Source organism: Leucoraja erinacea, chromosome 21 (assembly GCF_028641065.1).
Source record: "Leucoraja erinacea ecotype New England chromosome 21, Leri_hhj_1, whole genome shotgun sequence".
NCBI lineage: Eukaryota > Metazoa > Chordata > Chondrichthyes > Rajiformes > Rajidae > Leucoraja > Leucoraja erinaceus.
The window spans coordinates 293494-357500 of record NC_073397.1 but is presented as its reverse complement, the minus strand read 5'-3'; the positions used below and the strand labels follow the sequence as shown (position 1 = coordinate 357500).

The window sequence follows — 64007 nt, the reverse complement described above, 5'->3', positions numbered from 1 at the left end:
ACGATGGGCTGCTGCTGCGGGGCACGAGGCTCGTCATCCCATCAGCCTTACAAGGTGATGTGCTGCTGAGACTACACGAAGGACACCTGGGGGTGACAAAGTGCAGGGGCCGGGCCAAACAGACGGTATGGTGGCCAGGACTCAGCAGCCAGCTGAATGACATGGTGCTGAAATGTAGAACCTGCATCCAAGAGAGAAGGAACGTCAAAGAGCCGCTGATGCCAACGGAGATGCCAGACAGGCCTTGGCAAACCTTGGGAGCTGACCTATTCACGCTGAAAAACAAGACTTATCTATTAGTCGTAGATTATTTCTCAAGATATGTGGAAGTTGCGCTACTGTCACCCACAAGGTCCACAGATGTGGTGGTGCACCTGAAATCCATGTTTGCTCGTCATGGAATTTGTGAATTTCTTAAAAGTGACAATGGGCCCCAGTTCTCGGGTAGCCACTTTAAATCCTTTGCAGCAGAGTATGGCTTTATGCACATCACGAGCAGCCCCAGGTTTCCTCAGAGCAATGGGGAGGCAGAACGCGCTGTACAAACCGTGAAAAACCTGCTAACAAAGGCGTCAGACCCATATCTTGCATTGCTGGCCTACAGAGCAACCCCTCTACTGAACGGCTATAGCCCAGCCGAGCTGTTGATGGGGCGCCGCCTCCGCACTACAGTTCCTGCCCTTCCAACCCTGCTGAATCCAGTTTTGCCTGACTACAACGCGCTGGGGGCCAAAGAAAGGGAGAAGAGGTGGAACGACGCAAGATCCTTTGACAAGAGGCACGGAGCGAGAAATCTGGAGCCACTAGTACCTGGGGAGGATGTGTGGATCACCGATGCACGAGTCCAGGGCAAAGTGCTATCTACACACACTACCCCTCGCTCTTATATCGTCCAGGTGCCTCAGGGCACACTGAGGAGGAACCGGCAGCACTTGGTGCCGCTGCAGACCAACAGTGAGGTAGTCGACGCGGATGAGCCACCGGTGGGAGAAGAGCCACCGGTGGGAGAAGAGCCAGCTCCATCAGAGCCAGCTCCACCAGTGACAGCATCACCCAGCGGAGAGGGCCCCACCACAGAGACTGTGCGGACTAGGTGTGGGAGAGAGGTTAGAAAGCCGAAGAGACTTGATTTGTGATTTATTGATCTGTTTTCTACAATAAAGAAAAAGAGAGAGTGAAATGTGATGTGAAATTGTTCTGTAAACCTGTTACATTTACATGAAACCTGAAAGAATAGTTCACAGTATGGTAACGTGTAAGTTATTTTATTTCTATTTTGCATGCCTAGATCAGGGACAGGTCTTCCAGCAAAAGGGCAGAATAAACCCCTTAAGACCTGCAGAGACAAAGGTAGTCCACCCTTTGTTCTCAAAGAAAGGGAGATGTGGTATTATGCAATAATAGTGTAAGGCTGAGCAGAGGGGCACTAGGACCCTGTGTGCCAGAAGCCAGGCTCCAGTAACCGGATGTGACTGGAACCCAGGGTGTGGGCAGTTAGGGAGTTGCCTGGGCTTACACACAAGGCTGCTGTTGCAGTTGCTGTTATTGTACAGATTAAAGGTATACTCTGTTTACGTCGTCGTACGAGCCTTATTACAAGCATAACCCGACTAGTGTGTGAGTGTGTGATTGTGTGAGTGTGTGCGTGTGTGTGTGTGTGTGCGTGTATGTTAGTGTGTGGGTGGTGTGTGTGTGAGAGTGTGTACGTGTATGTGAGTGTGTGTATGTGTGTGTGTGTGGTGAGTGTGTGTGGTGTATGTGAGTGTATATATATAAATAACAAAAAAAACAAAAAACAATTCAAAACCAATGCCTATGTCTATGTAGGTTGGAGCTTATTTGAGGTTGTCGTGTTTAATAGTCTGATGGTTGTGGGGAAGAAGCTGTTCCTGAACCTGGACGTTACAGTTTTCAGGCTCCTGTACCTTCTTCCCGATGGCTGGAGTGAAATGAGTGTGTGGACAGTGTGGTGTGGGTCTCTGATGATGCTGGCTGCCTTTTTGAGGCAACGACTCTGATAAATCCCTTAGATCAGTGGTTCTCAAATGGGGGTACGCGTACCGCTGGGGGTACGGGAAGGCACTCCAGGGGGTACGTGGGATTTTAAAATATAGGCCTGCATATACAGGTCTGGCCTTAGGGGGTGTGGGCCCAATTGGGAACAATTTTGTTGGGCCCCAGGTGTGTCAGCCCAGTTATTTAGTATATATTATGATATTGTACACTATGGTGCTATGGATTGTACACTGTGTGAATCTCTCCTGCTCCCTCCTGTTTGACTGTCAGTAGCTCCACTGGCTTCCAACCTTTACCGTAGCTGCTAATTACCATTAAACTGCATTATGTGATTGGACACAATGCCCTTGGAGACAGCGGCTGATTGGACGGGAGGAGACCTATTTGTTGATTGGACGGGTATTTTAAAGCAAGCTGGTTGGTGATTGGATGCAACCCCCTTAGAGACAGCGATTGATTGGCCGCCAAATAAAATGGTCAAATCTGTAACAAAAATCGCTGGTCGGTGCGAACTCAGTGACTATGTGGTTGTATCTCCAAACTAAACAGTATAACATACAGGTACAGTGGACTTTCTGGTTGTATCTCCAAACTAAACAGTATAACATACAGGTACAGTGGACTAGCTGGTTGTATCTCCAAACTAAACAGTATAACATACAGGTACAGTGGACTGTCTGGTTGTATCTCCAAACTAAACAGTATAACATACAGGTACAGTGGACTAGCTGGTTGTATCTCCAAACTAAACAGTATAACATACAGGTACAGTGGACTATCTGGTTGTATCTCCAAACTAAACAGTATAACATACAGGTACATTCATTTAAAAATAAAGTCAACAAAATAGAGAGAGTACAGAGGAGATTTACTAGAATGTTGCCTGGGTTTCAGCAACTAAGCTACAGAGAAAGGTTGAACAAGTTAGGGCTTTATTCTTTGGAGCGCAGAAGGTTAAGGGGGGACTTGATAGAGGTTTTTAAAATGATGAGAGGGATAGACAGAGTTGACGTGGAAAAGCTTTTCCCACTGAGAGTAGGGAAGATTCAAACAAGGGGACATGACATGAGAATTAAGGGACTGAAGTTTAGGGGTAACATGAGGGGGAACTTCTTTACTCAGAGAGTGGTAGCTGTGTGGAATGAGCTTCCAGTGAAGGTGGTGGAGGCAGGTTCATTTTTATCATTTAAAAATAAATTGGATAGTTATATGGTTGGGAAGGGAATGGAGGGTTATGGTCTGAGCGCAGGTATATGGAACTAGGGGAGATTATGTGTTCGGCACGGACTGGAAGGGTCGAGGGCCTGTTTCCGTGCTGTAATTGTTATATGGTTATATTATATGGTTATATAGTGATGATTTCACATGATTTTTTACTGTGTAAAGCTCAATATCTGACTAATTTCTGTTTAACACGTTTGGCCTGCCGTGAGCATTTTTCTCTCCCAGAACAGTTCATATCTAGCAAACCGATGATAAATATTTTTATTTTTTATTTTTAGCAATTTCTGCTTTTATTTAAAATTAAGTTAATGATTTCTTTTTGAGCACAGTTCTTTACTATGATCCCAAAAGAGGACACTTAATGTTGATAATTATTTTTATGTGCACAAATCTTTATTTATAATTAAGTTAATTATTTCTTTCTTTTTTTTAGTTATATCTTTTTATTTCCAAATAGTTCAAGAGAGACCACTACAAATGAGCAGTGTTTTGCACATTTATGGAGTTTTAAATGGTTCATTTTATAGTTTTAAATGGTTATATGGTCACTGTTTTCACTACATTAGTTTGAATCACTACATTTTAGTGATGAGAAATATTTGCAATAAATTTAGTCATGGATTATTAACATTTAAAATGTTCGAAATAGTTTTTTTTCAAATGTTTGAATTTTGTATGTGTTTATCAGTTCCAAAGTTTAATAAATCAGACACTGATGGCACAGTGCCGTTTTAAGTCTTTTTGTTTCAACCAAAAATGCTTTGCGCTGGTTAGGGGGTACTTGGCTGAAAAAATATTTCACAGTGGGTACATCACTGAAAAAAGGTTGAGAACCACTGCCTTAGGTGGTGTGGAGGTCAGAGTCGGTGGTGGACTGGGCAGAGTTCACAACCTTTTGCAGTCTTCTTCGCACCTGGGCGTTCACGTTGCTGAACTAGGCCGTGATGCAGTTGGGCAGCAAGAGTGTGGAAGCTTTAGTATGGCAAGAAAGGAGTGTGGAGCTGACTGGATCGCCATGAAACACGATGGGCAGAGCAGCCTCTTGATTAGCACATGGGAAATAACAAAGCCCACCAGCTGCCCCGCCAGTGTTGCATAAGGCAGTGTCTTATGAACTTATGATCTTATGTCAGGACTCTCTACACACTGTGTTTGGTCTTGTGTTAAAAGCAAGAGGCCGTCTGTGTAAGAGAAGGAGCAAAATGTTTTTTCTTAGGAAGCAGTGAGCTTAGCTTACTTTAGAGATACAGCACAGAGAAGGCCCTTCAGCCCACTGAGTGTGCTGTACACTAACACTATCCGACCTCCTTTACATTCTCTGGCCTCCGAGCAGAAATCTGTTGTCAGTGAACAGAGTAAAATTGTCAATCAACCTACAAACCTGCATGTCTTTGGGATACGAGAGTAAAACGGAGCACCCAGGGAAAACCCACGCAGTCACAGGGAGAACATGCAAACTCCGTAAGGACTGCACTCTTGGTCAGGATCGAACCTGGGTCTCTGGTGCTGTGAGCAGCAACTCTACCGCTGCACCACCATGCTGCTTCCCTTTGGAACCAACTGACGGAGTAACGCAACAGGTCAGGCAGCATCTGAGAAGGCATGATAGGCAGTGTTTCTGGTTTGGACCGTTCCTCAGACTGTATCTGCAGTTCCTTGTATCTTGAGTGAGTCTTTAGAAAAGGTAAGAGGGTTTAGTTTTAGTTTAGTTTAGAGAACAGCGCGGGAACAGGCCCTTCAGCCCACTGGGTCCGCACCAACCAGCGTTCCCCGCAAATTACATCCTTTACATTCATACCAAGATTAAGTAACCTGGGACTCAATTCCTTGGAGCCCAGGAGAGTGAGGTGTGCTCTTATCGAGCTGTATAAGATCATGGGAGGAATAGATCGGGTAGACGCACAGAGTGGGTGAATCGAGGACCAGAGGACATAGGTTTAAGGTGAAGGGGAAAAGATTTGATAGGAATCTGAGAGGAAACCTTTCCACACAAAGGATGGTGGGTGTATGGAACAAGCTGCCAGAGGAGGGAGTTGAGGCTGGGACTATCCCAACATTTAAGAAACAGTTAGACAGGTACATGGATAGGACAGGGTTTGGAGGGATATGTACCAAATGCAGGCAGGTGAAACTAGTGTAGCTGGGACATGTTGGCCGGTGTGGGCAAGTTTGGCCGAAGGGCCTGTTTCCACGCTGTATCACTCTATGACCAAGCTAATTAACCTACAAACCTGTACGTCTTTGGAGTGTGGGAGGAAACCAAAGATCTCGGAGAAAACCCACGAGATCACGGGGAGAACGTACAAACTCCGTACAGACAAGCCAGGATCGGACCCGGATCTTTGGAGCTGTAAGCATTATGAGGCAGCAAGTCTACCGCTTTGAAAGTTCTTAAGGCAGCAGTAGATAGATTGTCGTTACCAGTGACTGAAAGATTCCCGTGAGTCGAGAGGTCAAGTGGCCTCATCCTGTTCCCCATTCATATCTTTTTCTGTTCTCACCTCGAGTCAACAGTGTCATGTCGTGTTTATCGGCCGCCCTACACTCTGCCCTGACCCACCTGGACAGCAACAACACCTACATCAGGTCGATTTTGGTCCACCAATGTTGATTTCAGCTCCGCCTTTAACACTGTCATCCCCGCTAGCTTGATCACCAAACTCAGCGGACTTGGCATCACCACCTCCCTCTGGAATTGGACACTGGATTTCCTCACCAACAAACCCCAGTCTGTTAGGGTCAACAACCTCACCTCCTCCACTATAACACTGAACACCGGCGTGCCTCAGGGCTGTGTGCTCAACCCTCTCCTCTACTCCCTCTTCACCCATGACTGCATCCCTAAGAATGGCTCCAACGCCATCATTAAGTTTGCCGACGATACCACGGTGGTAGGACTGATCAGCGACAACGACGAGTCAGCCTATAGGGATGAGGTCCAGCACCTGACAACCTGGTGTGCCAACAATAACCTCGTCCTCAACTCCAAGAAGACGAAGGAAATTATTGTTGACTTCAGGAAGGTCAGAGGGGGCAGACATACCCCCATCCACATAAACGGGACTGAGGTGGAGCGCGTCTCCAACTACAAATTCCTCGGGGTACACATCTCGGAGGATCTGTCCTGGTCCCTCAACACCTCCAAGCTGATCAAAAAGGCGCAGCAGCGCCTTTACTTCCTGAGGAGGCACAAGAAAGCCCACCTATCCCCCCAGATCCTGACCAACATTTACCGCTGTACCATCGAAAGCATCCTGACCACCTGCTTCACGGTATGGTACAGCAGTTGCACCGTAGTGGACAGGAAGGCACTACAACGGGTGGTGAAAACCGCGCAGTACATCATCGGTGCCCCGCTCCCTGCCATGGATGCCCTCCACCGAAAACGGTGTCTGAGACGGGCCGGGAAAATCATCAAGGACCCCTCTCACCCCAACCATGGACTGTTTGCCCTCCTCCCATCAGGGAGGCGGTACAGGGGCCTCAGGACTCGCACAAGCGGGCTGAGGAACAGCTTTTTCAATAACACTATTACACTGCTGAACTCAGAGTCCCGTCGCTAGATATCTTTAGTCTCTCCCATTTGGATACAGTATTTGCCTATGTACCAGTTTTGTTTCTATTCTTGTTCCATCCACATTCCACACATTGTTAACCAGTACTATTTTACTCTATTGTATGCTTATTTTGTAGTTTTATTTTCACTTCTACTATCTTGCACTATGACTATGGCCAGACGCTAAACATATACTTATATCTGTGCAATGACAATAAAGTTGAATTGAATTGAAGTAAATTGAATCATCATCTGTACCAGGCCAGTGAGATACAGGTACAATTAAAGTGTTGCTTGCAGCAGGGTTCCATAGACTCACACAATACACACAAACATCAAGTATAGCTAAAACGAATAGATAAGAAAGTGTGAAAAAAGCAAAATGGTGCAAAAACATAATTGGAAAACAAGTCCACAGCAGTTCAAGAGGTGACAAAGTGTATTGGAGTGCCGGATGGAAGTTGGTGGTGAAGTGGATGAAGTCAGTCAGTTGGGTGTGGGTGCAGGAGGTGGCCCCAAAGCAGTCGTCAATGTAACGGAGGTAGAGGTCGGGGATGGGGCTCTGGCACGTATTGAACAAGGATTGTTCAACGTACCCGACAAAGAGGCAGGCGTAGCTGGGGCCCATGCGTGTGCCCATAGCTACGCCGTGTTTGGAGGAAATGGGAGGAGTCAAACGTAAAGTTGTTGAGGATGAGGACCAACTCCGCTAGGCGGAGGAGAGTGTCAGTGGCTGGGTATAGGTTGCTCCTCTGGTCGAGGAAGAACCGGAGGGCTTTGAGGCCATCCTGGTGGGGGATGGAGGTGTAGAGTGACTGGACATCCATGGTGAAGATGAGGGGGTGGGGACCTAGAGAGTGGAATGCGTGGAGGCGGCGGAGAGTGTCTGAGGTGTCTAGAACATAGGTGGGAAGGGATTTGACCAAGGGGGATAGTATGGAGTCAAGGTATGTGGAGATGAGTTCGGTGGGGCACGAACAGGCAGAGACAGTGGGTCTACCGGGAGAGCAGTGTTTGTGGATTTTGGGGAGAAGGTGAAAACGGGCCGTGCGGGGCTGGGGAACGATGAGGTTGGAGGCTTGGTCGGGGAGGGCGTGGGAATTGATGAAGTCGGTGATGGTGCTAGATATGGTGGCCTGGTGCTCGTCAGTGGGGTCATGGTCCAAGGGTAAGTAGGAGGAGGTGTCCGAGAGTTGGCGCGTGGCCTCAGCTTTGTAGAGATCGACGCGCCAGACTACCACGGCACCTCCCTTGTCGGCTGGTTTGATGATCCAATCTGGGTTGTTGCGGAGTGATTCAATGGTGGTGCGTTCAAGGGGGGGAGAGATTGGAGTGAGACAGGGGAGTGGAGAAGTTGATGCGGTTGACGTCGCGGCGGCAGTTCTGGATAAAGAGTTCCAAAGCCGGGACTTTACGAGAGGGTTCCGCGAGGAGGGGGTGCGTTGGAGACGGGAAAAAGGGTCATCATTGGGGGGCGAGGACTCCTTCCCTCCAGTCTGAAGAAGGGTTTCGGCCCGAAACGTTGCCTATTTCCTTCGCTCCATAGATGCTGCTGCACCCGCTGAGTTTCTCCAGCAATTTTGTGTACCTTCGCAGTTCAAGAGGTGGTGGGTAGTGTTACGTTGCCGAGGTAGTATTAGGGTTGTGCGAGTCGGTTCAAGAATGTGATGGTTGTAGGAAAGTTGCTATTCCTGAACCTGGTGGTGTGATGTTGGTGTCTGAGCTGCCAAGTTCCTCCCGCACATTGTACATTGCCAGTGATGTCCATGTCCTGGCCACAGCACTAACTCTCTGCTAAGTTACGTCAGTTTTAATAAAGTGGTAACCTGTCAGTGTTTGGGATGGAAACCAGTCCGCGATTACCCACATCCCATTAACCCACAACTGAAACAAACTATCTTTTGCACCCTGCATTTAACTGTCGGGTTTTATCTCAGCCAACTTCCCACTGCACACTTTAGCTTTCAGTTTCTCTTCTGCTAACTGCAATGTTTTCTTATTTCACAGAATCGCACATAAGTGACAGCATTGTCTTTGTTGTCTTCAGCCTATCTTTGTTGGACCAACCACAGTGGTGCGACAGTCAAGAAGGCAAAACAACGCCTCGACTTCCTTAGGAGACTGAGGAAATTCTGCATGTCTACAATGACTCTTACAAACGTCTACAGATGCACCATAGAAACCATACTGTACATTGGTTACTTTACTTACTTGTATACATTACTCAATTAATATTGTTATAACTGATCTGTGAGTATGTGTGATTTACTCAACAATACTGTCGGGTTGCATCATAGCTTGGTTTGGGAACGATTCTGCTCAAGACCACAAGAATTGCAGAGCTGTAGATGTGGCCCAGTCCATCACACAGACCACACTCCCCACCATTGTAGATGTAGCCCAGTCCATCACACAGACCACACTCCCCACCATTGTAGATGTAGCCCAGTCCGTCACACACACCACACTCCCCACCATTGTAGATGTAGCCCAGTCCATCACACAGAACACACTCCCCACCATTGTAGATGTACACACTCCCCACCATTGTAGATGTAGCCCAGTCCATCACACACACCACACTCCCCACCATTGTAGATGTAGCCCAGTCCATCACACACACCACACTCCCCACCATTGTAGATGTAGCCCAGTCCATCACACACACCACACTCCCCACCATTGTAGATGTAGCACAGTCCATCACGCAGACCACCATAGTCGAACAATCCTTGTTCGAGGCGTACCATGGCCTTATCCCCGAACTCTAACTCTGCTACATCGACGACTGCATTGGTGCAACCTCCTGCACCCGCACACAACTCACTGACTTCATCCATTTCGCCACTAACTTCCATCCAGCACTCAAATACACCTGGGCCATTTCCGACATTTCCCTACCATTTCTTGACCTCACTATCTCCATCACAGGTGTTAGACTACTGGCCGACATCCACTATAAACCCACTGACTCCCATGGCTATCTGGACTATTGCGGAGTCAGGGGATATGGGGAGAAGGCAGGAACGGGGTACTGATTGGGGATGATCAGCCATGATCACATTGAATGGCGGTGCTGGCTTGAAGGGCCAAATGGCCTACTCCTGCATCTATTGTCTATTGACTACACTTCTTCCCACCCTGCTTCCTGTAAGGACTCCATGCCCTACTACCAATTCCTCCGTCTGTGCCGCATCTGCTCCCAGGATGAGGCGTTCCACACCAGGGCATCGGAGATGTACTCATTCTTCAGGGAGCGGGGGTTCCCCTCTTCTACCACAGATGAGGCTCTCACCAGGGTCTCTTCTATACCCCGTCACTCTGCTCCCTCTCCCCATCCCCCCACTCGTAACAAGGACAGAGTCCCCCTTGTCCTCACCTTCCACCCTACCAGCCGTCACGTACAACAAATAATCCTCCATCATTTTCGCCACCTCCAACGTGATCCCACCACTTGTGACATCTTCCCATCTCCTCCCCTGTCTGCTTTCCGCAGAGACCGCTCCCTCCGTAACTCCCTGGTCAATTTGTCCCTTCTCACCCGTACTACCCCCTTTCCTGGCACTTTCTCTTGCAACCGCAAGAAATACTACACTTGTCGCTTTACCTCCCCCCTTGACTCCATTCAAGGACCCAAGCCTTCTTTCATGTGCGGCAGAGGTTCACCTGCACCTCCTCCAACCTCATCTATTGCATCCGCTGCTCTAGGTGTCAGCTGCTCTACATCGGTGAGACCAAGCGTAGGCTTGGCGATCGCTTTGCCGAACACCTCAGCTCGGTTCACAATAACCAACCTGATCTCCCGGTGGCTCAGCACTTCAACTCCCCCTCCCATTCCGAATCGACCTTTCTGTCCTGGGCCTCCTCAGTGAGGAGCAGCACCTAATATTTCACTTGGGCAGTTTGCACCCCAGTGGCATGAACATTGACCTCTAATTTCAGGTAGTCCTCACTATCTCCTCCCCTTCTCAGCTCTCCCTCAGCCCACTGGCTCCACCTCTTCCTTTCTTCTTCCCTCCCCCCCACCCTGACATCAGTCTGAAGGTTTTCGGCTCGAAACGTTGCCTATTTCCTTCGCTCCATAAAAGCTGCCTCACCCACTGAGTTTCTCCAACATTTTTGTCTACCCACCATTGTAGATGTAGCCCAGTCCATCTCATAGACAAGACTCCCCACCATCGACTCCATCTACACTTCCCTCGGGAATAATCATAATTGTTCCACCCCGGTCACTCCTTTTTCTCTCCGCTTCTGTCCAGCAGAAGGTACAGAAGCTTTAAAGCGTGCACCACCAGACTCAGGAACAGCTTCTTCCCCTTTGTCATCAGCTTCTGAACGGTCCTTCCACAAACTGTCCGATTCACCTCCAACCCATTGCGGACATTGGACCTTGACAGTGGAACTGATGCGCTACAATGCTGAGAACTATATTCTGCACTCAGTATCTTCCCCTTTGCTTGATCTATTGTACTGGAGTTTAAACTGATTGTGTTTATATATAGTATTATCTTATCTGATCTGTTCTGAAAGCAAGCAGCAAAGCTTTTCACTGTACCTCTGACAACAATAAACCTAAATTGATTGGTTGCGACTTATTATTGTAACGTGTACAATAGTAGCATGCAAAGATTTTTACTGTAAAACATAAAGTGCTGGAGGGAATGGACAGACGTTTCGGGATAAGTCTAAAGGGTCCCGACCAAAAACGTTTCCTGTCCCTTTCCCTCCACAGATGCTGCCTGACCAATTGAGTTCCTGCAGCACTTTCTGTTTTGATCAAGATTCGGCATTGCGGTCATTATGTCTCCAGGTTTATCCACTGTATCACGGTATACATGACATAATGAACCAATACCAACAGGACTGAATTTCAGAAGCAAGGTAGCTTTTATTGCATACAAGACAGAGAAAAATTCTATTTGGAGAGAAGAGCACATCTAGAGGGGTTGAATATAAGACAAGCTACACTTCCCTCCCCTACCCTACCCTCTTCCTTTACCGGTCGTTTCACCAGTTCTACAGCTCTCCACATTGTATCCCTCTTGAGATCACAGCTTCCTGATCCAACAATGGGTTTACAGGGCACTACCCTGCCCTAGGTCACCAAATGCTGGAATAACTCAGCAGGACAGGCAGCATCTATGGAGAGAAGGTATGGGTGACGTTTCGAGTCGAGACCCTTCTTCAGACTCCCCTGTCATTTGTGGCCATCCCCGATAGGTCCTGGTCTTTACACAACCCCCCACTTTCAGTCTGAAGAATGGTCCCGAGCCGATAAGTCACCCATCCTTTTTCTCCAGAGTTACTGCCCGACCCACTGAGTTACTCCAGCACTGTCTCTTATCTTTGGCAGATGGGGAATACAGGAAAAATTCCATTACTCAAAAAGCAGTGGGAATGTGGAACATAGCGTGTTTGCAGATTACAAAGTGCTGGAGTAACTCAGCAGCTCAGGCAGCATCCCTCTCTGGAGAACATGGATAGGTACAAAGTGCTGGAGTAATTCAGTGGGACTGGCAGCATCTCTGGCTAACATGGATAGGTAAAGTTTCAGGTCGGGACCCTTCTTCAGACTTCAAGCAGATATGCTGGACAAGCATGTGAGAGAAGAGGGAATAAGGTTGGCCAGAGATTGTTAGATGGGGAGGAGTAAATGGAAATGGAAGGAGGTTGAGCAGAAACTCCAGTGTCAATGGTTGAGCCGAGTGACCTCTTCCTGTGCTGCACATGCCATGAATGCCAGTTGTTATTGCTGGACTCACAGCAATTGAAAACCCAGCTAAAAAAATATGTAGCTATGCTGGGATTTGGGTACTTGGGAAATGGCAAGTGGGTGTCCATGAGGGGTGATTACATAATTTTGCAAGCTGCTGGACCTGGCTCCACTAAGTCCGGAACTTTTCAGAAGTTTCAGGAAGTTTCTGCACCCGTGACCCACTGGTTTCCACAAAGTCTGGGCTTTTGCAGGAGTTCCAGAACACTGACGCTTAATGCATGCTTGTGATTGGTCCAGAAGGGTGGCCTGCACCTGGAAGTTTCTTATTGCCCTAAAAATGTTTCTACTTTGTTTCTGTGTCTCCCCATCATCACCCGTGATTGGTTGACTTCTACGGTATGTTTCTCTATGTACTAAGATGCTTCTACTCTCTGCTATGTATAAAGATATTTGTAGTTACTGTTATATGATTGGGCGAAGGAGTTGTCACTCCATGTATCTTCTCTCCGGTACTGGTGAATGGGTTTGTTGCCCTCCCCCTGTAGTTATAGGGGTATAAAAGGGTGATCTTTCAGTTGGGTTGTTGTCTTTCCTTTCTGTTCTGTCTACGTGAGGCTGTCACGGGCTTGAGTGAGTGAAGCAGTAGTTGACCCAAGTTGAAGTTGAATAAAAGGGTTTGGATTCCAGTGCTTGACTCAGTGTTTTACTGACCCAGACGGGGTAGAAGAACCACAATTAACAAATACAATGTGGAAAGATTCTCTGCAACAAAATAAAAAGAATTTCATAAAATCGTTAATTCTTTCTAAGACACTAAGCAAAACAGACCAGAGGGAATTATAGCTTCTGTGTCACACCAAGTTAGAAGCAGAGTTTCAATCAAATCAGCCCAACAATTGTCCAGGCAGGCTGTTGACAAATCCAGCTGGTGACAGTCCAACTGTAAATATTGCAGTGATTTATATAAAGTGCCAAATATTTCATTACTTTTATTTTTAATAATAATGTCTTCCTTCATATTGCAATCTTCCATCAGTGTGCAGCTCATCGGTTTATTGTTGCCCCTATTCAATTGGGCCACACTCATTGGATAAGAGTTACTCCTGTGCAAAGGGGCCACTCCGATTGGATAATTGTTGCTCCTTTGTAAGGGATCACTCTCATTGGCTACGAATTACCTCTGTCGAAAGGGTTCAGCCTCATTGGATAATTGTTGCTCCTTTGTAAGGGACCATTTGATAATAGAATTGTCCCTGTTCAAATGAGCTACTCTGATTAGATGGTGGAGTTGCCTGTAAAACAAGCTGAGCTATGGGAAGAGCCTGGACTGGGTGAAAGAGCAGATGCAGCAAGGTTTGGGCAAGGGGCTGCCAAGCCATTACTAGTACTGCAACCTCCTCCAGATGACCCCCTTTCCCCCACGCCCCATTTCCCTCAATCCAAATCTGATTCAATATGGTGCCAAAAGGGGCTCCTTCCATACGCACAACTACCATGGGGCTTCCTTTCACAGCAGACAATAAGTTATCTTTAGCTATTAAAAAAAATAAAACTATGTAAACTCTAGGAATGTATTTTATAATAAATTATGGAGTGTTATACTACGAGGTTAGTGCATTGCAGGCAGGAGGGGTGGCGAGGGTGTAATCTGCATCCCCCCACCCTCCATGCTCGATCTGAAACTTCCAGTGTCTCTGTCTACAGCGCTGCATCTGCTCTAGGCTATCAGAGGGCACACATTAAAAGGAGATCAAAGTGCAAGGGACACATGCAGGACTAGGGAGGTCCAAGACCCAATCCCCCAGCCAAACCAACCTGGGACCCAGGTTTGTTACAGAGGAACGGGCTGCTACACACGACCGAGTGCGCCAAACATGCAACGGTGCCTTCTGGCCTGTTCCCTCGGTGGTCTTAGTTTGGCTCAGGCATTGGGAGTCGCTGAGTGGGAAGATTTTCGGTCTGTTTTGCTGGAAAGTCCAGGCTAATCATCGAAGAGCCCAAAGCCCATGTCTTCGTCCGACTCCTCCGATTCCTCCTTCACCTCAGCTTTCTTCTCTTCAGCTACAGGGAGGAAACACAGGGGGTGTTAACATAGGCAACTGGGTGTCTACAAATGCGCAAGCAGGAAGGGAAAGCCCACTGCAGCCCACCCATGCCGCATCCTGTAGCAGAGACTGGACCCGTCACACTGCCCCTGGGTATCGCCCCATCACCTGACAGTCTACAGCAGTGAAAAGATCTACCTTGGACCATCCGGAAAGATGCAGAGATTTACGAGGATGTTGCAGGACTCGAGGGCCTGAGCTATAAGGAGGGATTGGGCCGTGTAGGACTTTATTCTTTGAGTGCAAGAGGATGAAACATGATCTAATAAAATGATGAGGGGGATAGGGTGAATGCACTGTCTTTTATCCAAGGTGGATAAATCAAGAACCAGAGGACATAGTTCTAAGATGATAGGGACAAACTTTAACACAAAGCTGAATGGCTAGTTTTCACTTAACTATCTTCACTTAGACCAACCTTGGAGCTGCTGAAGGTGACGCCTCGTTGGCAGAGGAGCTGAACCTCTTCTTTGCTCGCTTTGAAGTGGAGCCACCCGAGACAGCCACATCACAGCACATGGTCCACAGCAGCTTAACCCTCAAAATAGAGGAGTATGAGGTGAGGCGCACACTGCAGGCCATCAATCCGAGGACCCGATGGCGTCTCTGGACGCGTGCTGGAGGACTGCGCAGACCAGCTGGCTGGAGTCTGTATGAATACTGGTGGACAAACTGGGGGACCTGGGACTTCCACACTCCACCTGCATGTGGATAAATGGCCTCAGCCTCAGTACCAGCTCTCCACAGGGCTGCGTGCTGAGCCCCCTGCTTTACACCATCTGCACACACATGACTGCACCCCCGCCCACCACAGTAACACCATTTTCAAATTCGCGGATGACACCACGGTGGTGGGGCTCATCTCTGGGTGGGATGAGTACGCCTACAGGGATGAGGTGGAGCAGCTGACAGTGTGGTGTGGAGAAAATAACCTGCTCCTCAACCCCTCAAAGACCAAGGAGCTCATAATAGACTACAGGAAGAAGAAAACGGACCGTTAATCATCAGAGGGGACTGTGTGGAGAGGGTGGCGGATTTCCGCTTCCTGGGAATCCACATTGAGGAGGACCTGACATGGAGCGTGAACACCTCTGCGCTGCTGAAAAAGGTCCAGCAGAGACTGCACTTCCTGAGGGTGCTCAGGAAGAACAACATCACCCAGAGACTGCTGCTGTCCTTTTATCGGTGCTCCATAGAGAGCATCCTAACATACTGTGTATGCGTGTGGTACACCAGCTGCACAGCGGTTAAGAGGAAAGCGCTCCAGAGGGCCATTGACAACGCCCAGAAGATTGTCGGCTGCCCTCTCCTCACCTTGGAGGTGAGGAGAGGGCACCTTTTTTTTTTTTTTTTTCCGGTAGGTGGCGCGGCTCTGGCCAGCAGTGGCCTCTGCAGCCTGTCCGCGTTTTATTATTTTTTGTCTGTGTTTTAATGTAGTTTTTGTTATTTTATGTTGGGGGTGTGTGTGGGGGGGGGGGGGGGGTGGGTGGGGGGGGGGGGGGGGGGGGGGGGGGGGGAAACTTTTTGAATCTCTCCCTGCACTGGAGACCCGACCTTTTCTCGTCGGGTCTCAGTTGTCGTTGGGGCCGCAACGAGGAGCGGCCTCCAACGGGAAGAAGCCGGGGACTCTGGTGCCGACTCACCGTTGCCGTCGCGGAGCTGGCCGAGACCGGAGCGGGTGGAGCGGTGGAGGAGCGCTGCCGCTGCCGCTGCTGCTGCTGCTGCTGCTGCTGCTGCCGCTGCTGCTGAGTCGGAGGCTGCTACTGCGGGTCTGGCGGACGGCGGCACCGGGAGCCCACGGCTCCCTGGAGGGAGACCGCTTTTCGGGGCTCCTGCAACGGCGACTTCTCCCGCCCGAGTTGCGGGGTCGAAGAGCTCCTGGAGCGGGGCCTGACATCACTGCCCCGCGCGGCTGGAACGGCCGCGGGACTTTGCGAGCGCACACCGGGGGCTCCAACATCTAGACCCGGTGTGCGACCTCGCACCACCCGGCGTGGCTTTAATGGCCGCGGGACAATCGCCATCGCCAGCCGGGGGCTATGACTTTGACTCTGACATCGGGGGGGAGAGAGTGCAGTGGAGAGATAAGTTTATTTGGCCTTCCATCACAGCTATGTGATGGATGTTTATGTAAAAATGTAATTATGTTGTGTCTGGGGTCTATTTGTGTGTATTGTATGGCTGCAGAAACGGCATTTCGTTTGGACCTCTAGGGGTCCAAATGACAATTAAATTGACTCTGACTCTGACTCTGACTCTGGAGGACCTACACAGTTCCCACTGTCTCAAGAAATCCCAGAACATTATAAAGGACATTTCCCACCCCGGACACTCCCTGTTTGAACTGTTGCCGTCAGGCAGACGGTACAGATCAATGAGGACAAGGACAAACAGACTCAAAAACAGTTTTTATCCCACAGCAATAACTACACTTAATATAGCCACCAAATGAGCGCAGGTGCGCTATATACCAAAGGGATTGTGCAATCGACAAAAGAATGTATGGTTGTGTGTTTATGCTTGGTTTTTTTTTTGGTTTTTTTTTATTTTTATTAGCAGTACAGTAAATCACATTAATACATTGCATATATCTTATTACATTATGTTGTACCACTTCATTTTTTGAGCTTTAAAAGAGATAGAAATAAAAGAAGTAAGGAAAGTAAGCAAGAATCGTGAAGGTGCAGGAAAGTGTTGGGAATAGAGAACCCCTTAGGGAAGGAATCAGAGAAGGAAGCAAAGAAAATAAATAAGACCCTAGAAAGAAAAGAAAAAAAAGAAGAAAGAAAAATCAATCGCTTTATTGTAACACAAAACTCCGCAAAAAAGGATATACCAACCGTGTTTTTATTAAAAGTTTATTTTATACCCCCCGTTTCCAGGTCTTGGTAGCCTTTATGTTATAATTTATTATTGCACCCTATGCTTGTAATAGTTCCATAAACGCAGACCACGTCTTTTGGAAGTGATCTGCTTTGCCTGCTAGGAGGAGTCTCATCTCTTCCAAGTGTAATGTTTCGAACATGTTTGAAATCCACATTTTTGTTGTAGGTATTGGACATTTTCCCAAAATTTAAGTATAAGCTTTTTTCCGATTATTAGCCCATAATTAAGTAAATTCTTTTAGAAACATAGAAACATAGAAATTAGGTGCAGGAGTAGGCCATTCGGCCCTTCGAGCCTGCACCGCCATTTAATATGATCATGGCTGATCATCCAACTCAGTATCCCGTACCTGCCTTTTCTCCATACCCTCTGATCCCCTTGGCCACAAGGGCCACATCTAACTCCCTCTTAAATATAGCCAATGAACTGGCCTCAACTACCCTCTGTGGCAGAGAGTTCCAGAGATTCACCACTCTCTGTGTGAAAAAAGTTCTCCTCATCTCGGTTTTAAAGGATTTCCCCCTTATCCTTAAGCTGTGACCCCTTGTCCTGGACTTCCCCAACATCGGAAACAATCTTCCTGCATCTAGCCTGTCCAACCCCTTAAGAATTTTGTAAGTTTCTATAAGATCCCCTCTCAATCTCCTAAACTCTAGAGAGTATAAACCAAGTCTATCCAGTCTTTCTTCATAAGACAGTCCTGACATCCCAGGAATCCGTCTGGTGAACCTTCTCTGCACTCCCTCTATGGCAATAATGTCCTTCCTCAGATTTGGAGACCAAAACTGCACGCAATACTCCAGGTGTGGTCTCACCAAGACCCTATACAACTGCAGTAGAACCTCCCTGCCCCTATACTCAAATCCTCTTGCTATGAAAGCCAACATGCCATTCGCTTTCTTTACTGCCTGCTGCACCTGCATGCCTACCTTCAATGACTGGTGTACCATGACACCCAGGTCTCGCTGCATCTCCCCCTTTCCCAATCGGCCACCGTTTAGATAATAATCTGCTTTCCCGTTTTTGCCACCAAAATGGATAACCTCACATTTATCCACATTAAACTGCATCTGCCAAACATTTGCCCACTCACCCAGCCTATCCAAGTCACCTTGCAGTCTCCTAGCATCCTCCTCACACCTAACACTGCCCCCCAGCTTAGTGTCATCCGCAAACTTGGAGATATTGCCTTCAATTCCCTCATCCAGATCATTAATATATATTGTAAATAGCTGGGGTCCCAGTACTGAGCTTTGCGGTACCCCACTAGTCACTGCCTGCCATTGTGAAAAGGACCCGTTTACTCCTACTCTTTGCTTCCTGTTTGCCAGCCAGTTCTCTATCCACATCAATACTGAACCCCCAATGCCATGTGCTTTAAGTTTGTATACTAATCTCTTATGTGGGACCTTGTCGAAAGCCTTCTGGAAGTCCAGATACACTACATCCACTGGTTCTCCCCTATCCACGCTACTAGTTACATCCTCGAAAAATTCTATAAGATTCGTCAGACATGATTTACCTTTCGTAAATCCATGCTGACTTTGTCCAATGATTTCACCACTTTCTAAATGTGCTGCTATCCCATCTTTAATAACTGACTCTAGCAGTTTCCCCACTACCGATGTTAGGCTAACTGGTCTGTAATTCCCCGTTTTCTCTCTCCCTCCCTTCTTAAAAAGTGGGGTTACGTTTGCTACCCGCCAATCCTCTGGAACTACTCCAGAATCTAAGGAGTTTTGAAAGATTATTACTAATGCATCCACTATTTCTGGAGCTACTTCCTTAAGTACTCTGGGATGCAGCCTATCTGGCCCTGGGGATTTATCGGCCTTTAATCCATTCAATTTACCCAACACCACTTCCCGACTAACCTGGATTTCACTCAATTCCTCCACCTCCTTTGACCCGCGGGCCCCTGCTATTTCCGGCAGATCATTTATGTCTTCCTTAGTGAAGACGGAACCAAAGTAGTTATTCAATTGGTCCGCCATATCCTGGTTCCCCATGATCAACTCACCTGTTTCTGACTGCAAGGGACCTACATTTGTTTTTAACTAATCTCTTTCTTTTCACATATCTATAAAAACTTTTGCAGTCAGATTTTATGTTCACTGCCAGTTTTCTTTCATAATCCATTTTTCCTTTTCTAATTAAGCCCTTCGTCCTCCTCTGCTGGTCTCTGAATTTCTCCCAGTCCTCCGGTATGCTGCTTTTTCTGGCTAGTTTGTACGCATCATCCTTTGCTTTGATACTATCCCTGATTTCCCTTGTTATCCATGGATGCACTACCTTCCCTGATTTATTCTTTTGCCAAACTGGGATGAACAATTTTTGTAGTTCATCCATGCAGTCTTTAAATGCCTTCCATTGCATATCCACCGTCAACCCTTTTAGAATTAATTGCCAGTCAATCTTGGCCAATTCACGTCTCATACCCTCAAAGTTACCTTTCTTTAAGTTCAAAACCATTGTTTCTGAATTAACAATGTCACTCTCCATCCTAATGAAGAACTCAACCATATTATGGTCATTCTTGCCCAAGGGGCCACGCACAACAAGACTACTAACTAACCCTTCCTCATTACTCAATACCCAGTCTAAAATAGCCAGCTCTCTCGTTGGTTCCTCTACATGTTGGTTTAGATAACTATCCCGTATACATTCCAAGAAATCCTCTTCCTCAGCACCCCTGCCAGTTTGATTCACCCAATCTATATGTAGATTGAAGTCACCCATTATAACTGCTTTGCCTTTGTCGCAAGCATTTCTAATTTCCTGTTTGATGCCATCCCCAACTTCACTACTACTGTTAGGTGGCCTGTACACAACACCGACCAGCGTTTTCTGCCCCTTATTGTTTCGCAGCTCTACCCATACCGATTCCACATCCTCCAAACTAATGTCCTTCCTTTCCATTGCGTTAATCTCCTCTCTAACCAGCAACACTACCCCACCTCCTTTTCCTTTCTCTCTATCCCTCCTGAATATTGAATATCCCGGGATGTTCAGCTCCCAGCCTTGGTCACCCTGGAGCCATGTCTCCGTGATCCCAACTATATCATAATCATTAATGGCTATCTGCACGTTCAACTCATCCACCTTTTTACGAATACTCCTTGCATTGAGACACAAAGCCTTCAGGCTTGTTTTTACAACGCTCTTACCCCTTATACAATTATGTTGAAAAGTGGCCCTTTTTGAATTTTGCCCTGGTTTTGTCTGCCTGCCACTTTTACTTTTCACCTTGCTACCTATTGCTTCTACCTTCATTTTACACCCCCCTGCCCCTCTGCTCTTGTACCCATCCCCCTGCCACATTAGTTTAAATCCTCCCCGACAGCAGTAGCAAACACCCCCCCAAGGACATTGGTTCCATTCCAGTCCAGGTGCAGTCCAGGTTGAAACATATTTAATTCTGGGTTACCTTCCGATATTCCAAAAATGATCCATTCTACTTTGGGTAGTAGTTTTGTTTTAAATAATTTTGTGAAGATTTCAAATGTTTCGTTTCAGAATTTTTGGATTTTTATACAGAAAACAAAAGAGTGCGCTATGTTAGCTTCTTGTAACTGACATTTATCACAAATGGGTGAGACATTGGGGAAAAGTTTATTTATTTTAGTTTTTGAATAATATAGTCTATGTAATGTTTTATATTGGATTAGAGTATGTCGTACGTTGATCGAGCATTTATGCACATATAATAAGTGTTTATCCCAGCTCTCTTTTGAAATTTTTATAGCTAATTCTTGTTCCCAGTCCCTTCTAATATTATCTGTTGTAGGTATTTCTATATTCAATATAATATTATATAAATATGATATTAGATTTGCTGATTCAGCCTTTATCTTCATGGCTTCATCTAATGTCTGGGGGCATATTATTATAGTCCTTTTTATATATTTTTTAAGATAATCACGGATTTGAAGATATTTAAAATATTGATTATTGAATGTTTTTTTCATGTTATTTATTTTAGTTGTTTATTTCAGGTATTCTCTTTTACGTATCGTTGGGTTGAGTGGGTGAGTGGGTGGGTGAGTGGGTGGGATAATGTGTGAATGGTGCAGTGATTGGTTGGCATTTTTAAGTTTGTTGTACATGTTTACATGGTATAAGTGGTGGGTGGTAAAGAACCTATCCTATCCTATGTGAGGGGACCACTTCACTTGGCTGTGGTGGGTGGACCAAGGGTGCCAGAGGAGGGTAGTGGGTGGGTGGGGTACTATCACAACATTCAGTGGGTGAGTGGGTTGGACAGCCACATGGGTGCGTGGTGAGTAGAGGTGAGGGGGTCTCCAAACTATGGCCTGTGAGTGGCCCGCTACGAGATTGAGTGGGTGAGTCCCGCAGCAAGTGGGTTTTGGTGAGTGAGTGAGTGTGGGTGGGTGTGGGTGAGTGTGATAGCACGTGAATGGTACACGTGGGGGTTTTCCATAGGCTATGCCAAAAATATAAGTGAGGGAATGATGTTTAGTGCACTACTGAGGGTCACGGGCGTGGGGAGGGTGGGTGGAGCACTGTGGACCCAGCCAGGGTCAGACCCATATGCTTTGGGTGAGGTGACGGCTCTGGAAAACACCTGCCTGCCAAAACCCGAGTGGTGTGCTCTGGGTGGGGTGAGGGTGGGGCGTGAGTAGTGGGTGGGGAGGGTTGGGGGGGGGGGGTGGAGTGAGTGGGTGGAGAGTGGGTGGGTGGGTAGTGGGTGGGTTGGTAGCAGCAGCAGTGGCCCCGGGAAGTGGTGGGTCAGCGACAGCGGAGTGGGTGTGAGTGGGTGGGTGGGTGGGTGGGTGAGTGGGTGGTGGGTGGGTGTGTGGGTGGGTGGGTGGGTGGGTGTGTGTGGGTGTGTGCGGTGTGGGTGTGTGAGTGAGTGGGTGTGTGTGAGTGGGTGGGTGAGTGTGTGGGTGGGTGGGTGAGTGGGTGGGTGGGTGGGTGAGTGGGTGGGGGGTGGGTGGGTGTGGGTGGGTGGGTGGGTGGTGGTGGGTGGGGGGGTGGTGTGAGTGGGTGGGTGGGTGAGTGAGTGGTGGGTGGGTGAGTGGGTGGTGGGTGGGGTGGAGTGAGTGGTGGTGGGGTGGGTGGGTGAGTGGGTGGGTGGGTGGGTGGGGGGGTGGGGGGGGGGGGGGGTGAGTGGGGGGGTGGGTGGGTGGGTGGGGGGGTGGGTGGGGGGGTGGGGGGGTGGGTGGGTGGGTGGGTGGGTGGGTGGGTGGGGTGGGTGGGGTGGTGGGTGGTGGGTGAGTGGTGGGGTGTGTGGGGGTGGGTGGGGGTGGGGGTGGGTGGGTGGGAGTGGGTGGTGGGTGGGTGAGTGGGTGGGTGGGTGGGTGGGTGAGTGGGTGGGTGTGAGTGAGTGGTGAGTGAGTGGGTGGGTGGGTGGGTGAGTGAGTGAGTGGGTGGGTGATGTGTGGGTGGTGGGTGGGTGGGTGGGTGAGTGGGTGGGTGAGTGGTGTGGGTGAGGGTGGTGGGTGGGTGGTGAGTGGGTGGGTGGGTGAGTGGGTGGTGGGTGGTGGGTGGTGGGTGAGTGAGTGGGTGGAGTGAGTGAAGTGAGTGGGTGTGTGGGTGGGTGAGTGGGTGAGTGTGAGTGGGTGTTAGTGAGTGGGTGAGTGAGTGAGTGAGTAAGTGGGTGAGTGAGAGTGAGTGAGTGGGTGGGTGAGTGAGTGGGTGAGTGAGTGGGTGGGTGAGTGGTTGACATTTCTTTTTTTTTCCCTGCGGTACGTAAAAATGTGCCAAAAATATAATGTGGCCCTCATGCTGAAACCAGGTGTAGAGGGATATGGGCCAAATGCAGGCAAAAGGAAATAGCCTAGATGGAGCATCTTGGTCGGGCAGTTGGGCGGAAGGACCTGTATGCAGGTTTTATGATTCTGAACAATTGAAAGCCACTAATTCAATGATGGCGCCCAAGCCAGGCGACCCTCAGCGTGCTGACCCCAGAAATGGATCTGCAATCACTAAACTAAAGCCTCAAGTAGGAGCCACCCCAGTTCTCTCGAGGATATTCCCAATGGAAACAACCTGCCCAAAACCTGAGAGTCGGGCCTCTTTAATGAGTGATGCAAGGATGAGTTCGAGACCAAAGCTTAGTGCTGGAGGAACTCAGCCGGTTAGGCAGCATCTGTGGATGCTCTAGCTTTCTCTAGCCTTCTGAGTTTTGCCGAGTTGGAAGAAGCATCCTGACCCCAAGCATTGTCTGTCCATTCCCTCTAAAGAAGCTGCCTGAATGCTGAGTTCCTCCAGCCCTTTGTTTTTTGTTTAAGATTCCGGCATCTGCCGTTCCTTGTGTCTCTATGAGTTCTAGACTATGTGCCATCTTTGGTGATGGTGCTTGGGTTGTACAGGTGAGTGTGTCCTTCACCCTACACTAGGGGCTATAGGTGTCGGTGCAGTGAAGCAGCCCCACAGGCAGGGGTAGAAACAAGAAACTGCAGAAGCTGGTTTGCGCAAAAGGACACAAAGTGGAGGCGTTATTGCAACGTTTAGGAAACATTTAGACAGGTACATGGATGGAATAGACCAAAGGCAGGCAGTCAGGTGGGACTAGTGCAAATGGAACATATTGGTCGATGTGGGAGAATTTGGCCAAAGGGCCCGTTTCCAGATTGTATGACGATGACTCGAAGTGCTGGGGTAACTCAGCGAATCAGGCAGCATCTCTGGAGAACATGATAGGTAACGTTTCAGGTTGAGACTTATCTATGTTCTTCAGATATGCTGCCTGATCCGCTGAATTACACCAGCACTCTGTGTGCACAGCAGGGTCCCGAGCACAGATGTACATACCTTCGGGAGCTGCAGAGGCCGTCCCAACGGTAGCAGGGCCGGCCTGAGGGAACGCACCGAGAGGCACCGGGCCGCCAACGCCGATGTTACAGATCAGGCTGCCCATGTTTACGTTGCTGAGAGCCTGTAGGAGACACACAAACACAAGGCCCAATTAGATCCACCCAGACCAGGCATGGACCCCCCCCACAGTCGAACAAAAGGATCCAGACTCCAGCCAACAGGAACCCGACAACACTCCAAATCATATCGCCTGCGGTACAAATATAGGCCATTCATTCCCTCTGCCCCATACTGTATTCAACACTAGCCTCCTCCCATCGCTCTTCATCTCACACTATTAGGATATCCAACTGTCATGGTTCACTATATAAGGATAGGAAAGATAAGGGCCAAATACAGCAAATGGGACTAACTTAGATGGGGTATCTTGGTTCAGTTGGGATGAAACTGTCCCTGAATTTGGAGATTTCATACTTCTGTACCTCTTGTCTGATGGGAGACAATAGACAATAGGTGCAGGAGTAGGCCATTCGGCCCTTCGAGCCAGCAGCACCATTCAATGTGATCATGGCTGATCATCCCCAATCAGTACCCCGTTCCTGCCTTCTCCCCATATCCCCTGACTCCGCTATTTTTAAGAGCCCTATCTAACTCTCTCTTGAAAGTATCCAGAGAACCTGCCTCCACCGCCGTCTGAGGCAGAGAATTCCACAGACTCACCACTCTCTGTGAGAAAAAGTGTTTCCTCGTCTCCGTTCTAAATGGCTTACTCCTTATTCTTAAACTGTGGCCCTTGGTTCTGGACTCCCCCAACATCGGGAACATGTTTCCTGCCTCTAGCGTGTCCAAACCCTTAACAATCTTATATGTTTCAATAAGATTCCCTCTCATCCTTCTAAACTCCAGAGTGTACAAGCCCAGCTGGTCCATTCTCTCAGCATATGACAGTCCCGCCATCCCGGGAGAGGGGAGAAGAGGGAGTAAGCGGAGTGAGACTGGTCCGTGATTATACAGCTGGCCTTGCCTGTGTTCTCTGCTCTATTTGTTCTATGCTATTCACCTGCTCTGTCCCATGTGGGATCAAGACATACAATGTCCCTCTCCTTCCTGACTAAATGTAATGGCAACTTTCTTACATTTCTGGCGCTATTGCTGGATTCCCAAGCCAACTGGAAACACTCTCTCCAAGTACACCCTGCAAACCCCTTCATTATTTAAAAGGCCTTTGTCAGGTCATCCTTGGCTTTCTCCTTTCTGGGGAAATGAACCTCAGGCTGATCAGTCTTTCCTGACCGCTGGCATCCCCAGTGCTGATATTGTCCGTATCAATTATTTATCACACCTCCTGTTGTACCTTGTAAACTGGAAACTAGATCCAAAGGTTTCAAAGGACTTTTACTGTCACATGTACCAATTAAGGTCCAGTGAAATGCGAATTACCATACAACCATACGAAAAAAGCAATAACCATATAACCAAATAACAATTACAGCACGGAAACAGGCCATCTCTCGACCCTTCTAGTCCGTGCCGAACACGTATTCTCCCCTAGTCCCATATACCTGCGCTCAGACCATAACCCTCCATTCCTTTCCCATCCATATAACTATCCAATTTATTTTTAAATTATAAAAATGAACCTGCCTCGACCACCTTCACTGGAAGCTCATTCCACACAACCACCACTATCTGGGTAAAGAAGTTCCCCCTCATGTTACCCCTAAACTTCCGTCCCTTAATTCTCAAGTCATGTCCCCTTGTTTGAATCTTCCCTACTCTCAGTGGGAAAAGCTTATCCACGTCAACTATGTCTATCCCTCTCATCATTTTAAAGACCTCTATCAAGTCCCCCCTTAACCTTCTGCACTCCAAAGAATAAAGCCCTAACTTGTTCAACCTTTCTCTGTAACTTAGTTGCTGAAACCCAGGCAACATTCTAGTAAATCTCCTCTGTACTCTCTCTATTTTGTTGACATCCTTCCTATAATTAGGCGACCAAAATTGTACACCATACTCCAGAATTGGCCTCACCAATGCCTTGTACAATTTTAACATTACATCCCAACTTCTATACTCAATGCTTTGATTTATAAAGGCCAGCACACCAAAAGCTTTCTTTACCACCCTATCTACATGAGATTCCACTTTCAGGGAACTGTGCACAGTTATTCCCAGATCCCTCTGTTCACCTGCATTCTTCAATTCCCTACCATTTACCTTTTACAAATAAGACACACTACTACATAAAAGTTAACATAAACATCCTCCACAGCGGATTCCCCACATTCCTCACTGTGAAGAAGCATCAATGCATTTAGGAGAAACGGGTGACTGCTTCACCATTAGTCACCCTGATCTGTCTACAAGTCCTCTCCAATAGTGGTAAGTATTTTCCATCCTTAGAACAGCAGTGAAACTCCAATCAATCCACATTGCTGTCCAATAGGTATTTATTTCTAATGCTACCTGCACATTCTTCCAAAATTGCACACGTTTGAAGGGAGAAGGGGAGAAGGCAGGAGAATGGGGTTGAGAGGGAAAGAGATCAGCCATGATTGAAAGGTAGAGTAGACTCGATGGGCTGAATGGCCTAACTTACACCTCTAACTTATGGACATGTTTTCAAATGGTAGAAGACCAAAGACAGAGAAATAATTTTCTAGATTTAATTTCCTTCATTAAGTGATCTACTCCACAAATCACTTCCTATCCATTCAGGAAGGATCTCCCTGGCCCACAAGGAAGCAAACATGGACCGCCCCACCACGTTTAAATTACGGCTGTGAAAATCTCTCACAAATCATTCCTTCTGTTACTGAGTGCAGTACCTTGGCGAACAGACCCGGCCAGAAGGGTTCCACTGTAACTCCTGCTGCCTTCATCAAAGCATTCAGCTTGTCCTCCTGTAACAGAAAGAGGTCATAGAATGATACAGCATGGAAACAGGCCCTTCACCCCAACCTGCCCACATCGACTAACATGTCCTATCTACACACGTTGCACCTGCCTGCCTTTGGCCCATATCCCTCTAAACATGTCCTATCCATGTACCTGTCTAATTGCTTCTTAAACATTGTGATAGTCCCTGCCTAAACTACCTCCTCCGGCAGCTCATCCCATACACCCACCACCCTTTGTGTATAAAAGTTACCCCTCAGGTTCCTATTAAATCTTTCCCCCCTCACCTTAAATCTACGTCCTCTGGTTCTCGATTCCCCTACTCTGGGCAAGAGACTTTCTGCATTTACCTGATTTCTCTTCTCATGATTTTACGCGCCTCTATAGGATCACCCCTCATCCTCTGCCACCCCAAGGAATAAAGTCCTAGTCTGTTCAACCTCTCCCTGTAGCCTGGGCCCTAAGCCTGTTCAACCTCTCCCTGTAGCCTGGGCCCTAAGCCTGTTCAACCTCTCCCTGTAGCCTGGGCCCTAAGCCTGTTCAACCTCTCCCAGGCCCTCGATTCCTGGCAAAATCCTCGTAAATCTTCTCTGCTCCTTGACAACATCTTTCCCCACATGGTGCCCAAAACTGAACACAAGACTCTAAATGTGGCCTCACCAAAATCACCAAGGTAACGAGGTTCAGGGGGAACCAGTGAGGGGCAGCAGCTTTGTGTCTAAGCTTATCATAAGCTGGTGCTGGAGTGTGGCGTGCTGCTCCCAGAGCAACATCTACTACACCTATACAATCGCCACACTCTTTTAAATTTATTTTCTACCTGTAAATCCAGCACCAATTCTGGAGTAGAAACGAGGAACTGCAGATGCTGGTTTACAACAATAAAAAGACACAAAGTGATGGAGTAATTCAGCGGGTCATTCAGCATCTCTGGAAAATCATGGATAGGCAGCATTTCTGGTCGGGATCTTTCTTTAGACTGACACCATTTCTAGTTGTTGTTGTTAGAGTCACAGAGTCAGACCATGGAAAAAGGCCCCAGCCCAACTTGCCAACCAAGATGCCCCATCAATGCAGGTCTCGTCTGCCTGCACTTGATTCTTATGCCTTTAAACCTTACCTATCCATGTACCTGTCCAAATGTTGATTAAGTGCTGTTATAATAATCTCCTCTGGCAGCTCGTTCCATATACCCACCACCTTTTGTGTAAAAAGTTACCCCTCAATCTTTCCCATCTCACCGTAAACCTAAGTCCTCTGTTCTTGATTAGCCAGGCTGTATAAAATGAGCAGCATAACAGAACAGTGCAGCATGGAACAGGTGCTTTGGCCCACAATGTCTGGGGCAAAGATGAATTGAAAGGAAACTAATCTGCCTGTAGGTGCTTTATATCCCTCCACTTGGTGCAAGTCCACGTGCCTATTTAAAGCCTCTTAAACGCTACTATAGTATCTGCCTCCACCACCACCACCCCTGACAGCAGCTTCCAGTCAACCCCCACTGTGTAAAAAACCTGCCCCGCACATCTCATTGAAACTTTGCCCCTTTCACATTAAATTGCTTTTTAAAAAAGATAAGAACCGCAAGCCTTTAGGGAAGAGGGATAACTTGGATTGTTCCTTTCAGTTGCTAATTTCAGTCCGTCACTCAACAAAATGTAATCATAGCGAGGTTCATTTTAGTTCAAGCATAAAACACCCCTCTCTATAATTTCCCACATAAACCATTAGCAGCAGTAGGTAACAAGGTTGTGTTTTCTCATTTGAGGTGTTTGTCACAACACAGTGCACAGAAGCCGGAGTCTGAAGAAGGGTCTCAATCCGAAACGTCACCCATCCCTTCTGTCCAGACATGCTGCCTGTCTCGCTGAGGTACTTCAGCATTTTGTGTCTATGCACAGCAGCTGTTGGCGTGCGTGCAGTGTTACCAGCCACAGCCCAGCACAAAACCACAGGTGTAAACCCTCAGGATTTAGCAGCACAAGTGGCAAATATGGAAACAACACAGCAGATGTCTTCCCATGCACCATCTCAGTGAAGCAGAAGGTGTGAATCTACCCCTTCAGTTTAAAAGGAATCAATTCAATGAGCTTCAGGAAATGGAGTTTCTAACACATCAGTGCAGGAACATTGGCCGGGTTTCAGCAGTCTAGAGTTTTATTGTCATATGGCCTAAACAGAACAGTGAAATTCTTACTTGCAGCACAAGAGTCAAGAGTGTTTCATATGTCCCAGATACACCAATTAAATTCTTACTTGCTGCAGCACAACAGAACATGTAAACAGAGTACACTACAAACAACATAACAAACAAAAAACAATTCAGTACATATTATTTTTATATATACGTATAAAAATGTACTGAACTTTTATATATGGCATCAGTTTTGTCTTTTTGCACTATTACAGTGTGTGTATACACATTGAAGGTTACAGCTTTCCGGCTCCTGTACCTTCTTCCTGATGGCAGGGGTGAGGTGAGAGCATAGCCAGGGTGGTGTGGGTGTGGCCGTGGATTATTGCCACAGGGACGGTCGGAGGTACAGGTAATGATGAAGCTTCTTTGCATTCCATTGTGTGAAACTGTTGTGCTACAATGCTGAGAACTTCCCCTTTGCTCTGCTGATTGTACTTGAGTTTGACGATTGCATTTAATTATCTATAGCATTCACCCTATCTGTTTCCCTCACGATTTTGCACACCTCTGAGATTCCTCCCAAATCCTCCTGCACTCCCAGGGATAAAGTCCTAGCCTGCCCAACTCTCCCTATAGCTCAGACCCTCAGACCCTGTAGACCAGTTGTTGTATACTCTGTATCCCCCCTTTTGCTCTGTTGTACTTGAATTTGGCTTGATTCATGTATAGTTTTATCTGATCTGATTGGATAGCATGCAAAACCAAACGTTTCACTGTACCTCAGTACAAAACCTGATTTTTTTGTTTAATCAAACCATATACATGTATAATCACGCTGTACACGTGCAACAGGTAGTGCAGCAAAAAATGCCCGAGTACAGAATATATTGTTACAGTGTTATAGTTACCGAGAAAAGGTCCAAGGTCCACAATGAGGTTGGTTGTGAGATCGGGTCTGCGCCCAAACTTACGGAGGATGGTGCAGTGGAATTACAGACCAGTTAGCCTGACTTCAGTGGTGAGAAAGATGCTGGGGTCAATTATTAAAGAATGGCCTCCTCCTGCACCTACTTTTTATGTTTCTAGTAGTCTGGTAACAGCAGGGAAGAAGCTGTTCCTGAATCTAGTGGTACGTGCTGTGATGCTTTTGTATTGGAAGGATGCTGGTGTAGACTGAAGATAGACACAAAAAGCTGGAGTAACTCAGCAGGACAGGCAGCATCTCTGGAGAGAAGGAATGGGTGACGTTTCAGGTAGAGACCATTCTTCAGACTGGTTAGGGATAAGGGAAACGAGAGATATAGACGATGATGTAGAGAGATAAAGAACAATGAATGAAAGATATGCAAAAAAGTATTGATGATAAAGGAAACAGGCCATTCCACAGCTGTTTGTTGGGTGGAAGCCAGAATAGAGAGAGAGGGAATGCTGGGGCTACCTGAAGTTAGATAAATCAATATTCATACCACTGGGCTGTAAGCTGCTCAAGCCAATATGAGATGCTGTTCCTCCAATTTGCATTTAGCCTCACTGTGACAATGGCAGAGACCGAGGACGGAAAGGTCTGTGTGGGAATGGGAAGGAGAATTAAAGTGTCCAGCAACCGGGAGATCAGGTTGGTTCAGGCAACTGAGAGAAGGTGTTCAGAAAATGATCGCCCTGTCAACGTTTGGTCTCACCAATGTAGAAACATAGAAAATAGGTGCAGGAGTAGGCCATTCGGCCCTTCGAGCCTGCACCGCCATTCAATTTGATCATGGCTGATCATCCAACTCAGTATCCTGTTCCTGCCTTCTCTCCATACCCCCTGATCCCTTTAGCCACAAGGGCCACATCTAACTCCCTCTTAAATATAGCCAATGAACTGGCCTCAACTACCTTCTGCGGCAGAGAATTCCAGAGATTCACCACTCTCTGTGTGAAAAAAGTTTTCCTCATCTCGGTCCTAAAAGATTTCCCCCTTATCCTTAAACTATGACCCCTTGTTCTGGACTTCCCCAACATCGGGAACAATCTTCCTGCATCTAGCCTTACAACTTAAGAATTTTGTAAGTTTCTATAAGATCCCCCCGCAATCTTCTAAATTCTAGCGAGTACAAACCGAGTCTATCCAGTCTTTCTTCATATGAAAGTCCTGACATCCCAGGAATCAGTCTGGTGAACCTTCTCTGTACTCCCTCTATGGCAAGAATGTCTTTCCTCAGATTAGGAGACCAAAACTGTACGCAATACTCCAGGTGTGGTCTCACCAAGACCCTGTACAATTGCAGTAGAACCTCCCTGCTCCTATACTCAAATCCTTTTGCTATGAATGCTAACATACCATTCGCCTTCTTCACTGCCTGCTGCACCTGCATGCCTACTTTTAATGACTGGTGTACCATGACACCCAGGTCTCGTTGCATCTCCCCCTTTCCTAATCGGCCACCGTTCAGATAATAATCTACTTTCCTGTTTTTGCCACCAAAGTGGATAACCTTACATTTATCCACATTATCCTGCATCTGCCATGCATTTGCCCACTCACCCAGCCTATCCAAGTCACCTTGCAGCCTCCTAGCAACCTCCTCACAGCTAACACTGCCCCCCAGCCTCGTGTCATCCCCAAACTTTGAGATGTTGCATTCAATTCCCTCGTCCAAATCATTAATATACATCGTAAATAGCTGGGGTCCCAGAACTGAGCCTTGCGGTGCCCCACTAGTCACTGCCTGCCATTGTGAAAAGGACCCATTCACTCCTACTCTTTGCTTCCTGTCTGCCAACCAGTTCTCTATCCACATCAATACTGAACCCCCAATACCGTGTGCTTTAAGTTTGTATACTAATCTCTTATGTGGGACCTTGTCGAATGCCTTCTGAAAGTCCAGATATAACACATCCACTGGTTCTCCCTTATCCACTCTACTAGTTACATCCTCGAAAAATTCTATAAGATTCGTCAGACATGATTTACCTTTCATAAATCCATGCTGACTTTGTCCAATGATTTCACCACTTTCCAAATGTGCTGCTATCCCATCTTTAATAACTGATTCTAGCAGTTTCCCCACTACCGACGTTAGACTAACTGGTCTGTAATTCCCTGTTTTCTCTCTCCCTCCCTTTTTAAAAAGTGTGGTTACATTAGCTACCCTCCAATCCTCAGGAACTACTCCAGAATCTAAAGAGTTTTGAAAGATTATCACTAATGCATCCACTATTTCTGGGGCTACTTCCTTAAGTACTCTGGGATGCAGCCTATCTGGCCCTGGGGATTTATCGGCCTTTAATCCATTCAATTTACCTAACACCACTTCCCGGCTAACCTGGATTTCACTCAGTTCCTCCCTCTCATTTGACCCCCGGTCCCCTGCTATTTCCGGCAGATTATTTATGTCTTCCTTAGTGAAGACAGAACCAAAATAGTTATTCAATTGGTCTGCCATGTCCTTGTTCCCCATGATCAATTCACCCGTTTCTGACTGCAAGGGACCTACATTTGTTTTAACTAATCTTTTTCTCTTCACATATCTATAAAAGCTTTTGCAGTCAGTTTTTATGTTCCCTGCCAGTTTTCTTTCATAATCTATTTCCCCTTTCCTAATTAAGCCCTTTGTCCTCCTCTGCTAGTCTCTGAATTACTCCCAGTCCTCTGGTAGGCTGTTTTTTCTGGCTAATTTGTACGCTTCATCTTTTGTTTTGATACTATCCCTGATTTCCCTTGTTATCCACGGATGCACTACCTTCCCTGATTTTTTTTTGCCAAACTGGAATGAACAATTGTTGTAGTTCATCCATGCAGTCTTTAAATGTCTTCCATTGCATATCCACCGTCAACCCATTAAGAATCAATCGCCAGTCTATCTTGGCCAATTCACGTCTCATACCCTCAAAGTTACCTTTCTTTAAGTTCAGGACCCTTGTTTCTGAATTAACGATGTCATTCTCCATCCTAATGAAGAACTCAACCATATTATGGTCACTCTTGCCCAAGGGGCCACACACAACAAGACTGCTAACTAACCCTTCCTCATTACTCAATACCCAGTCTAGAATAGCCTGCTCTCTCGTTGGTTCCTCTACATGTTGGTTTAGAAAACTATCCCGCATACATTCCAAGAAATACTCTTCCTCAGCACCCTTGCCAATTTGATTCACCCAATCTATATGTAGATTGAAGTCACCCATTATAACTGTTTTACCTTTGTTGCGTGCATTTCTAATTTCCTGTTTGATGCCATCCCCAACTCCACTACTACTGTTAGGTGGCCTGTACACAACTCCCACTAGCGTTTTCTGCCCCTTAGTGTTTCGCAGTGTTTTCTACCCATATCGATTCCACATCCTCAAAGCTAATGTCCTTCCTTTCTATTGTGTTAATCTGCTCTCTAACCAGCAACGTCACCCCACCTCCTTTCCCTTTCTGTCTATCCCTCCTGAATATTGAATATCCCTGGATGTTCAGCTCCCAGCCTTGGTCACCCTGGAGTCTCCGTGATCCCAACTATATCATAGTCATTAATAGCTATCTGCACATTCAACTCATCCACCTTATTACGAATGCTCCTTGCATTGAGACACAAAGCCTTCAGGCTTGTTTTTACAACACTCTTACCCCTTATACTATTATGTTGAAAAGTGGCCCTTTTTGATTTTTGCCCTGGTTTTGTCTGCCTGCCACTTTTACTTTTCACCTTGCTACCTATTGCTTCTACCCTCATTTCACACCCCTCTGTCTCTACGCTCATACATTTAAGAAACCCTTTCCCTTTAACTCCATCCTCCACTATCCCATTCGACACCCCACCCCCCTTATTCAGTTTAAAACCACCCGTGCAGCAGTGGCAAACCTGCCTGCCAGAATGCTGGTCCCACACCTGTTAAGATGCAATCCGTCCCTTTTGTACAGTTCCCCTTTACCCCAAAACAGATCCCAGTGATCTAAGAATCTAAATCCCTGCCCCGTGCACCAGTTCCTCAGCCACACGTTCAGGTCCTGTATCTCCCTGTTCCTGCTCTTGCCAGCACGAGGAACTGGAAGCAAACCGGAGATAACAACCCTGGAGGTCCTGCTTTTCAGTATTTTTCCGAGCTCTCCAAAGTCACACTGCAGAATATTCATCCCCTTCTTTCCGACATCGTTTGTGCCGACATGCACTACCACTTCCGGATGTTCACCTTCGCCCATGAGGATTTTCTGCACTCTGTCCGTGACATCCTGGCACCAGGAAGGCAGCACACCATCCTCGCATCCCGTCTGTTGCCGCAGAAACCCCTGTCCGTACCTCTCACAATGGAGTCTCCCACTACAATGGCGTTGCCTGCCTTAGGCCTTTTTGACCTCATCTTGAACAACGGATACAGTAGATGAGGTTGGAGGAGGTGCAAGTGAACATATGCCTAACCTGAAAGGACTGTCGGGGTCCTTGGACAGAGAGAGGAGGTATAGGGTGGGAAGGGATGAATTAACCAGGGAGTTGTGGAGGGAACGGTCTCTGCGGAAGGCGGAAAGAGGTGGAGATGGGAAAATGTAGCTGGTGGTGCTATCCCGTTGGAGGTGGCAGAAATTTCAGAGGATTATGTGTTGCAGGCAACGGCTGACGGGGTGAAAGGGAAGGACTGGGGCGACTGTCTCTGTTGCGACTAGGGGGAGGGGAACAAGGGCGGAGCTGCAGGGTACTGCGGAGACACGAGTGAGGGCCTCATCTATGAAGAGAGAGGGGAAACCCAGTTACCTAAATAAAAAAGGACATCTTGGATGTCCTGGTATGGAACACCTCATCTTGGGCCCAGATGCGGCGTAGGAGGAATTGGGAGTCGGAGATAGTCTTTTTGCAGGAAGCAGGGAAGGAAGAAGTCGAGATTGCTGTGGGAGTTAGTGGGTTTGTAATAGATGTCAGTCAATAGTCTATTTCCTGTGATGGAGAGGGTGAGATCAAGAAAGGGGAGGGAGGTGTCGGAGATGGTCCAAGTAAATTTGAATGCAGGATGGAAATTGGTGGTGAGGTTGATGAAGTCCATGAGTCTGCATGGGTGCAGAAGGTAGCACCAATGCAGTCGTCAATATAACGGAGATACATTCGGGGATAGGGCCAGTGTATGCCTGGAACAGGGATTGATCAATGTACCCTACAAAGAGGTAGGCATTGCAGGGGCCCATACAGTGCCCATAGCTATGCTTTGGATTTGCTGCAGAGTGAACAGAAGGCTGTGCATTCAGAGGGGGTGAGGTTAGACTAGGTAAGGGGAGTGGAAAAGTTGAAACGGTTAATGTCAAGCCAGCAATTAGAAATAAGAAGGTCTAGAGAGTAGAAGGACGTTCGGGGGAGTCGTGCTGTCTGTCCCGCTTAATTACTCCAGCTTTTTGTGTCCATTGACGCTTTTGTATCTTCTGTGTGACAGAGGGGAGAAGGAGAAATTAGCTGGAGTGGGTGTGTGAGAGGTCCTTCATTATGGTGATCATTTACACCCTCCTGATAAGTGCTCCAGTTTAGTTTAGTTTAAACCCAAGCAGTCACAGGGCGAACGTGCAAACTCCATACAGGATCGAACCCGGGTCTCTGGCGCTGTGAGATAGCAACTCGACCAGCTGTGCCACAGTGCCACCATAACCCCTCCTCCCCATATCCAAAAAAAGTGTAGGTTTATAGGTTAATTGCCCTTTAAAATTGCCCCTAATGTGTAGGGAGTGGGTGCAAAAGTGGGATAACATAGAATCAGTGTGAACGAGTAATCGATGGTCCTGTTTCCATGCTATGTCTCTACACATTAACACTAAACAGCCAAATGTAACTCAGGCTGAGACTGCAGTGAGACAACGCAGAGGAAACCTCAGAGAGGCCTGGATCCGTGCGCATTGTGCTCATACAAAGACAACTTCAGGATCACTGCAGGTTTCTCTTCCTGACCTCTTGAACCGGGCTCTGGGCCAACGTTAATCAATGTGGCTGCGAAGATTGCAAGAGCTGCCACCTGTAAGCTGACTGGAATCCAAGACCCTCTATCTCACAGCTCTACAATCTATCACCATTTAGATAATATCCTTCCATTTCTCTCATTCAAATTCACTTTTTCTTATTACCCGGATCATTACCCACTCATTTAATATATCTCTATTCATTACAGTCGTTAGTCCACTACACTCTCCCAACCACCTTTGTGTCATCAGCAAATGTAACCGCTGCAACTTTGCTGCCTTCACCCATGCCATTACCTCAATTTGTACCAAGTTGACATATCCTGTAGAACACGACTATTAATGGCACAGCAGCGCAGCGGTAGAGTTGCTGCCTTACAGCGCCAGAGACCTGGGTTTGATCCTGACTGCGGGAGCTGTCTGTACAGAGTTTGTACGTTCTGCCTGTGACCACGTGGGTTTTCTCCAGGTGCTTCACTTTCCATTTTCTAAGAGTGCGGGTTTGCAGGTTAATTGACTTTGGTAAATTTGGAAAATTGGCCCTAGTTTGTAGGATGCGGTTTGTAGCTCATGTACGGGATGATTGTTGGTTGGTGCGGACTCGGTGGGCCGAAGAGCCCGTTTCCATGTTGTATCTCTAAATCTAAATTAAGGTCTAAAGAGTGATGCAGCTGGTAGAGCTGATGGAATCTGTGAAGAACACAAAGTGCTGGAGTAACTCAGCGGGTCATGCTATATGTTCTATGTTATCCCACTTTCTCATCCACTCCCCACACACTATGGGCAATATACAGGGGGCCAATGAACCTGCAAACCCACCCATCATTGGGATGTGGGAGGAAACCGGAGCAGCCTTAGGAAAGCCACGCAGTCACAGGGAGAGCGTACAAACTCCACCCGAGGTCAGGATTGAACCACGTCTCTGGCGCGGTGAGACTGGAGCTCTACCCGCTGCATCACTGATGCTTGGAATATTTATTTCTTGTTGTAATTCATCTACTCTGTATTTTCTGAAAGAACATCTAAAATCTCAGCATCATTTGACAGATGATTTAACCATTATAGACCGTGCTGTAATTGTTATATGGTTATATGGTTATATTATTGCTCACAACCTTAAAATGCTAAACCTGCAGCCCCTACCCTGCCCTTTCCATCATCCAGGGACTCAAACAGATTTTCATAACACACAGGTCATATGAGTAGAATTAGGCCATTCAGCCTGTCAATCTGCTCAACCATTCATCATGGCTGATCTATTTTTCCATCTCAAGCCAATCAGCATAACCTTTGACACCAATACTAATCAAGAACCTATTCATCTCCGTTTTAAAAATACCCAATGACTTAACCTCCACAGCCTTCTGTGGTCATTAATGCCACAGATTCGCTACCCTCTGGCTCAAGAAATTCCTCTTCTTTTATTTTCCATTTTAAAGCTGAGTCATTTTATTCTGAGGCTGTGCCCTCTGATCCTAGACTCTCCTATTAGTGGAAACACTTCTCCACATCCACTCTATCCAGGCCTTTCATTATTCGGCCTCTTTCAATGCAATCCCTCTCATCCTTTTCCAGGTGCAGCAACAATTGACTTGCAGTTCTTCTGATCGAGTGACAGGACGAGTCATTGGTGGCTTTGCTAAGGAGCTGCTGATTAAGACATCCAGCTGATGTTAGAGATACAGGGCAGTCATAGTACAGTGCAGAAACAGGCCCCTTTGGCCCACCAGTCTGTACTGCCCTTCTATACTAACTCTTTTTACCCTTATAAGGTCCTTTGGTGCTGTGGTGATTTAGGTGGTTCTGAAATGTTGTGAGAATGTCTGCCTTCATTGGCCCTTTAGGCAATGTGTTCCAGATGCCAACATGTCTGCACAGTGAGTTGCTGCCTTACAACGCTTACAGCGACTACGGGTGCTGTCTGTGTGGAGTTTGTATATTCTCCCCCGTGAACGCGTGGGTTTTCTCCAAGATCTTTGGTTTCTTTCCACACTCCCAAAAACGTACAGGTTTGTAGGTTAATTGGCAAGGTACAAATGTAAATTGTCCCTAGTGTGTTAGGATAGTGTTAATGTTCGTTGGGCGGTGGGTGTGGACTCTGTGGGCCGAACGCCCTGTTTCCATGCTGTATCTCTAAACAAAACTAAACTAAATCAAAACTTAAAACTAACTTGTCTTCACTCTTTTCCAAGTCTGATCTGGAGTCTGTGAATTTGTCTCTTCAGAAATGCTGCTGAACCTCAGCTATTCCAGCATATTCTGATTTCCAGCATGTGCAGTTTTTTTGATTTTCAGTTAAAATATTGGTCGTGAACTCATTCTACTCTCCCTCAGATTAAATGCATTTAATCATCGCATTCTGCTACTGAGGAGCACCTGCATTTTGAGGTAATTAATGAATCCCATCTTATGGTACAATAAAAGACAAATAGAAAAAGCAATCAGTTTAATTGTCTTAGAGCGGCAGTGTGCAGAACAGCCTGATCAGCCTGTCCTCCACACGACCGAACGGTGAATGCAATTATTCAAATAAACTGAATCGAATTTAAATCCATCACAGCATAAGGGATCGACATCCAAGATCAAGAGGGTTTATTTGTCAACTACACCAGAAAAGAACCGGAACAAAGAAAGTCTTTGCTGCAGCTATATAAGCACTGATTGTTAGTCATACATCATGGAAACAGGCCCTTCGGACCAACCAGTTCATGCCGACCAAGATACCTCATCATTTGCCCACATTTGGCCCATTTCCCTCTAAACCTTTCCTATATGTACCTGTTCAAATGCTTTTTAAATGCTGTTATAGTACCTGTCTCAACTACCTCCTCCAGCAGCTCGATCCATATACCCACCACCCTCTGTGTGAAGAAATAAGGAACTGCAGATACTGGTTTACACAAAAGGGCACAGAGTGCTGGAGTAACTCAGTGGGCCAGACAGCATCTCTTGAGAATATGGATATGTGATGATTCAAGCCTTCAGACTGAAGAAGGGTCCCGACCCAAAACATCTAAGTTCTCTTGAGATGCTGCCTGACCTACTGAGTTACTCCAACACTTTGTGACCTGCTGTGTGAAGATAAGCTGATGGAAAAGACTGCTTCACTTAGAGGCTTAGAATCCTCTCTACAAAAGGGTGCGGCTGCCATGGCATTCAAGGTGAGGTTAGGGGGGTGTTAGTCACTGAGGATATTGGGATCGGGGCTGACAAGATCAGTTATGATATGGCTGATGGGCAGAGAAGGTTCATAGTTGACTTCTCATCCCATCGCATTCCCTCAGTTCAGAACTACAAGGATTCCATCTTATTGAATGGCGGTGCTGGCTCGAAGGGCCAAATGGTCCACCCCTGCGCCTATTTTCCTATGTTTCTATGCTAAACTCTTACGTTCATTCCTAATCCAAGGTTCTGCTTTGTGCAGTCAGAGACACATGTCTGCTAGAGACTGTGCTTAAAAAGAAGCAGTACTAAAAAGGAAGTGCAAATGCTGTTTATACCAAACGATAGACACAGTGACATTTTGCCCGACCCGAAATGTCACCTATCCATGTTCTTCAGAGATGCTGCCTGACCCGCTGAGTTACTCCAGTATTTTTTGTCTACTTCCTTGCCTGAGGCCATCTGTTGCTGGCCCTGATTTGTCCTGTTTCTCTCTCGATTTCAGTTCCCCCCATTCCCCCCCCCAAAAAAAGTCTGAAAACCCCGACCCGAAACTTCACCTATCCATGTTCTCCAGAGTTGCTGCCTGACCTCATAAATTCATTTTTGATAGGAACAGAATTAGGCCATTCGACCCATCAAGTCGACTGCATCATTCAATCATGGCTGATCTATATCTCCCTCCTAACCCCATTCTCTTGTCTTCTCCCCATAACCCCTGACACCTGTACTGATCAAGAACATATCTATCTCTGCCTTAAATATATCCATCGCCGGCCTCCACAGCTTTCTGTGGCAATGAATTTCACAGATTCACTACCCTCTGAGTAAAGAAATTCCTCCTCATCTCCTTCCTAAAGGAACGTCCTTTGATTCTGAGACTTTGATCTCTGGTCCTCGACTCTCCCACTAGTCGAAACATCCTCTCCACATCCACTCTATCCAGGCCTGGTTTACTCCAGCATGTTGATTCATTTTTCTTCAAAAGAAACAGGAAAGGTTTGGACAGAAGGTAAGTGATGAATATTTGAAACGATCCAGCAGAGGTGAGCGGAGGCCTTACACAGCCCGAGCAGCCCAGGCTCAGTGCTCTTGTAGCTGCTGAAACCTCAACAACACTCCAAATTCTCCATCTGCCAGTACTTAGTGGAATCGAGGTGGGAGATTGCAACCTTCACGTGGTCGCCATGTTTCAATGGATGCAATCAGCCTGGCTTGCACAATCACATAAGATCAAATAGAACAAGTTGTCCCACAAGTTTAGGCTGTGCATGCCTTACGCAAGCAGAAGAAGTGGAATCCATTCATCTGCTGCAGGAGATAAGGTAGTCTCACTGCTTTCAGGGTCCAGTCAATGTGCCCCTAGGGCATTACGAGATAGATTTAATATGGGGCAAGTCCCATGGCCCACAGAAGCTGAAAATACTGGTATAGTGAAGAGGGAGTACTGCACTGTCATTGCTGGGTAATATATCATACTGTATCTTTGTCCACCTTCTCAACTTCCTCAAACACAGTGGTGCAACGGTAGATTTTCTGCCTTACAGTGCCAGAGACCCGGGTTTGATCCTGACTAGGGATGCTGTCTGTTCGGAGTTTGGACGTTTTCCCTGTGGGTTTTCTCCAGTTTCCTCTTACATTTCAAGAAGTGCAGGTTTCTAATTTAATTGGCTTCTGTAAATTATCACTAGGGTGGAGGGCAGAACTGTTTCCATGCTGTGTATGTAAACTAAAACGGAAAAATATACACAGTTTGAGAAAGGGCAGGGGACTCTCCTGTGTGCCCTAGCCAGCCAGTATCCTTCAGCGAAACTCATTAAAGCAGAGAATGGAGACACAAGCAACTGCAGATGCTGGAATCTTGAGCAAAACACAAAATGCAGGATGAACGCAGCGTGTCGGTCGGCATCTGTGGAGGGAATGGACAGATAATGTTTTGGGTCGGAGCAACATGGTGGTCTGAAGCAGGTTCCTAACCCAAAACATTGCCTGTCCGTTCCTTTCACAGATGCTGCCTGACTTACTGTGTTCTCCAGCAGATGTGTTTTAAGCAGATCATGTGGTAAGCATTGGACTCCTAATTCTGCTTTTTGTTATCAGCAAATTAGCAGCCACATTTACTACTTTACAGCAATAACTGTACTTCCAAAGTACATAAGTGTGAATAAGTGTGGTACAGTTTCTTCCCAGCTATTATCAGGCAACTAAACCATCTTACCACAGCTAGAGAATAGTCATGAACTACTATCTACCTCATTGGAGAATGTCAGACTACCTTTGATTGGACTTTACTGGCTTTATCTTGCACTGAACTGTGCTCTTTATCATGTATCTGTACACTGTAAGTGGCTCGATTGTAATCATGTATTGTCTTTCCGCTGACTGATTAGCACTGGTTAGCTTTTCATTGTACCTTGGTATACGTGATAATTAACTAAAGTAACTAACATCCTTTCTAAGTTGCAATATTTCTGGTGATCGTAAAACTCTGTCAGTGACCACACCAGATCCTCACAAATTCATTCAAAGGAGACAGATTGAAGATGGCGTTCCAGTAACAAGGCAGCACTAATCCATCTGATTCATAATAGATGCTCTAGTCCACTGAGAATATCACAAAGGACAGCTGGAATTAGTTGATTGGTGAATACATTGAAATATTTAATGATGGATAAGTAATGGTTAACTTCATGAGAGAACTGGACCATAAAGTAAGAAAAATAGAAAGTGCATATCTTGTTTCAGAGATGTGGAAATTGCAAGATGGTGCCAGAACGTGACGACTCGCTGCATGTTGTTCCAAAAGAGGATCTATTGTTCATGGATAGTATAATTTGGATGGATAGCACATGGAACAAACATTTCAATGTATCTTTGTACATGTGACAACAAACATAATGAATGAAATTAAACAAAATACCCTCAAATGAATGCATCAGATCTCTTGCTTGGAACTTGTGTTCTCTGTACTCAAATGTGTAAGTTCAGTGCGCAATATCTAGCAATCAAGTCATGAGTTCCTGGCAGTAAAAATTGTTTCCTAGAAGGACCACCAATCCAACCTCATGTTCTCTAACTACCTGTCAGCGAGAACACTAGCAAGAAGTGGAGAGCCTTTTTTTCTCATAAATAATTTGCAAATAATCAGTATTCAGTCTCCAGTTTCAGGTTCCTGGGCACACACATCTCAGCAGATCCCTGGTGGTCTACTAACACATACTCCCTGGTAAAGAAAGCACAACAACGGCTTTACTTCCTAAGATCACTCAGGAAAGTCAACTTGCCGCAACAGCTGCTAGTGCCATTCTATCGTTGCTCCATCGAGTGTCCTGATACATGGCATCCTGGTATGGCATGGCAACAGTCCTGCAGCTGACAAGACGGCTCTGCAGCGATACAGCCCAGAAGATCACCAACACACACCTACCTGCCCTGGAAGAGATCTATAGCTCTCGTTGCCTGCGGAGGGCATCACGCATCCTAAAGGACTCATCTCATCCCGCACATCACTTGTTTGCCCTTCTGCCCTCAGGAAAGTGTTACAGGTCCATCAAATCACACACAAGATTAATGAACAGTTTCTACCCCAAGGCCATCACCACTCTGAACTCCGCACTGAACACACAGCCCCCATAGCCAATATTTTATACTGCCACAACACTATACTGTGAAATATTGCACATTCTGATTTGACTTGCCGTTTTTGTTGTTTCCATTGTCGTTATTATTTATCTGTTACATTGGAGCTCCGCTCGGGCAGTGCACATGAAATTTTATTGTATGTATTTACAATGACAATAAAGTGTATTGTTATTATTATTATTATTCCCATAACAACAAATACATATGAAGAAGGGTCTCGACCCGAAATGTCACACATTCCTTCTTTCCAGAGATGCTGATTGTGCCGCTGAGTTACTCCAGCATTTTGTGTCTATCTTCGGTTTAAACCAGCATCTGCAGGTGCGTCTTACACATCAAATGCATTACTAGGTAACATAGAACATTACAGCACAGGAACAGGCTCTTTTGCCCACAACGTGTGTCTGTGCTGAACATGAGGTCAAGCTAAACTAAATTCCTCTGCCTGCAGTGATTCATATTCTTCCATTCCTTGCATATCCAGAGCCTCACTAAAGCCTCATAAATGCCACTTACAAATTCGTTTTATTGTTTGAAATAAATGATACATTTGCCATTTACATTTCCCGTGAGTTTTCCCCTTGTTTTCCATTAGGTTTCACAGCCACTGTCTCAAACAGGAGAAAGAAAGAGGATCAACTTTCCTTCTCGTCTGTCTATTCCACCCTCTTAGGTTTATCATTGTCACGTGCACCGAGGTACAGTGAGAAGCTTTGTTTTGCATGCTATCCAAGCAGATCACATAATACCATACACAAATACAATCAAGTCAAACTCAAGTACAATGGGTAGAGTAAAGGGGAAGATACAGAGTGCAAAATGCGGTTCTCAGCATAGTAGCACATCAGTTATAGTCATAGTTATACAGCATGGAAACAGACCCTTTGGCCCAACTTGCCCACACCAACCAATATGTCCCATTTACACCAGACCCACCTGCCTGCGTTTGACCCATATTCCTCCAAACCTATCCTATCCATTAACATAGACAAAGTCCAATGTCCACAATGGGATAGAGGTGAATCGGACAGTACCCTAGTTTACGGAAGAACTGTTCCGAAGCCTCTAGATCCAAATATCACATCCTGTACATGTCACACAGAATAAAACCTGAATTTCCATGACAGTGTGCTCCGAGATCGCCCTGCCCTGTTCTTGCTCAGGGATCAGTTGATGGGTCTCTTGCTTGGATTCTGATCTAATGTGTTGTATATTCTGAATTTCTAATTATCTGATTTAAGTGTAATCATTATAAATCACATAAAATTCCTCCCCTTGTTAATTCAGCAATTCTTAAATTGTGATGACTTTTGCACAGCCCTCTCTTTAGTTAGCACTCAGCCTAATTACTTCAAAGCGTCCTTCCAACAGGAATTCAGCCAATGACATAAAGATACGGAGATGTGGCAAGTACATTGGGTGAGAGGGAGGCAACACACACCCACCGAGCCTCTCACAACTCATCCACTGCCACTTGGCAGTGATGGAGAAGAGTTGCTCTTCAGGGGACTGGAGACGATGCAGATGTAACAACTGCTCAGGTGAAGCAGAGCTATCCCCTACTAGAAATCACTTCAAACTTTGAAGATGCAAGAAATTGCAGATCCTGAAATCTTGAGTAAAAACTCAAATGCTGGGTCAGGCAGCATCTGCAGCGGGTCTGGATTCTTCTTTTAGACTTCACTCCAAGTCTTGTCTAGACGTTGGGTAGAATTTGAGAAGTGCTATGGTCCAAATGCAGCCAAATAGAAGTAGCTCAGTATAACAACTTTAATGCCTGCCCCATTTTAACTCATTCATTTTAATTATCTTCCCATTCCCATGCTGCCCTTTCTCTCCTGGGCCTCTTCCATAGCCGAGTGAGGCTACACACAATCTAGAGGGTCTGAAGAAGGGTCTCGACCCGAAACGTCACCCATTCCGCAACTGCAGTACCTTCCAAGACAGCAACTCATATTGCACGAGTAGCTTATAACAGTATGAATCCTCCACTTTTGGGTAAATAACCTACGAACAACCCCCTCTCCCCCCCCCTTTTCATCACTGTGCCCAGGGGCTGCCAACTGTATGAGAGTTGGGAGTGAGAAATTGCGAGAGACCAAGCCGGAGGGAGCGTAGCGACTGGGCGGGGGGGGAATACAATATTTATGCTTTAAATTGGATTAACTATGAATAAGGTTAGGCTAAATTACATTCCTAATTACATTCCACAGTAGAGCCAGGCTCTGATCAACAGGTGCAGCACATGAATGATCGTAGAATATTCATGTATGGAAATCAGATTATAATCAAACCCTTGGCCCATGTTGACCAACCTGGGTATCACTGCACACCTGGTACTACTCCTGACCCTGACTCCAGTTGCATACCTTCTCTCATTCCTGACCCTGAGTCCAGCCTTACACCTGGCCCCCTATTCTACCCTGATCATAGCTGCTTACCTGCTTAAGTTCCCAGTGCTCAACACTCCCATTGTCCTAGCTTTGACTGCACACCTAGTACTATTCCAGACCTTGACTCTGGATGTTAACTTGGCCTTGCACCTAGCCCCTCTGCACTGACAATATATCTGGCCCACACATAAAGCCCTATATCTGACCCCCTGGACTTCACCTATTATGTTCAAGTCCACAGGTGCTTATCTATTGCGGTAATCTTTTATGGGTCACTTCACAGATCAAATTTTGTATAACAAAATTTGCTACATCCATTGGCTTCCTTGTGATCTAACATGCTAGTTACTTTGTCAAAGAAGTCATCAATTGGTTGAACACAATTTCTCATCCATAAAATTATACTCACTCAGCTGTATAAGTATTCTGTTACCATTTCCTTCATTTTCCTAACAAACTGTCCTGAAGTCATTTTCACCCACAATATTTTCAGTATTTTGCTGTCTTCCTCTCAGCTGGGACATTTCCGAAATGCAAAGTACAATAACAATATTATTCTATTAAATGTGATCTTGAGAGAACATAATATTTTCAGTGGTATTCTTAACACAACAATGATAAAAAGATATTTGTTTTGATTGCACCTACCAACATGCATATATTATTAGATTACAGTTAATGTGTACCGAGGGCAAATTTTTGTTCCAATGCTCCCCATTCCCAATTACTTTTACATTGAAGTGATTGAAATCCAAGTGAAGTTTAAATGGCATCAGAAAAACAAATCCTCCGGAATGGATGATATTCATTACGTGGTTGGAGTCAGTATCAGCACAATTACTATATTAAACATTGAATCTTCAGCTGTTCTGATTCAAGCTAAAACTAAAGGCAAATAATAACCTCCTCACACATTCCCCTGCAAGTATTTCTGTCACTCCTTTAAAATATGCCCCTTCTTTGAACAAGCCCTTAAACATTGCATCTGAATACGTTTTCATCTGATTACACACCTTCCCAATATTTAACTGAAGGAAATAATGGGTTATCGGGGCTGTATGTTGTGACACCTTGAATGTCATTTTAATATTACACTTATCCGATCCCCCTGGATATTCCGGATTAATAAATTAAGGTTTTGTCAACTAATTACAAATCAATAACATTAGCCAACTCTGAAACACGAAATGCTGAGCATTGGGATCCAGACATCACGGACAATTGGTCTCAGTCCCCCGCTCACATCTGGCAGTGCTCTCTGTCTGAACCAGGGGCTACGTAGCGTTTTTGAAAGTGGGGAGGCTGAGTGATCACTGATCACTGGCCGTGGGGGTACCCGGCGAGGTAGTGGAGCAACTGAGTGGGGGGAGGGTGTGGGAGGTGGGTGTCCCCCCTCCCACGGCAGGGACGTTTTGAAATTTGATGTATTAAAATCATGTTTTAGTGCATTGTTGAAGTATGATTTCAATCTTTTTTGTTTGAAGTATTTTTATGGGGTAACCTTTTCCACTTGGGTGTGAATGGAACAAGCTGCCATATAGCTGGCAGGTAGTTGAGGCAGGGACTATCCCAACAGTTAGACTGATACATGGATAGGACAGGTTTGGAGGGATATGGGTATACGTAGCTGGGACATGTTGGCGGGTGTGGGCAAGTTGCGCCGAAGGGCCTGTTTTCACACTGTCTCACTCTATGACTACATTATACCTCCGCCATGCATGAATGCTTCAAAATCAAGTGGTCGAGTTTTATTGCCATATACTCAAGAATAGAAACATAGAAAATAGGTGCAGGTATAGGCCATTCGGCCCTTCGAGCCAGCACTGCCATTCAATATGATCATGGCTGTTCATCTAAAATCAGTACCTCTTTCCTGTTTTTCCCCATATCCCTTGATTTTGCTAGCGCCAAGAGCTAAATGTAACTCTCTCTTGAGTTGACGAATAAAACTTGACTTGCCTCTTGAAAACATCCAATGAATTGGCCTCCACTGCCTTCTGTGGCAGAGAATTCCAGATTCACAACTCTCTGCGTGAAGAAAGTTTGTCCTCATCTTAGTCCTAACTGGCCTACCCTTTATTCTTAAACTGTGACCCCTGGTTCTGAACTTTCCCAACATCGGGAACATTTTTCCTGCAGTTACAGTAAGTGAAAATCTAGAAGGCAAGCAGGTTGCTTTCTCCAATTTGATGGCCATTATCTTCCACCGTTTCTACCCAGTGCTTGGTACTTACTTCCAGCAGCCACTGGTTGTCCTCCAGGATGCACCGAGCCGCAGCCTGATCCATGCCGGTCACCTGGGCGAATTCGGCACAGAGACTCTCACGGCAGCAGCGCAACGCTTCCGACGGCCCGGGACTCTTGCACTGAGGCTGCTCCACGGCAGGAGGTGCAGCGAGCGACTCGCCAGCCCGGAAAACACTAGCTAGCCCGGCAAACACTCGCCAGCCCAGCAAACACTCGCCAGGTCCGGCTCCACGTCCGCATCTGTCCCCACCGCTGCTTCTGCTTCCATCCCTCCCTCAGTCCCGGCTCTCCAACACCCGCGGCCCATGCAGAATTTCTCATGACAGAGCGTGAGAAATTTGTGATCAGCATGAGAGCGTGAGAATTTGTCGAAAAGCTGTGCCTCATCTGGGCACCCACATTTCTTTCTTCCACCTATATTCCTTCCTCTGGCTTCACAATTCACACCTCATCTATCCTTATATCACACCTTCTGTCTCAAGACATCACTTGAGAATTAAGGGACAGAAGTTTAGGGGTAACATGAGGGGGAACTTCTTTACTCAGAGAGTGGTAACTGTGTGGAATGAGCTTCCAGTGGAAGTGGTGGAGGCAGGTTCGATTTTATCATTTAAAAATATATTGGATAGGTATATGGACGGGAAAGGAATGGAGCGTTATGGTCTGAGTGCAGGTAGATGGGACTAGGGGAGAATACGTGTTCGGCAGGGACTAGAAGGGCCGAGTTGGCCTGTTTCCGTGCTGTAATTGTTGCATATATATGGTCTTTCCCCCCCTCTGGCCTTTGTCCAACCATCTAGCTATTCAAAAAATCCCTAAATTGTATCCACCTGCCTAGCCTTCTACCTTTCTCTCCCCACCCCCCACTACAATCAGTCTAAAGAAGGGTTCCCACACGAAACGCCGCCTGACCCAAAGTGTTGGAGTAACTCAGCGGGTCAGGGTTTCTGGAGAAAAAGAGTAAGTGACGTTTTAGGGTTAAAACCCTTCCTCAGTCCTGACCCGAAATGTCACCTGTTCTTCTTCTCCAAAGATTCTGCGTGGATCACTGTTATTCCAGTACTGTGTCTTTGAAAACCAGCATCTGCAGTTCCTTGTGTCTACAGTATTTAAACTGGGTCGGCAAGGACAAGGTGGGCCGAAGGGTCTGATTCAATGCTCGTTCTCCCTCAGTACTGACCCTCCCATAACGCGGCGCTACCTCACCGTAATGGCGACGTCGTCATCGTACAGGATGAGCGCGCTGTAGATGCAGGCGAGCTCGGCCTCGGAAGCCATGGCGACGCCGCAGCCACCGGGACACAAACACCGGGAGCGAAGCGGGAGGCCTCACAGACATGCGCAACAACGCCTCCATGTTTGTGCGGGGCAGCCGCCGCCATCTTCCACGGGGCATCTCCATCAACGATAAACGCCGCCATGTTTGTGCGGGGCAGCCGCCGCCATCTTCCACGGGGCATCTCCATCAACGATAAACGCCGCCCTGTTTGTGCGGGGTGAGCAACATTGCAGCACGTTCGGAAAGGGTCTCGACCAAAACGTCACCTATTCCTTCTCTCCAGAGAATGTCCCGCTGAGTTACTAAAGCTTTTTGTGTCTATCTTCATCGTCTGCAATTTATCCCATCAGATAAAGCATAAAAAAAAGTTTAATTTGACACCTAATTAACTTTCATATCTCAAGTATTATAAAAGTTTAGCCATTTTCATACTCGGAAATTAGCATCTTGTTCCCTATTGATTTTCAATGGACATAACAAAAAAGCTGTGATCGAGGACAGTCTAAAGCCCATAACTTTCTTAAAAATTAAGAGAACTGAATGCAATTTTCAGTTATCATAGATTGAAGCATTCTGAAACAAATATAAAATAATCTTACTTGGATGACCTGAAATTAAAGCATATAATTAGTTAGTTACCCAATTGTAGCTAATTCCAAACTTCAATTACTGGATCTAAACATAGAAACATAGAAACATAGAAATTAAGTGCAGGAGTAGGCCATTCGGCCCTTCGAGCCTGCACCGCCATTCAATATAATCATGGCTTTCTTCATAAGACAGTCCTGACATCCCAATCTCAGTATCCCTCTATGGCAATAATTCCTACCTCAGATTTTTGGAGCCTGTTCTCTCCAGGTGTGGTCTACCCCCTGATCCCCTTAGCCACTCAAATCCTTTAGGGCTAACATACCACTTTATCTAACTCCTTCTCTGGTGTACCATAAGGTCTCGCTGCATATAGCCAATTTAGAAGTCTGCTTTCCTGGCCTCAACTACCCTCACCCAGCCTGTGGCAGAGAGTTCCAGAGATTAACACCACTCTCTGGAGTGTGAAAAAAGTTAAATAGCTTCCCTCTGAGCCTTTGGGGTCTCAGTCGGCCTGCCATTTGAAAAGGATTTTAAAGGAATTTAGTTAGTATCAATTGCTGTAAATTAATGGCCAATTAAATCAGCTTTCGAGTGGGATCCTGTGGAACTCTGTGGAACACGCTGGTTTAGAACGTTCCCATTGCGGTGAATTTGTACCTTGATTTCACTCATTATTACTATTGCTTAAGAAAAGATTTTATAGCCTAAATACCCCAAATGCCCAGAAAAATACTGCGGGATTTAATGGGGCCCCAAATTAGCTACTCGTAACATAAAACTTTGTATAAAGAGATCTTAAGAAGCGCTTTTTAATGTAAAAATAAACAACCTACCTTCCGTTGTCCCCTGTATGAGATCCGTCCCGTTGTCGGCGGTCGCGGGTTTAGAGGATAATTTTTAACCTACTATAATAATTAAATTAACCAATTAAATGTAAAAATAGCACCAGCGAACGAACCTCCAAGCGATTTTTCGTCAGCAACTAAGTAGGCTGAACAACCTCGATTTGAATAGCCAAGGCAAAATCGCGTTTTAAACCCACCCCTCTCAACGGCGCCAAAATCGCGCACACGGGCTTGGACAGTGACGCTTAAGATAGGTTTTGCAACATACCTACTGGGTATCCTTGTACATCAGTCACAGAAAGTAAGCAGGTACACAAAAATGCTGGAGAAACTCAGCGGGTGCAGCAGCATCTATGGACCCGAAACGTTGCCTATTTCCTTCGCTCCATAGGTGCTGCTGCACCCGCTGAGTTTCTCCAGCATTTTTGTGTACCTTCGATTTTCCAGCATCTGCAGTTCCTTCTTAAACAGAAAGTAAGCATGCAGGTACAGCAGGCAGTGGAGAAAGCTAATGGCATGTTGGCCTTCATAACAAGAGGATTTGAGTATAGGGGATGTGCACGTAAGGTCACTGGGTCATAGAGCTTGACGCACGGAGCCGCTCAATCCATCTGGAGGACATCCGTAACTTCTGGTATATGTTATTAATGCAAGAAACGCGTACTTTCCTACCTGTTAAAAACCGCCAAAATGTTGAATTTCTGCGCTGTAAAAAATCGGGGTAAGCGTGAGAGACATGTACCCAACTTCAGAATTCCAAAAGTGAAGCGAAATGAAGGTAAAGAGAAGCGAGAGCTGAAGGGACAATGACAGCTAAAGTGCTTGGTGAACATTGGCCGTGCAGATATCGGAATTGAAAATATTAGGAATTATTGCGTTTGCTCACTGCATTTCATCAACAGTAAGGCATTATTCTCCTCGTTTTTTCTTAATTCCTTTGGCATCTAAAAAGTTTCAGAAATGATAAATCTGGCTGTAAATTTTGCTTCAGAGGCATTTTTTTTTTGTATGTAAAAACCCACTTGAGAACCATGGGCGATTTTTACATTTTACAACCAGATTTATCACTTCTGAAACTTTTTAGATGCCAAAGGAATCAAGAAAAAACATAAATAATGCCTTAGTTGATGAAATGCAGTGAGCAAACGGCCAATGTTTGTCAAGCACTCTGGCTGTTGTTGTTCCTTCAGCTCTCACTTCTATCTACCGTCATTTGTCCTCACTTTTGGAATTCTGAAGTAGGCTAAATGTCTCTCATGCTTATCCCGATTTCCATAATTATTTACAGCGCATAAATGGACAATTTCGGCGGGTTTTAACGGGCCCGCTACGCTGGAAACAATGGTAAGTACTTACCTGCAGTTCATCGCGTGTACTCCACTTGGCGTAGCACAGCAACAGTACGGGTCATGGGTCGCGACCCGACTGCCGTGAAACCTCCCTATATGAGCAAGGAGGTCCTTCTGCAGTTGGACAGAGTATTGTGTGCAGTTTTGGTCTAATTTGAGGAAGGACATTATAGGATGGTTGCATGTAAGATCATCGGGTCAAAGGGCGTAATGCATGGAGCAGCTCAATCCTTTTGGAGAACGTGGCAGCTTCCGGCATACACTGTTAAAACACGAAACACGTACTTTCTTACCTGTTAAAAACTGCCGAACTGGTCAATTTTTGCGCTGTAAATAATTGTGGAGGGTGACTGAGCGCTCTGAACCAAATGCTCTAGTATCTTTGCTTGGAACCCGAGCACCAAGGTGTAAACGGATGAATGAGTGCATCCCTCGGGACAGCCCCCACTCTCCCCCGGGTGTCAGCGCTGTCCGGCCATGGGCACCCTCTGCCCACCCTCTCCGTGTGCGGCCGCACTATCATGGGCTGTGGGTCAGCACCCACGCAAGGGGCCGGGTGGAAAGGGGCCGCGGCTCTGGGCAGTGGACACACGGGGATGAAAACCCGGCAATGTCCCCGTCAGCTGCAGCAGAGTTGGGGACAGTCTGGTCCTTCCGCCCACCCAGTCACTGACGGCGCTGCACCTGCACCACGACCTCCCCCTCCCCCCACCCCTGGCCGTGGGGATAGACGGCCCGGGGTCCGCGAGTGTGGAACTAGTCAGCGTGGAGTCAGAAGAAGTCTGTCTGTACTGGCAGCCATAGTAAATGCTTACCTGACGTTCACCGCGTGTACTCCAGACGGCGTTGCGTGGCAACAGTACGGGTCACGGGTCGTGACCTCGACTGCTGTGCAACCTCTCTATTGAGGGAATGCAGCGTAGGTTCCTCAGGTTAATTCCCGGGATGGCAGGACTGTCATATGATGAAAGAATGGAATGACTGGGCTTGTATTCACTAGAATTTAGAAGGATGAGAGGATATCTTATATAAACATATAAAATTATTAAGGGACTGGACACGCTAGATGCAGGAAAAATGTTCCCGATGTTGGGGGAGTCCAGAACCAGGGCCACAGTTTAAGAATAAAGGGTAGGCCATTTAGAACGGAGACGAGGATAAACGTTTTCACCTAGAGAGTTGTGAACTTGTGGCATTTTATGCCTCAGAAGGAGGAGGCCAATTCACTGGATGCATTCAAGAGAGAGATAGAGCTCTTAGGGCTAGCGGAATCAAGGGGTATGGGGAGAAGGCAGGAATGGGGTACTGATAGGGGACGATCAACCATGAGCTCATTGAATGGCGGTGCTGGCTCAAAGAGCCAAATAGCCGACTCCTGCACCTATTGTCATTTTATCTTTGTGCAGGGCAGCCGCTGAGCCCGGTGATCGGGGCCATCTCACTGTGGGGCAGCTGGTGAGCCGCATTCGCCGCCATGTTTGTACAGGTGACAACTGCGACACTTGACTCGAGCCGCCGTGTTTGTGCAGGGCAGCAGAGAAACACTGGGTATTCTCTTCATCCCACAGACACAAGGCACAAAGCAAAGACATTAGTGATTGCACTTTCATGGCACAGTGATTGGTCCTCTGCAGTTCTTGGAACGATATCAGAACCTTAAAGAGGGTCCGGAACAGTTTTATTAAAGTATGCAGCTAAACATAAACAAAAACTGGAGGATCTCAGTCTGAAGAAGGCTCCTGACCCGAAACCTCCTCTGTCTTCTTCTTCACCAGATGCTGCCTGACATGCTGAATTCCATCAGCAGTCTGATTTGTGCTCAGGATTCCAGCATCTGCAGCCTGCAGTGTCTCTAGTGTAACAAACAACCTGCTTTAGATTCCCAAAGCTCAAAGTCCTTATATCACAGTTTAGTTAGTGTTTTGTGGTGCTTAAGATCTTGGACAAATCATTCCATAATAATTTTAATTTCACTACTTTTGAAGTCACCAAGCTCATCTAATGGGACAATTGCCCAAGATTTCTTCTCAAAAATTACATTATAAATAATATATAATTACATTATACTTTGAGATTATATTTAAAATTGTAATTAATAGTTTTGAATTATAATTATAAATTATATATTTTGGGCAGTGATAGGATGAAAGTTAGCATTTATCTATCTATCTATATTACTAAATCTCTGATCTTGATCGCTTTTGGTCGACTGTGCTGCGATTTCCGAGAGAACGCCGCCACCTACGGCCGTCATTTTTGGCCACCTCGCTCAGAGCCCCCCTCCGCCGTATGAGTGCAGAGGATTTTTTCCGTCGATGAAAAATGAGAGAGATATTAATGTTTTTATAAAATTCCCCATTCTCTCTGCTGCCCCCGCTGGCGGCAGGGGGAGGGACTATAAAACCAGGAAGTGTCGTGCCTCTCTCAGTCTCTGCCAAACCAGGAAGCGAGAAGGTCACGGTTCTCTGAGCTGCGAATAACACTGAACGCACGTCTACTCTACGGTGAGTCCCCTCGATGCGGCTGTAAAGTGGCTGCAGCCCTTTTTAACAAGTTTGTGTTCACAAAATGAATTTTGGTTGTCGGGTGGCTGCAGCCCAATTGTGTGCCTTGGCTTGGCTTTTTAAATCGTTGCAACAGTTGGATGCCTGCCCAAGCTTCCATACGGCCCACAATGTCTATACTAGCCCTCTGGAAACCAGTACCTTCAAACCGCAACACCCATGATACCGCAACAGACAGCCTCCCGCCCCCACTGGCGAGCAGTATTGGAATTGGTGGAGAGGTGGAATATCGCGTTGGTGACCAGCCCTCCCGTGTGATGCTGGGACCCAATGGGTCCCACTTAGTGTAGTGGATTTATAAAGGGGAATTCATGCTTGACTAATCTGGAATTATTTGAGGATGTAACAAGTGGAATGGAAAAGGGAGAGCCAGTGGATGTGGTGTATCTAGACTTTCAAAAAGCCTTTGACAAGGTCCCACACGAGATTAGAGTGCAACATAATTAGACAGAAACATAACCCCCACCCAATCACCTCCTCCCCAATCACCACTTCACATCACCTACAACTTGGCTCCAGTCTCCAAATACTGGACACTTCCCCACCCACCCCGCCTCAATCACCACTTCACACTAGGGTTGTCAACTTTCTCACTCCCAAATAAGGGACAAAAAGGTGGCTGTAGACAGGGCATGTAAGAGACAATAAGGGACTGGTGTAGACGGAGCATGTTGGTCGGTGTTGGGCCGAAGAACCTCTTTCCACGCTATGTGACTGTATCCAAGGACTGATTCAGTGGGACTGGAGGGAATGCGAGGAGTGCGGGAGAGGGGTGAGGAGGGGGAGGGGAGGGGAGGAAGAGGGGATGGAGAGGAGAGGAGAGGAGGGGAGGGAGATGGGACAATGCTTTGAGGGGTGCGGTGGGGAGGATAGTGGAGGAGGGAGGATTTTGAGGGAGAGGACGGAGTGGGAGAGGGTATGGAAGGGGACATTGAGGGAGAGGGGGTTACAGAGATGGAGAGGGTTGGGAGGGGAGGGGACATTGAGGGGGAAGGGAATTTGAGGGGGACGGGACATTGAGGGGGAGAGGAGTGCGACTGGATGGGAGGGGGTTACAGAGACGGACAAAATATAGCGTACAACTGATGCGCATTAGGGGGCCTGTGATTGGATGACAGGTGAATCATTCATGCGTGGCATCAACAGCACATGCAACACGCACGCACGCTCGCACGCACGCATGCACGCACGCACGCACGCACACTGTTGTGTCAGATCTAGGATCTGTCTGTATGCGTGCCCTCTGGTGATTACAGATTAGTAGCAGTCAAATACGGGACAACGGCGGTCCCATATGGGACAAACCGATTTAGCTCAATATACGGGATGTCCCGGCTAATACGAGATAGTTGGCAACCCTACTTCACACCCACTTACAGCCTGACTCCAGTCTGCAAAGAATGGACCCTCGTCCACTATGCACCCCCTCCTTTCTGGTCCACATCAGTCTGGCCACTTCTCCATCACTAACAATAGCACGTGGAAAAACTACAGGTGACAGAAATGCTGGAAATCTCCAGGACCAGACAATGTTTCCCCCTCTACCCTCAAGCTCTCTGGCGAACAACTGGCACATGCCTACACAAACATTTCCAACCAGTCTCTGCAAACCTGTACTGACCCTGCCTGCTTCAAAGTCTCCACTATTGTTCCCGTACCCAAAAATCCAAGGATTACTGGTCTTAATGGATACAGGCCTGTCGCAATGACCACTGTAATCATAAAGACCCTTGAAGGACGTGCTGGCCCACCTGAAAAATATCACAATCCCGCTGCTGGACCCCCTGCAGTTTGCATACCGGGCCAATAGATCAGTGGATGACACAGTGAACCTAGGCCCGCTCTTCATCTTCCAGCACCCAGTCTGCCAGGGGACCTATGTAATGATTTTGTTAGTGGATTTTAGCTCTGCATTCAACACCATTGTGCCAGGGCTACTGCACTCCAAACTCTCCCAGTTGACTGTGCCTGAATCTCTCTGTCAGTGGATCACCAACTTCCCGACAGACAGGAAGCAGCAGGTGAGGCTGGGAAAGCACATCTCGGACCCGCTGACCCTCAGCATAGAGCACTGCAAAGCTGCTTGCCCTCTCCTCTCCTTTACTCTCTCTACACCAACGACTGCACCTCCACAAACTCCTCGGTCAAGCTTCTCAAGTTTTAGATTGGACTGATCCAGGATGGGGAGGAATCTGCCTACAGACAGGAAGTGTCACAGCTGGCATCCTGGTGCCATCGCAACAACCTGGAGCTCAATGCTCTTAAGATGGTGGAATTGATTGTAGACTTTAGGAGAGCTCCCCCTCCCCTCCCCCCACTCACCATCAACAACACCACAGTCACATCTGTGTAGCCATTTAAGTTCCTTGGAACCATCATCTCCAGGGACCTTAAATGGGAGGCCACCATCAACTCCACAGTCAAAAAGGCCCAACAGAGGATGTACTTCCTGCAGCAGCTGAGAAAACACAATCTGCCACAGGCAATGATGGTCCAGTTTTATACTGCCATCATAGAGTCTGCCCGCACCTTCTCCATCATGGTCTGGTTTGGCTCAGCCACCAAGCACGGCAACCGGAGGCTGCAGCGCATCGTTCGATCAGCCGAGAAGATTGTTGGCTGCTACCTTCCCCCCCCCCCATAGACGAACTGTACACTGCAAAGGCCAGGAAACGAGCGGGTAAGATCATCCCTGACCCCTCTAACCCTGGCCACAAACTCTTTGAATCACTTCTCTCTGGAAGGCGACTCTGGACTGTCAAAGCCACAGCCAGACATAAAAACAGCTTTTTTTCCACGAGCAGTAGCTCTACTCAACAGCCAAAAGTCTGTAGCCTCCTTTTGCTCTGGTATTTTATTTCATTCTTCATATGTTTAAATTATAATGGTTTATTTTTAATTGTCTACGTGTTGTTACTTACGAGCAGATGGGGCTCGTCAGCCTGGGAAGGCAGTCTATCTAGGAGAGGGGAAAACTCTGATTTAAAACCTCCACTGCCTTGTGGCCATATCCAGTCATAGAAAAGACTCCAGGAGTAAACCTCAAGGAAATCCGGAGTCGGAGCCCCTAAGGCAGTTTGTCGTTGTCTACAATCTCGCTCTGGCAGCTCCTGCGACAACACTGGTGCCAAACTGTAACGGCCCTGCTGTTACTTTGGATTGATCAGCGACATGGAGAGGGGGGACGTGCTGCATAGGCAACAGCCTGTCCTCCATATGACATCGTCCAGGCTTGCATCCGACTAGGATGCATCACCCATGATCAATCATGACTGAGCGGGGCCTACAAACTTGCGAGCAAAGCGTCAAGGCAAATTCCTTGTATGTATACATACTTGGCTAATAAAATGTATTCAATTCAATTCAAAATTAAAGCATATGGTATTGGGGGTAGGGTATTGACATGGACAGAGAACTGGTTGGCAGACAGGAAACAAAGAGTAGGAATTAAGAAAATGTTCAGAATGGCATGCAGTGACTAGTGGGGTGCCGCAAGGCTCGGTGCTGGAACCCCAGTTATTTACAATATATATATTAACGATTGAGAAGAGGGAATTAAAGGAACAGAGAGTGGTGAATCTCTGGAATTCTCTGCCACAGAAGGTAGTTAAGGCCAGTTCATTGGTTAGATGTGGCCCTTATGGCTAAAGGTATCAGGGGGTATGGAGAGAAGGCAGGTATAGGATACTGAGTTGGATGATCAGCCATGATCATATTGAAAGGTGGTGCAGGCTCGAAGGGCCGAATGGCCTACTCCTGCACCTATTTTCTCTGTTTCTATGTGACATCTCCAAGTTTGCGGATGACACAAAGCTGGATTGCAATGTGAGCTGCGATGAGGATGCTATGAGGCTGCATACTTGTATAGGTTGGGTGAGTGGGCAGATGTATATGGCTTGTAAGAATGCAGAAAGAAATAATCTTTCCAGCTGTTGGGTATGTACATGTGCATCGATCCATTTTAAAGGAGATATCCCCCTTAAACACTTTCTTGGGTTGGTACCAGTGCAAGTACAATTGTTCCTGACATTCCCTTATCAATAGGTGAGGCTGTAGGGGGCAAGTTGCCATTACAGGCAACAGAGGCGAGGGTCACACCGTGGGAACAGTTTGTGCCAACAATATTTCAAAGTCTCTGATGGTCACTATAATGGTGTACATGCGGGACACATTATGGCATTCAGACACGTTATGGCCTTTATCAGTTGAACTGGAAACATTTTTCAGGACACTTGGTTTCCCCTCTCCGTATAATCATATACGGGCTACAATGGTAATTTGGTTATGATCATAAAGTTTATGCCCGGTAGCCCCAGGAGTGGTCAGGTTCCTGTTATTTGGCCTATGAGGTGCCTTTCATTCGCCACTCCATTTCCTTATCAAAAATATACTCTCAGTCAACATAGATAAAAAGGGATATCATGGAGAATGAAAGGTTAGTTGCTAATGCATTCCCATGGTGTGGAGTGGGAAAGGTGGACAGAGACAGCATCAATCTAGTCTCTGTGTTTGAAAAAGTTGCTAATGATACCTCCATAACCTTTAAAGAAATAAATACAGAGATAGTGGTCATCCGGAGAGTCCCCCTGGGTTTGGATTTCCTCCTCTCAGAAAGATGGGGACCACGCGCTGTAATAGGTTCTGAATTGTGCTCGTATATCCCTGATGCAAGTGAAAACATCACCAACCTGGCTGATCGTACCTGCAAAGAAGCAGCCACAGTACATGATGGTAATAGGAGGGGTACATGGTATCTGTGGGGATGGGTTGCGGGTAGGCTGGAATTGATAGGAACCTCCTTGGAGCAAGGGTTAATAGAAAGATTATACGAGAACTTACCGTTTACAGACGTTAGCCTGACTTCGGTGGTGGGAAAGATGCTGGAGTCAATTATTAAAGAGGTAATAATGGGGCATTTGGATAGCAGTAAAATGATTAGTCTAAGTCCACATGGATTTATGAAAGGGAAATCATGTTTGACTAATCTTCTGGAATTTTTTGAGGATGTGACAACTAAAATGGATGAAAGTGGATGTAGTGTATCTAGACTTTCAGAAAGCCTTTGATAAGGTCCCGCACGGGAGACTGGTGACTAAAATTAGAGCACATGGTATTGGGGGTAGGGTGTTGACATGGATAGAAAATTGGTTGGCAGGCAGGAAGCAAAGAGTAGGAGTGAACGGGTCCTTTTCAGAATGGCAGGCAGTAGCGAGTGGAATGCCGCAAGGCTCGGTGTTGGGGCCGCAACTGTTTACCATATATATTAACGATTTGGAAGAGGGAATTAGGAGCAACACTAGCAAGTTTGCGGATGACACAAAGCTGGGTGGCAATGTGAACTGTGAAGAGGATGTTGAGAGGTGGCAGGGTAACCTGGACAGGTTGAGTGAGTGGGCAGATGCGTGGCAGATGCAGTATAATATAGATAAATGTGAGGTTATCCACTTTTATAGAAACATAGAAACATAGAAATTAGGTGCAGGAGTAGGCCATTCGTCCCTTCGAGCCTGCACCGCCATTCAATATGATCATGGCTGATCATCCAACTCAGTATCCCGTACCTGCCTTCTCTTCATACCCTCTGATCCCCCTAGCCACAAGGGCCACATCTAACTCCCTCTTAAATATGTACAATGAACTGGCCACGACTACCCTCTGTGGCAGAGAGTTCCAGAGATTCACCACTCTCTGTGTGAAAAATGTTCTTCTCTTCTCGGTTTTAAAGGATTTCCCCCTTATCCTTAAGCTGTGACCCCTTGTCCTGGACTTCCCCAACATCGGGAGCAATCTTCCTGCATCTAGCCTGTCCAACCCCTTAAAAATTTTGTAAGTTTCTATAAGATCCCCTCTCAATTTCCTAAATTCTGGAGAGTATAAACCAAGTCTATCCAGTCTTTCTTCATAAGACAGTCCTGGCATCCCAGGAATCAGTCTGGTGAACCTTCTCTGCGCTCCCTCTATGGCAACAATGTCCTTCCTCAGATTTGGAGACCAAAAACTGTACGCAATACTCCAGGTGTGGTCTCACCAAGACCCTATACAACTGCAGTAGAACCTCCCTGCTCCTATACTCAAATCCTTTTGCTATGAAAGCTAACATACCATACGCATTCTTCACTGCCTGCTGCACCTGCATGCCTACTTTCAATGACTGGTGTACCATGACACCCAGGTCTCGCTGCATCTCCCCTTTTCCTAGTCGGCCACCATTTAGATAATAGTCTGCTTTCCTGTTTTTGCCACCAAAATGGATAACCTCACATTTATCCACATTATACTGCATCTGCCAAACATTTGCCCACTCACCCAGCCTATCCAAGTCACCTTGCAGTCTCCTAGCATCCTCCTCACAGCTAACACTGCCCCCCAGCTTAGTGTCATCCGCAAACTTGGAGATATTGCCTTCAATTCCCTCATCCAGATCATTAATATATATTGTAAATAGCTGGGGTCCCAGCACTGAGCCTTGCGGTACCCCACTAGTCACTGCCTGCCATTGTGAAAAGGACCTGTTTACTCCTACTCTTTGCTTCCTGTTTGCCAGCCAGTTCTCTATCCACATCAATACTGAACCCCCAATGCCGTGAGCTTTAAGTTTGTATACTAATCTCTTATGTGGGACCTTGTCGAAAGCCTTCTGGAAGTCCAGATACACCACATCCACTGGTTTTCCCCTATCCACGCTACTAGTTACATCCTCGAAAAATTCTATAAGATTCGTCAGACATGATTTACCTTTCGTAAATCCATGCTGACTTTGTCCAATGATTTCACCACTTTCCAAATGTGCTGCTATCCCATCTTTAATAACTGACTCTAGCAGTTTCCCCACTACCGATGTTTGACTAACTGGTCTGTAATTCCCCGTTTTCTCTCTCCATCCCTTCTTAAAAAGTGGGGTTACGTTTGCTACCCGCCAATCCTCAGGAACTACTCCAGAATCTAAAGAGTTTTGAAAGATTATTACTAATGCATCCACTATTTCTGGAGCTACTTCCTTAAGTACTCTGGGATGCAGCCTATCTGGCCCTGGGGATTTATCGGCCTTTAATCCATTCAATTTACCCAGCACCATTTCCCGGCTAACCTGGATTTCACTCAATTCCTCCAACTCCTTTGACCCGCGCGCAGTCCCCTGCTATTTCCGGAAAATTATTTATGTCTTCCTTAGTGAAGACGGAACCAAAGTAGTTATTCAATTGGTCCACCATATCCTTGTTCCCCATGATCAACTCACCTGTTTCTGACTGCAAGGGACCTACATTTGTTTTAACTAATCTCTTTCTTTTCACATATCTATAAAAACATTTGCAGTCAGTTTTTATGTTCCCTGGCAGTTTTCTTTCATAATCTATTTTTCCTTTCCTAATTAAGCCCTTTGTCCTCCTCTGCTGGTCTCTGAATTTCTCCCAGTCCTCCGGTATGCTGCTTTTTCTGGCTAATTTGTATGCATCATCCTTCGCTTTGATACTATCCCTGATTTCCCTTGTTATCCACGGATGTACTACCTTCCCTGATTTATTCTTTTGCCAAACTGGGATGAACAATTTTTGTAGTTCATCCATGCAGTCTTTAAATATCTTCCATTGCATATCCACCGTCAACCCTTTTAGAATTAATTGCCAGTCAATCTTGGCCAATTCACGTCTCATACCCTCAAAGTTACCTTTCTTTAAGTTCAGAACCATTGTTTCTGAATTAGCAATGTCACTCTCCATCCTAATGAAGAACTCAACCATATTATGGTCACTCTTGCCCAAGGGAGCACGTACAACAAGACTGCTAACTAACCCTGCCAGACCTGCTAACTAACCCTTCCTCATTACTCAATACCCAGTCTAAAATAGTCTGCTCTCTCGTTGGTTCCTCTACATGTTGATTTAGATAACTATCCCGCATACATTCCAAGAAATCCTCTTCCTCTTCCTAATCCACTTCCTCCTAATTTGAGGAAGGACATTCTTGTGATTGAGGCAGTGCAGCGTAGGTTCACGAGATTGATCCCTGGGATTGCAGGACTATCATATGAGGAAAGATTGAAAAGACTAGGATTATATTCACAGGAGTTTAGGATAAGGGGGGTTTTATAGAGTTATATAAAATTATAAAAGGACTGGGCAAGCTAGATGCAGGAAAAATGTTCCCAATGTTGGGCGGGTCCAGAACCAGGGGCCGGTCTTAGAATAAAGGGGAGGTCATTTAAAACTGAGGTGAGAAAAAACGTTTTCGCCCAGAGAGTTGTGAATTTATGGAATTCCCTGCCACAGAGGGCAGTGGAGGCCAAATCACTGGATGGATTTAAGAGAGAGTTAGATAGAGATCTAAGGACTAGTGGAGTCAAGGGATATGGGGAGAAGGCAGGCACGGGTTATTGACAGGGGACGATCAGCCATGGTGGTGCTGGCTCGAAGGGCCGAATGGCCTCCTCTCACGGTGCGACCTGATGCAAGATGTCACCAGAGTGAAGTGGTCGTGGTCCAGCAAGAGTTCCGCACGATATAGCGGGAGGTAGATAAAGAGTTCCCACGGTACTCTGCAATTCTGTCATTTTTGCGAGTGACTTGTCCGTCTCCCGATCTTTCCCGTTAATCGTGAATGAACATCGTGGACTGTAGTGTAGTTAATCACGTGGCACAAATGATGTCACTTTTTTTCACACACTATAAAAATATCCTCCGTTCGTAGAATTGGCTCATTTGCAGACATGCCTATACAAAGTAGGTTCGAGTACAGGCTGGTTGTTATTTTCATGGACGTGCTGTATGCATTAGCGCTACATATGCATCGAAAACGCTTGCGTGAAGGCAGAAGGGTGAGATTAATTACAAAGAGAATTAAGAGGAAGTCTCACTGGATTAAGCCCATGTTTCAACGGAGACCTCAATTTGGACAATATGAGCAACTGCTTAATGTGCTGTTCGAAGAGGATAAAAGTGCATTCAAAAACTTTGTGAGAATTTCACCAGAGCTCTTTAATGAGTTAAAGAATAATTTGGGACCTCTGCTGAAGAAGACTGACACTGTAATGAGAAAGGCACTGGAACCAGGGTTGCGCATAGCAATCACCCTCCGCTACTTGGCCTCAGGTGATTCTTATAAAAGTCTATCTGTGAGGCGATCATCCAATTTTATTCAGCTGAAGTGATGGAATGCCCCACTACACCAGATGCGTGGAAGAGAGTTGCACTGGGGTTTGAAAACAGGTGGAACTTTTCTCACACATGTGGGGCTTTGGATGGCAAGCATGTGGCAATTCGTAAACCACCCGGAGGTGGCACAAATTATTTCAATTACAAGAAATTCCACTCAATTGTACTCATGGCGGTGGTTGATTATAACTACAACTTCCTGTATGTGGATGTGGGCACACCTGGAAGTGTTGGTGATGGCCGGATTTGGAAAGAAACATGGCTTGGAAAGAAAATGGAAGGTGGAACAGCAGGCATGCCTGATCCAGAACCTCTGTCAGGAGAAGACAGCCCGGACATCCCATATGCGATGGTTGCTGATGAAGCCTTTGCACTACGGCCCTGGATTATGAAGCCATATCCACAGAGGAATCTAACTAGGGAACAGAGGATCTTCAATTACAGGCTGTCAAGGGCCAGGAGGGTAGTAGAAAATTATTTTGGCATCTTGGCAAACAGATTTAGATGCTTGCTCAAGACAATGGAGCAGAGGCCCAAGAATGTGGAGAGTATAGTATATGCAGCATGTGT

General features: G+C 46.5%; 1 protein-coding gene across 1 annotated transcript; it reads right to left on the bottom strand.

Annotated features, from left to right (window-relative positions):
- Positions 1–13201: 13201 nt before the first annotated feature.
- Positions 13202–49230, bottom strand: LOC129707150 (60S acidic ribosomal protein P1-like). Its single transcript, XM_055651921.1, has 4 exons — positions 48867–49230; positions 27112–27186; positions 24281–24404; positions 13202–14573 (listed from the first exon to the last, which is right to left on the bottom strand). Exons 1-4 carry the CDS (start codon positions 48936–48938, stop codon positions 14494–14496), a joined length of 351 nt encoding a protein of 116 aa, XP_055507896.1. The 5' UTR covers positions 48939–49230; the 3' UTR covers positions 13202–14493.
- Between the last annotated feature and the right edge of the window lie 14777 nt (positions 49231–64007).

What these genes read in the sequence shown, in the direction of transcription:
- LOC129707150 (XM_055651921.1), bottom strand. Translation starts at nt 48,938, where the DNA reads ATGGCTTCCGAGGCCGAGCTCGCCTGCATCTACAGCGCGCTCATCCTG. An exon ending in GGCCGGGTCTGTTCGCCAAG is followed by an intron (nt 24,405 to 27,111) that starts GTACTGCACTCA and finishes TGTCTCCTACAG; the next exon opens with GCTCTCAGCAACGTAAACAT. An exon ending in GGCCTCTGCAGCTCCCGAAG is followed by an intron (nt 14,574 to 24,280) that starts GTATGTACATCT and finishes TCCTCCCTGTAG; the next exon opens with CTGAAGAGAAGAAAGCTGAG.